The sequence below is a fragment of the Lolium perenne genome, chromosome 2, assembly GCF_019359855.2.
Source record: "Lolium perenne isolate Kyuss_39 chromosome 2, Kyuss_2.0, whole genome shotgun sequence".
In the NCBI taxonomy this organism is placed as follows: Eukaryota; Viridiplantae; Streptophyta; class Magnoliopsida; order Poales; family Poaceae; genus Lolium; species Lolium perenne.
The window spans coordinates 180,667,401-180,738,239 of record NC_067245.2 but is presented as its reverse complement, the minus strand read 5'-3'; the positions used below and the strand labels follow the sequence as shown (position 1 = coordinate 180,738,239).

General features: G+C 46.7%; 4 protein-coding genes and 1 long non-coding RNA gene across 13 annotated transcripts; 1 reads left to right on the top strand and 4 right to left on the bottom strand.

Annotated features, from left to right (window-relative positions):
• Positions 1 to 22,620: 22,620 nt before the first annotated feature.
• LOC127320809 (3-hydroxyacyl-[acyl-carrier-protein] dehydratase, mitochondrial) lies at positions 22,621 to 26,915 on the bottom strand. 9 transcript variants are annotated; one of them, XM_071826381.1, is made up of 6 exons: positions 26,538 to 26,915; positions 26,309 to 26,424; positions 26,116 to 26,192; positions 25,385 to 25,462; positions 23,132 to 25,238; positions 22,621 to 22,962 (listed from the first exon to the last, which is right to left on the bottom strand). In XM_071826381.1, the coding sequence occupies exons 1-4, from the start codon at positions 26,796 to 26,798 to the stop codon at positions 25,455 to 25,457; spliced, it is 462 nt and encodes a 153-aa protein (XP_071682482.1). In that variant the 5' UTR covers positions 26,799 to 26,915; the 3' UTR covers positions 22,621 to 22,962; positions 23,132 to 25,238; positions 25,385 to 25,454. The 9 variants fall into 9 exon arrangements, with proteins under 9 accessions (XP_071682482.1, XP_071682481.1, XP_051205844.1 ...); XM_071826380.1 differs by having other exon boundaries at positions 25,385 to 26,192; positions 26,538 to 26,913; XM_051349884.2 differs by lacking the exons at positions 26,116 to 26,192; positions 26,309 to 26,424; positions 26,538 to 26,915 and having other exon boundaries at positions 23,132 to 24,329; positions 24,405 to 25,238; positions 25,385 to 26,059.
• A 16,747-nt stretch (positions 26,916 to 43,662) lies between these two features.
• On the bottom strand, positions 43,663 to 47,522 carry LOC127320816 (uncharacterized). The gene is made up of 2 exons (XR_007863560.2): positions 46,720 to 47,522; positions 43,663 to 44,163 (listed from the first exon to the last, which is right to left on the bottom strand). It is a non-coding gene; the product is annotated as an uncharacterized lncRNA (long non-coding RNA).
• A 13,484-nt stretch (positions 47,523 to 61,006) lies between these two features.
• Positions 61,007 to 63,563, bottom strand: LOC127320814 (uncharacterized). The gene is made up of 5 exons (XM_051349894.2): positions 63,269 to 63,563; positions 62,851 to 63,070; positions 62,137 to 62,276; positions 61,788 to 61,907; positions 61,007 to 61,707 (listed from the first exon to the last, which is right to left on the bottom strand). Exons 1-5 carry the CDS (start codon positions 63,561 to 63,563, stop codon positions 61,559 to 61,561), a joined length of 924 nt encoding a protein of 307 aa, XP_051205854.1. The 3' UTR covers positions 61,007 to 61,558.
• A 14-nt stretch (positions 63,564 to 63,577) lies between these two features.
• Positions 63,578 to 64,419, bottom strand: LOC127320815 (uncharacterized). The gene has a single exon (XM_051349895.2). The coding sequence runs from the start codon at positions 64,331 to 64,333 to the stop codon at positions 63,578 to 63,580; it is 756 nt and encodes a 251-aa protein (XP_051205855.1). The 5' UTR covers positions 64,334 to 64,419.
• A 4,048-nt stretch (positions 64,420 to 68,467) lies between these two features.
• On the top strand, positions 68,468 to 69,439 carry LOC139835677 (uncharacterized). Its single transcript, XM_071825536.1, has 4 exons — positions 68,468 to 68,532; positions 68,631 to 68,703; positions 68,804 to 69,058; positions 69,141 to 69,439. The coding sequence occupies exons 2-4, from the start codon at positions 68,634 to 68,636 to the stop codon at positions 69,437 to 69,439; spliced, it is 624 nt and encodes a 207-aa protein (XP_071681637.1). The 5' UTR covers positions 68,468 to 68,532; positions 68,631 to 68,633.
• The last annotated feature ends 1,400 nt before the right edge of the window (positions 69,440 to 70,839 follow it).

The following is a 70,839-nucleotide window of genomic DNA, read 5'->3' as shown; positions in this document are numbered from 1 at the left end:
TCGATCCAGGGGCTTTATATAGGCGAAGAGGCGGCGCAGGAGGGCTGACAGGGGGGCCAAACTATAGGGCGGCGCGGCCCCCCCTCTGGCCGCGCCAGCCTGTAGTTTGGTGGGCATGTGGCCCCCCTCTGACCTCTCTGGTGTGTTCTGGATGCTTCCGGGGATTCTAAGATCTTTGGCGTTGATTTCGTCCGATTCCGAGAATATTTCGTTACTAGGATTTCTGAAACCAAAAACAGCAGAAAACAGGAACTGGCACTTCGGCATCTTGTTAATAGGTTAGTTCCAGAAAATGCACGAATATGACATAAAGTGTGCATAAAACATGTAGATAACATCAATAATGTGGCATGGAACATAAGAAATTATCGATACGTCGGAGACGTATCAGCATCCCCAAGCTTAGTTCTGCTCGTCCCGAGCAGGTAAAACGATAACAAAGATAATTTCTGGAGTGACATGCCATCATAACCTTGATCATACTATTTGTAAAGCATATGTAGTGAATGCAGCGATCAAAACAATGTATATGACATGAGTAAACAAGTGAATCATATAGCAAAGACTTTTCATGAATAGCACTTTCAAGACAAGCATCAATAAGTCTTGCATAAGAGTTAACTCATAAAGCAATAATTCAAAGTAAAGGTATTGAAGCAACACAAAAGAAGATTAAGTTTCAGCGGTTGCTTTCAACTTGTAACATGTATATCTCATGGATAATTGTCAACATAGAGTAATATAACAAATGCAATATGCAAGTATGTAGGAATCAATGCACAGTTCACACAAATGTTTGCTTCTTGAGGTGGAGAAAGATAGGTGAACTGACTCAACAATAAAAGTAAAAGAATGGTCCTTCAAAGAGGAAAGCATCGATTGCTATATTTGTGCTAGAGCTTTTATTTTGAAAACATGAAACAATTTTGTCAACGGTAGTAATAAAGCATATGTATCATGTAAATTATATCTTACAAGTTGCAAGCCTCATGCATAGTATACTAATAGTGCCCGCACCTTGTCCTAATTAGCTTGGACTACCGGATCATCGCAATGCATTGTTTTTACCAAGTGTCACAAAGGGGTACCTCTATGCCGCCTGTACAAAGGTCTAAGGAGAAAGCTCGCATTGGATTTCTCGCTATTGATTATTCTTCAACTTAGACATCCATACCGGGACAACATAGACAACAGATAATGGACTCCTCTTTTATGCATAAGCATATAACAACAATTAATAATTTTCTCATTTGAGATTTGAGGATTGTTGTCCAAAACTGAAACTTCCACCATGGAACATGGCTTTAGTTAGCGGCCCAATGTTCTTCTCTAACATATGCATGCTTAACCATAAGGTGGTAGATCTCTCTTACTTCAGACAAGACGAACATGCATAGCAACTCACATGAAATTCAACAAAGAATAGTTGATGGCGTCCCCAGTGAACATGGTTATCGCACAACAAGCAACTTAATAAGAGATAAAGTGCATAATGACATATTCAATACCACAATAGTTTTTAAGCTATTTGTCCCATGAGCTATATATTGCATAGGTGAATGATGGAATTTTAAAGGTAGCACTCAAGCAATTTACTTTGGAATGGCGGAAAATACCATGTAGTAGGTAGGTATGGTGGACACAAATGGCATAGTGGTTGGCTCAAGTATTTTGGATGCATGAGAAGTATTCCCTCTAGATACAAGGTTTAGGCTAGCAAGGCTTATTTGAAACAAACACAAGGATGAACCGGTGCAGCAAAACTCACATAAAAGACATATTGAAAACATTATAAGACTCTACACCGTCTTCCTTGTTGTTCAAACTCAATACTAGAAATTATCTAGACCTTAGAGAAACCAAATATGCAAACCAAATTTTAGCATGCTCTATGTATTTCTTCATTAATGGGTGCAAAGTATATGATGCAAGAGCTTAAACATGAGCACAACAATTGCCGAGTATCACATTACCCAAGACATTTATAGCAATTACTACATGTATCATTTTCCAATTCCAACCATATAACAATTTATCGAAGAAGAAACTTCGCCATGAATACTATGAGCTAAGAACACATGTGTTCATACGAACCAGCGGAGCGTGTCTCTCTCCCACACAAGCATTTATTCAAACACAAACAAAAACAAAAGCATACAGACGCTCCAAGTAAAGCACATAAGATGTGACCGAATAAAAATATAGTTTCAAGAGAAGGAACCTGATAATTTGTCGATGAAGAAGGGGATGCCTTGGGCATCCCCAAGCTTAGATGCTTGAGTCTTCTTGATATATGCAGGGGTGAACCACCGGGGCATCCCCAAGCTTAGAGCTTTCACTCTCCTTGATCATGTTGCATCATACTCCTCTCTTGACCCTTGAAAACTTCCTCCACACCAAACTCGAAACAACTCATTAGAGGGTTAGTGCACATTATAAATTGACATATTCAGAGGTGACACAATCATTCTTAACACTTCTGGACATTGCATAATGCTACTGGACATTAGTGGATCAAAGAAATTCATCCAACATAGCGAAAGAGGCAATGCGAAATAAAAGGCAGAATCTGTCAAAACAGAACAGTTCGTATTGACGAATTTTAAAATGGCACCAGACTTGCTCAAACGAAAATGCTCAAATTGAATGAAAGTTGCGTACATATCTGAGGATCACACACGTAAATTGGCTTAATTTTCTGAGTTACCTACAGGGAGGTGGACCCAGATTCCTGACAGCAAAGAAATCTGGAACTGTGCAGTAATCCAAATCTAGTATGAACTTTTCTATCAACGACTTTACTTGGCACAACAAAACACAAAACTAAGATAAGGAAAGGTTGCTACAGTAGTAAACAACTTCCAAGACACAAATATAAAACAAAGTACTGTAGCAAAATAACACATGGGTTATCTCCCAAGAAGTTCTTTTCTTTATAGCCATTAAGATGGGCTCAGCAGTTTTAATGATGCACTCGCAAGAAATAGTATTTGAAGCAAAAGAGAGCATCAAGAGGCAAATACAAAACACATTTAAGTCTAACATGCTTCCTATGCATAGGAATCTTGTAAATAAACAAGTTCATGAAGAGCAAAGTAACAAGCATAGGAAGATAAAACAAGTGTAGCTTCAAAAATTTCAGCACATAGAGAGGTATTTTAGTAACATGAAAATTTCTACAACCATATTTTCCTCTCTCATAATAACTTTCAGTAGTGTCATGAGAAAACTCAACAATATAACCATCACATAAAGCATTCTTATCATGAGTCTCATGCATAAAATTATTACTCTCCACATAAGCATAATCAATTTTATTAGTAATAGTGGGAGCAAATTCAACAAAGTAGCTATCATTATAATCATCATAAATAGGAGGCAAAGTATCATCAAAGTAAATTTCCTCCTCAATGCTTGGGGGACTAAAAAGATCATTTTCATCAAAACCGACCTCCCCAAGCTTAGAATTTTCCATAGCATTAGCAACAATAGTGTTCAAAGCATTCATATTAATAACATTCCCATTAGCATGCATATAAAGTTCCATGGGTTTTTTAATTCTCTCTTCAAACACATCATGTCCTAATTCAAGATATAGTTCATAAAGATCTCTCATATTTTTGTTGTTTTCCATTATGCCTAACTAGTGTAAACAAGAAACAAAAAGATGCAATTGCAGGATCTAAAGGAAATAGCTTCGAGCACAAACACAATGGCGCCAGAAAAGTACTTTACCTGGAATCGGAGTATGAGTGCCTTTTACCTTTCCTCCCCGGCAACGGCGCCAGAAAAGTGCTTGATGTCTACGTTCCCCCTCCTTTCCTGTAGACAGTGTTGGGCCTCCAAGAGCAGAGGTTTGTAGAACAGCAGCAAGTTTTCCCTTAAGTGGATACCCAAGGTTTATCGAACTCAGGGAGGAAGAGGTCAAAGATATCCCTCTCATGCAACCCTGCAACCACAAAGCAAGAAGTCTCTTGTGTCCCCAACACACCTAATAGGTGCACTAGTTCGGCGAAGAGATAGTGAAATACAGGTGGTATGAAATAGTATGAGCAGTAGCAACGGTGCCAGAAAATAGCTTGCGGGTGTGTAGTTGATGGTGGTAGTATTGCAGCAGTAGTAACGCAGTAAAACAGTAAACAAGCAGTAGTAACGCAGTATTTAGGAACAAGGCCTAGGGATTACACTTTCACTAGTGGACACTCTCAACATTGATCACATAACAGAACAGATAAATGCATACTCTACACTTTTGTTGGATGATGAACACATTGCGTAGGATTACACGAACCCTCAATGCCGGAGTTAACAAGCTCCACAATAATGCTCATGTTTAAGTAACCTTATAGTGTAAGATAGATCAATAGACTAAACCAAGTACTAACATAGCATGCACACTGTCACCTTCATGCATATGTAGGAGGAATAGATCACATCAATATTATCATAGCAATAGTTAACTTCGCAATCTACAAGAGATCATGATCATAGCATAAACCAAGTACTAACACGGTGCACACACTGTCACCTTTACACACGTGCAGGAGGAATAGAACTACTTTAATAACTTTGCTAGAGTAGCACATAGATAGTAGTGATACAAAACTCATATGAATCTCAATCATGTAAAGCAGCTCATGAGATCATTGTATTGAGGTACATAGGAGAGAGATTAACCACATAGCTACCGGTACAGCCCCGAGCCTCGATGGAGAACTACTCCCTCCTCATGGGAGCAGCAGCGGTGATGAAGATGGCGGTGGAGATGGTAGCGGTGTCGATGGAGAAGCCTTCCGGGGGCACTTCCCCGCTCCGGCAGCGTGCCGGAACAGAGACTCCTGTCCCTCAGATCTTGGCCTCGCGATGGCGGCGGCTCTGGAAGGTTTCTGTGGTTTTCGTCGAACGCCTCAGGGTTTTCGATCCAGGGGCTTTATATAGGCGAAGAGGCGGCGCAGGAGGGCTGACAGGGGGGCCAAACTATAGGGCGGCGCGGCCCCCCCTCTGGCCGCGCCAGCCTGTAGTTTGGTGGGCCTGTGGCCCCCCTCTGACCTCTCTGGTGTGTTCTGGATGCTTCCGGGGATTCTAAGATCTTTGGCGTTGATTTCGTCCGATTCCGAGAATATTTCGTTACTAGGATTTCTGAAACCAAAAACAGCAGAAAACAGGAACTGGCACTTCGGCATCTTGTTAATAGGTTAGTTCCAGAAAATGCACGAATATGACATAAAGTGTGCATAAAACATGTAGATAACATCAATAATGTGGCATGGAACATAAGAAATTATCGATACGTCGGAGACGTATCAGCTGCCAATAGCACTTGCCACCTTGGTCCACTCCGGTGCACGCATCCATCCCCACCTTGCTCCAAGCACAAACCAAGATGGCGTCTTTGATCTCGCTATAGTTCGCCGTGCGTGGCTTCGGCGTCGATGAAGAATCGGCGGCAGCCGGATCAACCTCAACCACCTCCTCCTCGTCACCCTCATCATCCTCCTCGTCATCAATCTCTTCGGTGTTGCACTCCCCATCGAGTGCATCGATGCCGACATCCAAATTCACCGCGGATTCGTTGAGCATGTCCATGTACGATGTTGTGGACTCAACATCGAACACCTTGTCTACGTCCATGGTGGGTGGCGGCGGCGTGGGCGGCGCATCGAACGGAACGAAGGGAGGAGGGGTCGTGGCCTTGGAGGGCGGTGGAGGCGCGAGGCCGATGCGGCGGATTGCCTTTGTCCTCACCTTGGCCGGCGCGGCGCCCCTCGGCCCGGCCGCCTTGGTCTTCATCCTGCCCCCCTTCTTGGCAGCCGGCGGGGCTTCGGCCGGCGAAGCTGCGGCCGCCACATATGCTTCGAAGAATTGCTTCGGAATCCTATTCCTCTTCGACGGGATGGTGGCAGAGATCATGGCCGACACGTCGCCGGCGTTCGGCGGACCTCCGACGGGGACATCAACCACCGCGACCGAAGGAGGTGCACCGCCAGCGGTAGGCAGCCCTTGCGGACGATCCATGGCAGCGGGATCCGGCCGGGAAGGGCGGGGCGGAGGAGATCGGGCGGCAGCGGCGGTGGCGGTTGGCTTCAACGAAACCCTTCGCGCGCAGTAGAGGGGAGGATACCGGTTTCTCCCTCTATCCCCGCTCCCACCCCCGCGCAAGTAGGGGGCGAAGACCCGCCCCGTAATCGAAACCAACAAAAATTGGAGCGGGGGCCATTTTTACGGGGCGTGCTAGATGGCCGGGTAGAGCCGAAACCCGTATTCCGGCGGTTATTATACGGGTTTGACCCTTTTAAGGGGTCTGTTAGACATGCTCTAAACACTTGATCTTAGTGAAGAATAAGTTGATCATATCTAATGCATGAATATGCTTTGAGATATATAGGAGAATAAGCTCATTAGGAAACTCTAGTGTGATAAGTAGATATCATCCATCACATGAAATAATAGGGAGGCTACTAGTAAGCAACCCTAGACCATTTTCAACGTTTTTAATATAAGAACAATTGCAAATTACACTAAAACTTTGCTTAACCAAGAGCATATATCCACACTAATAATATCTTGAAGCAATTATCATCTTGTTGTGAGGAAGAGCAACCCTAGTCCACCCAACATATTTTATACACACCTAAAACCCTAGACCTATATCTCAACCCTAACTTGTGTATCACTTAGTAACCATAAGTAAATCCAATACCATGCCTAAACTCAAGTACAAGGGAGCTGATTAGTTTAACAACCCTATTACAATGATCGACATTCCAATTCAAGGGATTTGATAAATTGTCTATCCTTAGAAATAATTGAAGGGGATAAACCAAATACTCACTTCACACATGAACATGGATGTGCACCATAACAATTGTTCCCAAACAAATAAAATAAATTATGAGAAGAATAATAATTACCCTAAGAATTTCAAGTCAAGGGTTTACTCAATCCATACCAATGACTTCTGAATAAACCTAAACTAATTCCCAAGTCCTTAGAATATTTAGGCGCATGAAATCATGCCCATGAAATAATCTTCTCAAATTGGAAATCAAGTAACAAGCTTTACCTTGTAAATTATTTATTTGCAAAGGAATACAAAATAAAATCCTACCTATCACTATGTAATTACACCAGCATTTTGAAAAATAACTTGAATGCTCCAAAGATGATATTTAAATCATACTTATAGGAATATTAATCTAAATTCCAATAGTAAGTAATAAACCAACATGTGAATCTACATATAAAGTTTTCTATTACACAATAATAGTTCTAGTAATATTTTGGGTAAATTATGTCGGCGTAATGAGACTAGGGGTCTCTCGGGGCTCGACATGGCGCGTGGGCCTGGACCCACCGGTCGGAGGTTAAGCCGGTGCCAAGGCTAAGACATTGAGCATGCCACCCAGGGAAGCTAAGAAGGTATGAGTTGTGGTAATCATGTATGATGCTATTGAATACTACCTTTGTCGTAGGCACCTCTGAGATGGACAAGCGCTACATGGCGAAACTAAGCTAAGCCAGCAAGGTGGAGACAAGAATGAAGACAAAGGCGCGATGAGCAGCCCTAGATGCCCTCCCGAGGTAACCCCAGAAGGAGCCCGGGGACAGCGAACTAGGGCAATCAGGCCAAGGCGTGGCCTCGACTGCCCTCGGGGGGAGTAGGAAGGCACCTCTCCTTGGCCAGGAGCGGCCCGGGAACGGAGGTCAACTGAGCCTAACAAGGCGTGTCAGGCTTGACCTTGGGAACAGATGACGCGCCTGCGTCCCTGTGCGCCATCATGGCGCAGGCAGACACCTGCCTGCGCAATCAAGTTGTTGCCTATGCGGTAGACAGGAGTAACAACTCGCTGCCCCGAGCTGTCACACCATCATCAAGTCCAGAATATGATATACCACTCCCTTACGACAACAATATGATATGACACTATGTTTTTTCCAGAAATATATGTTAAGCAACTATTTTATTTAGAGTGAATTCCGGGTTTTACCCCCTACTTTATCAACTTTGACACTAATTACCTCGTTTAACAAATTTTCATCCTAATTACTCTATATAGGAAAATGTTTGCCAAATAAAAGCGTTTTAACAGCTAGGTCCACGCCATCTACTCCATGTGGAGTGACACACACTAGTGGAGAAGAGGCCTTTGGACCCAAGCAAATGACCCACTGCTGAACCAAACCGGGTCCAATGCCCCCATTGGACCCGGTTCGTTTCTGCCCAGGACGACCCCACCCGCTGTTGCCTGTCCTGTAGCGGCCTTTGGACCCGGTTTGTATGACAAACCGGGACCAAAGGTCCACCCCCTGGGCGCGCCAGGCCTTTTCAGCCTGGGTAAGCCTTTAGTCCGGGTTTGTCATACAAACCGGGTCCAAAGGCCCCCCTCTGGCTATATAACCTTGCCCCTGCCCAAGTGTGAGCCACACTTAGCCATTTTTTCACTACCTTCACAAGAGGGTGTATTGCTCTCCTCTCTTCTTCACATGCACAAGAGGTGTTTGATGAAATGCTTAAGAGGATTTGCCACTTGAGTTTACACAAATCAAGCCACACTTAACTTGCTTTTTTCTTCTTCATCGAGGTTAACAACTTTATCCTTTCCATCTGCAATTGATAAAATGCATGTGTATATATACATCGTGATGTTCTGTAATGGTTTTGATCAGCTTAATTATATCATGCAGATGAATCGGCAATGGATGTACATTGACCGACGGTTTGACGAGTTCACTGCGGGCCTGGATAATTTTATGGCCGTGGCGGAGGCAAACAAACATGGTGGCTTCATGTATTGTCCATGTGTGGACTGCAAGAATACCGTAAATTACGCTCGCTCGAGTCTCATTCACAGCCACCTTCTGCGATCCGGTTTCATGCCCGATTACTATTGTTGGACCAAGCACGGAGAAATAGGGGTTATGATGGAAGACAATGACGAAGAGGAAGAGGATGATGACGGTTATCCCAATTTCCCTGAATACGATGATACTGCAGAAGGCAATGAAGACAATGAAGTAGAAGATCAAGAGGCACCAGATGAGCACCGATGATGATCTTGGCCGGGCCATTGCTGATGCAAGGAGAGAATGTGAAACTGAAAAGGAAAGGTTGGCCTTCGACAAGATGATAGAAGATCACAACAAATTGTTATACCCAACTTGCGAAGATGGCCATAAAAAGCTAGGCAGCACACTGGAATTGTTGCAATGGAAGGCAGAGAACGGTGTCACTGACTCAGGATTTGGAAAGTTGCTGACAATAATTAAGAGGAAGCTTCCAAGGGGTAACGAATTGCCCGCCCGTACGTACGAAGCGAAGAAGATTGTCTGCCCTCTAGGATTAGATGTGCAAAAGATACATGCATGCATTAATGATCGCATCCTCTACCGCGATGAGTACGAGAATTTGGATGCATGTCCGGTGTGCACCGCATTGCGGTATAAGATCAGACGAGATGACCCTGGTGATGTTGAGGGCGAGCGCCCAGAAGAGGGTTCTGCCAAGGTTATGTGGTATGCTCCTATAATACCACGGCTGAAACGCTTGTTCAGAAATAAAGAGCATGCTAGGTTGTTGCGATGGCACAAAGAAGACCGTAAGAAAGACGTGATGTTGAGGCACCCTGCTGATGGCTCCCAATGGAGAAAAATCGATAGAGAGTTCCCAAACTTTGCACAGGATGCAAGGAACTTACGGTTTGGTCTCAGTACAGATGGCATGAATCCTTTTGGAGAGCAGAGCTGCAGCCATAGCACCTGGCCTGTGACTCTTTGTATATATAACCTTCCTCCTTGGTTGTGCATGAAGCGGAAGTTCATTATGATGCCCGTGCTCATACAAGGCCCGAAGCAACCCGGGAACGACATTGATGTGTACCTGAAGCCATTAGTCGAAGACCTTCTACAGCGGGGGTCCCTAGCAGTGTGTACGTGTGTGGGACGTGCACCAGCCGGAGGAATTTGACCTAAGAGCGATGCTTTTCGTAACCATCAATGACTGGCCTGCTCTTGGTAACATTTCAGGACAGTCAAACAAGGGATACAATGCATGCACACACTGTTTACATGAGCTCGAAGGTGATTATTTGGAAAAAGGTCAGAAGGTCGTGTACCTGGGGCATCGTCGATTTCTTAGGCTTACCCATCCCGTAAGAAAGAAAGGCAAGCATTACAACGGTGAGGCTGATCACCGGAGGAAGCCTCCCCATCGTGATGGTGTTGATATATTTGGTATGGTCAAGGATCTAGATGTAATATTTGGAAAGGGTCCTGGCGGACGGTCTGTTCCGAATGACGATGCCGGACACGCGCCCATGTGGAAGAAGAAATCTATATTTTGGGATCTACCCTATTGGGAAGTCTTAGAGGTCCGCTCTTCAATCGATGTGATGCACGTGACGAAGAATCTTTGCGTGAACCTGCTAGGCTTTCTGGGTGTGTACGGGAAGACAAAAGATACACCAGAAGCACGGGAGGACCAGCAACGTTGGAAAGACCCCAAAAAGCTGCATGAGAGAGTTAAAGGACGTCATTTATCCAGCTACGCTCTTACAAAAGCAGAGAAGGAAATATTTTTTGAATGTCTTAGCAGTATCAAGGTCCCGTCTGGCTTCTCCTCCAATATAAAGGGAATAATAAATATGGAGAAGAAAACATTCCAGAACTTGAAGTCTCATGACTGTCACGTGATAATGACACAGTTGCTTCCGATTGCATTGAGGGGGCTTCTACCGGAAAATGTTCGACTGCCCATTGTGAAGCTATGTGCATTCCTCAATGCAATTTCTCAGAAGGTAATAAATCCAGAAATTCTACCGAGGTTGCGAGAATGATGTGGTCCAATGTCTCGTTAGTTTTGAGCTGGTGTTCCCACCATCCTTCTTCAATATTATGACACATCTCCTCGTTCACCTGGTCGATGAGATTTCCATTCTCGGTCCTGTGTTTCTACACAATATGTTCCCCTTCGAGAGGTTCATGGGAGTCTTGAAGAAATATGTTCATAACCGTGCTAGGCCAGAAGGAAGCATCTCCAAGGGCTATGGAACAGAGGAGGTCATTGAATTCTGTGTTGACTTTATTCCTGACCTTAAGCCGATTGGTGTTCCTGAATCGCGGCATGAAGGGAGACTAAGTGGAAAAGGCACGCTAGGAAGGAAATCAATGATATGTAGGGACGGGATTTCTTTGACTCAAGCACACTACACAGTCCTACAAAGTTCCACATTGGTGGCTCCGTATATCGGTGACCACAAGAACTTTCTACGCTCCTAACCCGGCGGTCGAACGATTGGATTAGACGTGAACACATGTCGACTTTCGGCGGTTGGTTGCAAAAACATCTCCTGAATAACGAACATATTGAAGATCAGTTGTACTTGCTGGCCCAGACACCATCTTCGATCGTAGTGACTTTCCAAGGGTACGAGATAAATGGGAATACATTTTACACGATCGCCCAAGATAAAAGAGCACCAACCAAAACAGTGGTGTCCGCTTTGATGCAATAATGAATGAAGGCCCAAATGACACATATTATGGTTACATAGAGGATATATGGGAACTTGAGTATGGACCTTCTTTTAAGGTCCCTTTGTTTAGGTGCAAATGGGTCAACAAAACAGGAGGCGGGGTTCGGGTAGACAAGTTGTATGGAATGACAACGGTGGATCTCAACAATCTTGGGTATAGAGACGAACCATTCGTCCTAGCCAAGGATGTGGCCCAGGTTTTCTATGTGAAGGATATGTCTACCAAACCAAGAAAAAGGAAACATAAGGAAACAAATACATCAAACGATGAGCCAAAGCGCCACATAGTTCTTTACGGAAAAAGAAACATCGTGGGAGTGGAGGACAAGACAGACATGTCGAAGATTATAATCAGTTTGATGAAATTCCACCCTTCGGAGTGAACATTGATCCAAGCATCAAGTTAAATGATGAAGATGCTCCATGGTTACGGCCGAAGAAGATTAATTAAATGATGAAGATGCTCCATCATCAAGTTAATTGAAGAATGTTCATGGCACAAATGAGTATGTCAACATGGCAATCAATTTCCCATTTATTTTTGTGTAATCATGTAACTGTATGTAAGATATTAAAAGTGGAGATGCGCCACGGGAGATTTCCCAACCCTTTCCCCAACACTGTTAGATGAGATGTAGTCGTTCAGGGGCTTGGCAAGGCGTATCGATGCTCCTTTTATAGGCACGGCACCTCTTCTACTTTGTCTTGTTCCTTCGACAGGGCGTCGTGCGCTACATGCTTTATCTCATCGAGCAGTGCGTCCACCCATGCGTTCTTATCCTGCCGACATCTTTAGTCCCGGTTGTACCCACCAGCCGGGACTAAAGGTTACCCACACGTCCTTATCCCACCGACAGTTTTGTTAGATGACACAAAAAAGGATCTTTAGTCCCGGTTGTACCCACCAGCCGGGACTAAAGGTTACCCACACGTCCTTATCCCACCGACAGTTTTTGGCGCCACTGCGTTCCCGCCTATTTTTCTTCCCGCGCTTTCCACTGCTTCCCGCCTCCGTCCTCCCGCCATTTTTTCACTATATATATGTTGGCTTGGCCTCCATTTACATATCACATCTAGACTCATATCTGCAAACCTCATCACCAGGTCACATGGCTTCCATCGTATCTCTAACCCTCCGGGAGGCGGAGGCGCTTTGCGCGTCGAACTACCCCTGCCCGCCGGGCTACCGCGTCCCTACCGGCTGGTTGCTGAGCGTCGGAGGGGTACCGGTCCCTCCTGTCCCTCTAGGTGTGGCGCGCGAGATGGCCATCACGAACCACTACTACTTCGAGCTCACGCCAGAGCAGCGGAGGAATCCCCAGTGGCATCCCGACTACAGCCCGACTTGGGAGAGCTTCTTCATCAATCGGCGTGAGAGGGCGCTCGCCAGGCACGAGGAGGGCGGCCCGCCTCCTTCGAACTTCAACGAGGCCGGCCGTCGGCTGTGGTGGCGCGACCGAACTCTCCAGGGCGTCATGGCCCACCGTGGCCCCCGCTGCGCTACCCTCGGTCCCAGCCCACGCGTGCTCTCCCGCCGAGGTTTGACTACCGTGACCCCGATGCCAGCGACGATGATGACGGCGACTACGACGACTACGATGGCGAGTACTATAGGGCTAGGCACGAGTATGACCGAATGACTCGAACGATCGAATCAGGCCAGGTATCTTAATTAATTTTCAGTTGAGCTAGGCACGAGTACTATAGGGCTAGGCACGAGTACTATCTGGCCATGTATCTTAATTAATTTTCAGTTGAGTTATGTACTTTAATTCCACATGTAATCTGGCGGGAAACTTTTCTCATCATCAGCGTCTGCCACAACGACTTTATTGAAAATACAATAAAATAGATAAACAACTAGTCTAGTCGATCTACTCGTCGTCGGAGGTTGTCTCGGTCCAAATGTCGTCCCACCGAGGGTCGTTGTCGGCGCGTCGTAAGCGCGCGCCGCCAGCTCCGGGGTGTTGTACGTGCCGAGGGTGAGCCGGAAGCCACCGGCACGCATCTCGGCGTAGAACCTACCGTTCGGCCGCGCTCGGACGCCACGGAAACCGGACGAGCCGCGACGGCGCGGCGGCATCCCGGCGACGAATGAACGGAGGCGACGGCGACGTGTGGTTCCGCGCGCACGCGGCGCTTTATAGCACAGCGACGCGGCAAGTTTGGCGACAGGTGGCGCGGGGAAGCGGCGTGGCGTGGCACGTGGAAGCGGCGGCGACAGTGGCGCGGGAAGCGGCGGGCGTGGCACGTGGAAGCGGCGGCGACAGGTGGCGCGGGGAAGCGGCGGGGCGTGGCACGTGGAAGCGGGATCTACACGTCGCACGGCGGTGGCGGCGGGGCGAGGCACGTGGAAGCGGCGGCGACACGTGGCACGGGGAAGGGACACGTGTGGCGGTGGCGGTGGTGGGCAGTACACGGCGGTGGCCCGTACATGGCGGTGACGGTGGTGGCCAGGCGGTGGCGGTGGCGGTGGTGGGCAGTACACGGCGGTGCCGACGGTGGCCAGTACACGGCGGTGGCGGTGGTGGGCAGGCGGTGGCGACAGTGGCCACTACACGGCGGTGACGGTGGTGGCCAGGCGGTGGCGGTGGCGGTGGTGGGCAGTACACGGCGGTGCCGACGGTGGCCAGTACACGGCGGTGGCGGTGGTGGGCAGTACACGGCGGTGGCCCGTACATGGCGGTGGCGGCGGGGCGAGGCACGTGGAAGCGGCGGCGACACGTGGCACGGGGAAGGGACACGTGTGGCGGTGGCGGTGGTGGGCAGTACACGGCGGTGGCCCGTACATGGCGGTGGCGGCGGGGCGAGGCACGTGGAAGCGGCGGCGACACGTGGCACGGGGAAGGGACACGTGTGGCGGTGGTGGGCAGTACACGGCGGTGGCCCGTACATGGCGGTGACGGTGGTGGCCAGGCGGTGGCGGTGGCGGTGGTGGGCAGTACACGGCGGTGCCGACGGTGGCCAGTACACGGCGGTGGCGGTGGTGGGCTGGCGGTGGCGGTGGCGACAGTGGCCACTACACGGCGGTGACGGTGGTGGCCAGGCGGTGGCGGTGCGCTGGCTTTTTTTCATTTGAAATAAGGCGGGAATGAAATTTTTTAAAAAAATTGGCCTTTGGACCCGGTTTGTATTACAAACCGGGACTAAAGGCCTTTTTTTGCGCGCAGCAAAAAAAACGCACCAAAATTGGCCTTTTGTCCCGGTTTGTATTACAAACCGGGTCCAAAGGGGGGCCTTTGGACCCGGTTTGTAATACGCACCGGGTCCAAAGGGAGAGGGTTATAACTGCTCATCTCCTTCCTCGCGCAAATCAATCGCGCGAGGAGGAGAAACTGCGCCGCCAGGCTGCCCGTTTGCCGCCGCCGCCGCCGCCCTCCCGCACCCGCGCCGTCGCCGCCCTCCCGCGCCCACGCCGCCGCCGCGCCCACGTCGCCGCCGCCCTCCCGCGCCCACGCCGCCGCCGCCCTCCCGCGCCCCGGCCGGCCTCGTCCGCGTCGCCCGCCTCCTCTCCACCGCCGCCCGTCGCGCCGCCGCCGTCCGCCTCCTCGATCTCCACCGCCGCCGCCGTCCGCCTCCTCCACGCCGCGCCGCCCGCCTCCCCTCCGCCGGCCGCCACCGCACCGCGCGCCTCCTCCTCGATCGGCAAAGGTGAGCCCGGCCCCCCGCCTCCCCTCCCCTTTTTTTTTTTTTTTTTTTTTTCATTTGTTAGATTATAGTGTAGTTAGTTTGTTAGAAAAATTAGTGTAGTTAGTTTGTTAGTAAAATTTAGTGAAAAAAAAATAGTGTAGTTAGTGTGTTAGAAAAATTAGTGTAGTTAGTTTGTTAGTAAAATTTAGTGAAAAAAAAAATAGTGTAGTTAGTGTGTTAGAAAAATTAGTGTAGTTAGTTTGTTAGTAAAATTTAGTGAAAAAAAAAATAGTGTAGTTAGTGTGTTAGAAAAATTAGTGTAGTTAATTAGTTTGTTAGTAAAATTTAGTGAAAAAAAAAATAGTGTAGTTAGTGTGTTAGAAAAATTAGTGTAGTTAATTAGTTTGTTAGTAAAATTTAGTGAAAAAAAAAATAGTGTAGTTAGTGTGTTAGAAAAATTAGTGTTAGTAAAATTAGTTAGAGAAAAGTTAGAAAATTAGTTAGTTAGTGTTAGTAAAATTAGTTAGAAAAAAGTTAGTAAAATTAGTTAGGAAAAAGTTAGAAAAGTTAGAAAATAGATTCATTTGTGTCGGCGCCGCCCCCCGCGCGCGCCGACGACTTAGACCGTGGCGGTGCCGAGTCCGTAGCGGTGCCGCCGCGACATAGACTTAGGGTCGCGAAATAGAGAAAGAGCGAGCGAGGAGGAGCGCCGAGTCCGTGGCGGTGCCGGTACTGCCGGCGCCCCTGCCGACGCCCCCAAAACAGGGTCGTGGAACGCGGCGTTAGTACAAAAGTAGTGAAGTTTTTTATTTAGCACAATATCATGTTCTTTATTTATATTAGTATACATATATGATTTGTTTTCGTAGCTACGATGCCGCGACAGCGACAGCCGGCGGGCCGTGGTCTGACTCTCACCGAGGAGATGGAGCAGATGGGGGAGGTCCGGGACTGGGCTCCGCCAGGGTGGCACTGGGAGGTCTTAGCTTCCGGGTCGCGCACCTTGGTGCGGAATCCGGGTCCCGTTGTCGACCCGGATATTCTTTGGTGGAGGTCTTATGGGCCACGGTCGTTTCAGAGGGAGCCGGCCCCGCCGGAGGAGGTAGCTCAGCGCATTGAAGCGGAGGACCAGCACGTTCGCCGTTACATGTACGCGTTAGACAACATGTATAGGACCGGATGGAGCGTTATGCGGGGATCTCATGTTAGCTATGCTCCCGTTGTTGTTCCGTGGCTTTGGGGGCACACGCTTAGAGTCTCAGGACCCGGTCGGCGCCCTCTAGGACCCGGTCTGCGCGGTTGAGTGGTTGTAGTAGTGATTGATATGTATTAGGGTTAAATAAACATGAACCCGATCTATGTATGCATGTAACTGCAGTATCTGCTTTCAGCACTATATTATCGATCCTTAGTTAAGAACTACACATATGTAACTCCATTTTCAGTTTTCTGCATTATCCTTAATTTGATCATATGATGGTTCCTATGTATAGCTTGCAGGTCGTTGTAGAAAGCATGGAGAGAGATGAAATTCAAGAAAATTTCATGGAGGAACTCATAGCAAACGGTACTCTGGATGATCGCGACGACGACGTTATTCCAGATGATGGCGGTGACGATGTCACCGCAACTTATTTGAATGCCTCCGGTGAGGGAGCGGAGGATATTGAGGAAGAAGATCCTAGTGGCGCCGGTGAGGAACAAGATCATCATAATGGCTCCCGAACTGTAGTTATCACCGAGGTATATAAATTAATTAAGCCGCTGTTGATCGACTAGATGCATTAACTAATGAAATTGTGCGACTATGAACTATTTCTTTTTTAGCCCTCCGGATCGAGCACTTCTTACGTAAAGTCGAGGAAGCGAGGCCCGGCCAAAAAGTTGGATGACGGTGTTAGGCACGACATCACCCACATCGAGAATGATGGTAAACCGATTGCTCCAGAGAAAGGTGCAAAGGCATTTATAGCTCAATGCGGAGTGCTTGTTAGGGACCACGTCCCGATCACCGTTCGAGAATGGCACAAGCCGAAGGGACTAGTGCTGTCTGCAGAGGAAGAAGCTCAAGGTCTTTATATCGATGATGTAGCCAAAAACAGCATTATGAACAAGCTCATGGCACATTTCAACATAGTACCCGAAGAGGGGGGTGACGCTGAGAAGGCCAAGATGGAGCAGGCCCTCCGCGAGTTTGGCAAGAAGAAGATGGCCGAACTATTCAAGAGCCACAAGAAAAGATTGCGCCGCCTTATCAAGTTAAAGAAGACTCCGGACAGTGAGAAGGTAAAAAGTCACTGGGACGAATTCGTGAAGTACAGCACGGAGTCAGAAGAATTTTTGAGAAGGTCGGAAATAAATAAGGCAAATGCCTTTGCGTTGAAGCTATATCACCAAATTACGGGTCCAGGTGGATACGGGGCTAACCGTCCTAAGTGGGAGGCAGCTGAGGCGGAACCGACCAAAGAAAGGGATCAGATTAGGGACACACGGTTGGATCGAACGGTGCAAGGAGTGGTTCTACGGGATTGGGGGAACGTTGGATCCAGAAACAGGGAAGTGCATCTATAAGAAAGCTCATCTGAAGGTTCCCATTGATGCCCTGGAAAAGGCACATAGGGACGTGGAGGCGGGGTTGTTCCAGCCCGAAAGAGAGAACGATGAGCTGACACGCGCCCTTGGGAACAAAGAACACGGCGGACGAACACGAGGCACAGCAGGCTCCGTTCCGTGGAAGTATGGCTTTCTGCGGAAAGGAAGAGATTTCTGATAAAAGCCATGAGAGGAGGAAGGCAAGGGAAACAGACCGCCTGGCTAACTTAGAGGAGGGTATGAGCACCATGCAAGCCCAATTAACCATGGTAACCCAAGTACTTACATCTCAGATGGCTCGGGGGCAGGCTGTAGATCCTGCACTGCTCAATGCCATCGCCCCGCTGCAATCTCAACCACACCGGAAAAGCAGCGTGGCTTCCTCTCAGCAGGTGGATAATGATGATGCTGATGACCAGGTGGTCGAGCCTCCTCGCTACCCCCCCGTGGATGATCTCACTGAGAGCCGTCCTTGTGAGCTGCATGTTAAAGTTTTCAACCTATCCTTCAAGGCGGCGGTCGGCATCCTCTTACCTACAAGGTCTTACCATTGCCGTCCGGTCCAAGACGACTTTGCTGTTGTGATGGTGGATGAAGTGTTGAGAGAGTATGAGGGGTTGGTGCTTGAGCACCCTGCAGGTGAAGATGGGGAAATCAAAGAACTGGGAGAAGCCCGTAGAACCACCGTGCAATGGCGGAAGGAGAACATTGTGTTTCCAGGTGAGAAGCCAACAAGCAGGCCACCTCCGCCTCCTCCGCCACCTCAGTCTCCTCCGCGTGATGATTCTCCTCTGCGCGATGATGATTCCCCTATCCATGACCAGTCTCCTCCGCGTGAAAATACTCCGCCGCCTCCTCCTCCTCGTCAGGAGACTCCGCCGCTTCCACCTAAGCAAAAGAGGAAGCGGTCCGCGGCACCTCCTACAGCTCCGAAGAGATCATCAACTCCAATGAGGGAACAGACTCCAGAGTTGTTGCCACATGAGCAGACTGAAGAGCAAAAGGCGTTTCTTGCAACTGCGCCGAAGAAGATGTTTATTCCACCGCAGACAGTGAAGCACTTTGCCGAGACGAGAATGAAGAGACCTGAGCCGAGAGCTGATTATGACCGCTCTCTTGGACAGTCCTCTAGAGCGATGAAAGAAGCAAAAAAAGTCGCCCAGCTTGGACAGCAGGACATTCAGGCCGCACCCCACTTCATCGTGGAGCCATATCATGATCCAGAGACGGCATCGATGATCGAACGGGCGGCTAGAGCTCAGGGAGCATCAGTTGAGTACGAAGATTACTATCCGACGGCTCAAATGGTAAACAAGTATAGATACGGATCTGATCTCGTCAAACCTGGCGAGCTCGCGCGTCTAGGGACTCAGATGCGAAGGTTGCATGACTGGTACCTGAAAGCTTTGTCGAAGAGGGGATCGCGACCTCACGTAGTAACTGAGAGACGAGCAGTACATCCGGGGGGAAGCCGAGAGAAACATTGACGTAGAAGAACTGCTTTCAGTTATTCAATCAAGATGCCCTCGACAAAGCTGTCATCAGTTGCTACTGCCTGTAAGTGATTTATTTGTGTAATTAAGTTTGTAGCTCATTCATTTGCACTAACAATTATCCTCATTATATTCTTTGTGTATGCTATACATTTAATTATGCAGAATGAAGAAGCTGGAATACAAAAGAGGCAAGCTCCTACCGCTGGGGTTCATAGACCCAAACACAGTTCATGAAGTTACGGTTCGAGACTTCGCCAAGGACACAGAGGACAACATCGTAATGTTTTTAGAGAAGCAAGCAGACAAAGAGGATATATTCTTTCCCTACAACTTCAAGTGAGTGTTATATATAACATACATTATGCTTGTGCACCTTCCACTTTATTCTCGTAATCATTGAGCTATGCTTGTGCAGTTTCCATTTTATTCTCCTAATCATTGATCTTCACCTTGGAGTCGTAAACGTCATGGACTCGAAACGTAAAGAATATGCGGAATGGGCGGACATGGCTGCCATCCTCCAGAGGTAGTTTCAATCAATTTCGTATTGGCATCTTCATCTGCTCTAATTCGAAGATATCATCAACTAATCAATTACTCATTTACTCATTATTTTTTGCCGGGCAGGGCTTGGAAACGGTTCATCAATACTGTTCCGGGTGAATGGAAACCGGAGCTTACATTTAGAGATTACCCTGTAAGTAGTACTATATATATAGCTATGTCCGTGAAACTTTATATATGATATTTACTTTCAATACGATGCTTGATTATTAGTTTGATCGAACTATTTTTTCGTAAAGTGTATGAGGCAGGAAAAAGGGAATAACTTATGTGGATACTACGTCTGCACCTTCATGCGTGACATGTCCTGTCCCAAGGGTGGGGATGCCCAAATACACCACACTCGTGTACGATAACAAATTTTCACAATTAATCTTAATTAGTACCATCTATTGTATTGAGTTCCATTCATATATTGATCTCCTTTTTTAAATATAGATGACACGCCTGCGGGACACTCTCATAACAGCGGATCAAATAAAAGCAATTCAAGAGGAAATCGCGGGATTCTTTATTACCGAGGTCCTTACCCCAGGTGGAGAGCACTATCGGAAGATCGTGACGTCGGACGATATTCGTTCAGGAAAAGTTGTATTGTAAATATGCATGCATTACGTGTACTGTGTTGACTATGTCGTGTACTGTTGACGATGTCTATATATATTCATGACGATTTTTTGTGGTTTCTTGAATGATATATATATGCATTGCTGAAACTCTGCCGCGGCAAGGGAAACAGACTGTTTCTCTGCCGCGCAGAAACGCTGGTACAGCCGAAATCTGTGCCGCGGCAGAGAAATAGCAATTCTCTGCCGCGGCAGAGAAACATAGGCCCGGTTCGTACCACGAACCGGGACCAAAGCCCTTCCACCGCGAGCTCCCTGGCCGCACCACGTGTCGAGGCCTTTAGGCCCGGTTTATGTTTGAACCGGGACTAAAGGGTACCCCCTTTAGTCCCGCCTTGTTGGTCCCGGTTCGGGAACCGGGTCTAAAGGCCCAAATGGACCGGGCCTATTGCCCCGTTTTCCACTAGTGACATATGCAGTTTTTGTCCAGATAAAATTCAAACTCCTCTAGCATCTTCGTCACACATGAATCATCTGTTAGCTCAATCGTGGAGTATTCATTGGTCCTTGTGATAATACATGGTGTTCTAAGGGTTGAAACCCAATTCTTTCATCTTCTCATTTATATCTGGTTTGAGCGAAATAGCTAGAATACCGAAAACCGCATACGTGTCATGCCACATGGATCTGATGGCGCGGACCCACATGTTAAAACGCTCTAATTTTTTAAAGAGGGTAAAAATTTGGCAATTTTTTCCTAAATGGGGTAATTAAAATGGAAAGTTGTTAAATGGGTAATTAGTGTCGAAATTGCCAAAGTAGTGGTAAAAACCGGAATTCACTCTTTTATTTAACACATAAATTGAGTATATTTTGAAAATAGAAATTTCATAATATTGTGATACTACGAATCTACGATACGATCCTACAATATGATACCGTTAACGGAAAAACAAAACTGCCTAGTATCTCGATACTGAAAACCTTGCTCTAGAACACTCTAGTTGTGAGTAGAGCTAAATAGTGAAGGCTCATGCAATCTGTAAAAATAGAGGTCCAACACCTACCTATGTAATCGCACTATATACCCACTACATACGAAATGAATTGAACCTTGTGTTTTGTCTTAGATCTTGGACTAGATCTTGTGTGTAAGAGTTTAGACTAACCTCTTAACAGCCCCCGCCCCTAGAGCGATATCTAGCTTACATCCCTAAAACGACATCTAGCACAACACGTTGAAGCAGTTCCTTACGTATGTTATCCACGGTGTAGCAACACGGTGGAGTTGTTCCTCCGCAACATTGTGTTGCTTCACTTTGCCACAACAAGAACTTTTTTGAAACAGTGTCTAGGAGGAACTAGAACACTATTGATATAGTAGACACGGGACTTGATATGACAATTCCAGTAATTCATCCCTGATAAGGATCGAACTCTGGTCATTAGGTTGCGCCAATGCGACCCCAACCACTAGGTTAAGCCCTTGATCATCGCCACAGCAAGAACTTAGGGAGGGCCTCATCGCCCATGTCCGGTCCACACTCTCTCAAACATTGTCCTGATAGGCTCTCCTTTACGGTGCAAGTAATGGACCTTCTCTTCGCGAGCATCTTAGCCACATTTGGCACAAACTCCGCCACCTTGGCCCCATACCACTAGTCAGAAACAAACCCGCTCACCATTGCCTACCCCGTAGCTGATGGCCGCATCGAAGATAGCGGTGCAAAGACTGGGCAGCTGGATGTTGAAAACCTTGAGCCCAGTTAAGTTGTACAGGATACGGCACAAGCCTGAATCCTTGCACACGGTCACATCTTTTGCAGGGCAAGCACTTGAAATTATTACCTTCACGCAGACAAGCAGCTCATATAGCTTGCCCAGGTCACCTCCAAACCCGTTCCACATTTCTTGAGGTTTTGCAGTACTCGACTAAACTTATCGTATATATTCATCCAACTTCATATTGTCCACGCCAAGCATGAAACGAACATCTTCTCAAACAAGACATTACGCTAAACACATATTAGATATGTTGCTGTTTACACAACTTATAAAAACACTTTAAGGCTCCAAACCATACCAACAGCAGAAGACTCAAGTGAATGGATAGATCACTGTGAAATTTGCCACTAGAACACGTTATGAATACCTGATAAGATAGAATATTAGAATATATCATACCTTTTAGTCTTTTACTTTCCAAAACGGAAAGAACCCAAACAGCACAATAGCTCAAAATGAACCCAAAAAGACAAAGCCACCAACTTCATCAACTAACTGAAAGCATATAGCAAGTTCACAGGCACGCACCCGCGCACCGACACAGTTGACAAAATTATGGAACTTAATTAAGTAAAGTTACTCACAAAAGCAAACAGCATGAGAAATAAACAAAGTGCCACCAAAACACCTAGTACTGAAATAATTCATTACAACGTCACAAACCCTTAATTGACTCTATGACATAATCGATCTTATTGGTGAGACACACCACAGGGGTCTGTCCAACACATCACCGGTGACGCGCAGCAACCGATGCCCGTGCCAGAAAACTTGTTCCAGTTTGCCATTCTGCAGAAACTGAACAAGTTTTGTTAGTGTGGCTCCCAATGTTTTGGTGCATTGGTCTAAGATTAGACCATAATAAAATGAATCAAAGGAGAAAACGGGATACTAGTTAGAATGCTAGATTGTGTAGCAAAAGCACGTCTAGCTAGACATTGCAGATGAAGGATTACAGCAACAATACCTGGATAGTAGAAGCTCATGAAGGGGAAGAACGGTCGAATGGCTTGTCCTTCACACAACTTTCTTGACCGCAGCAACTTGAGGTCAATAGCATAGACGCCAAGAGATGTGGTGGCGAAGATGATATTGGCACCCTCCACAGAGCCAATCAACTCCACTTTGATCGCAGGATCTCCAATGGGGAGAAACGGCATGAGGCCGATGACTCTATATTCCGCCCATGCTGCAACTCCGTCAGGACCCACCTCCCTTGACCACAGGTGAAGGATAAGCCTGTCCAGGTGGGCGACTCCCAGCCTTCCATCCTCTGTTGCCATGAGAATGGTGCTCCGGTAATGAACAGCCGCCGGCAGGACGATCACCGAGAGGAAATGCCTTCCTACGTCGTACTTGAGAATTCGAGAGCCTTGTGGCCCAGACATAAGGAGGAAGTGGAGGGAGTCTTCAACGAGGACACTGTGCAACGCAGCACCGTCGTCAACGGGGCCAAGCTCGTCGATGAGGTCAGGCTCCACGACAATGTCATGCTCCTCGAAGAGGGCAAGCTCAGACGTCGGCGTGCTCCACTCACCCGTCTCCGACGAGTACTTGTAGGCGGTTGCGCTCCCCGCCTCTGCATCAATACGGACAAAAACAACATGGAAAGGGCCGTCGTGGCAAGTGGCATGGTCGCAGCCGTACACAGCACATAGCACCGCGGTCCCGAGATAGAACAAGGACCTGCAGGGGTCGCTCAGGTCTTTTCGGCGGCCCGTCATGGGGTCCCAAACCACAAGCTCCATGGACACCTCACCGTTGTCGAGGAGGACACGGCCGTGGCGGCAATCGCACACGATGAAGTCAGCCGGCTGGGGCTCAAAAGTGCATGGGGGGCAGGGCCCTGTGGTGGGGACAAAGTGACTGACAGAGCTCACCTCACTGTTGTAGATGAAGCCGAGCATAGGAGGCGACCGATTGAACTTGCGGTAGTTGTGGTGGAATTCAGGATCGGAGAGGAGACTGCGCCAGGGATTGGAGAGTACGGAGAGACGGAAAAGGCATGCGGGCTCATCTGGCGGGAGGCGGAAGAGGATCTCATGGACAAGTTCGTCCGGCAGATCTGGAGAGAGCGACGCCATGACTTGCAGATCTGGAGAGAGTGTCACCATGATTTCCAGATCTGGAGGCGGAAGAGGGTATCTCCTTGGGGAAGCCGGAGGCTGAGAATTGCACTTTATTGGAAATAGGAACTAGTCCTTCTATATCTATAGATGGAAAAAGGTTGCTTGGCTTACCAAATAGTGACCCAGATCCCACGGCCCTCGCAGAAGCCGCTACTGTCTTCTTGGCCGGTTCCCATTGTTCCCGAGGAGAGGAGATGAACCACAACAAAAGAACAAGCCAAACAATTAATTACAACTAGCTAATAGCCTGTTAATCCTAGCTAGCACACGGCTGGCCAGTTAGCCATCCATCACTACGAGGTAATCAGAGAAGGGCAGGCACATGTTACTAGCACCTCTGGCACGTTTAAGCACTAACTTAATTTTCACCTCTGTCTACTCGTTATCCAATGCAGGATGTGCTAGAGCTACTTTTTTTAAAAGATGAAAAGGCTTCCTGTGTGACATTATTTGTCAAAGGTAAACTTGGAAAGTGTTGGGGCCTTGCTACTAAACAGAGTTTATTTGTTTGGTATTTAATTACGACATTCTTTATGTTATATTTATTTTAGTCAATTTCTCTGTGTTCTTCATCGAACCAACGTACAGAGAAAAGCACCGTATGAAGATAAAGTGAACGAACGGTAATTACCACCAAACCAGTACCAATTATGCCAAGTTAAGAAGGTAACTGGAAAATATCTACAGCACTCCACTTTCGGTGCAACTGACGCCTCAAGTTTCCTTATCTGTAAGATTCAATGTTTCAGATCATATCATAAACACAATGTAATCCGTGAGCCAATAATCCAATATATACACGATGTAACTAGCAAGGAAAGTTACAGTATATGATTACCAAATACTGAACCACAGAAAGTAGTACATCACGGGAACGGACCTTTTAAGGAGAGACTTTGGGTTGCAATGGAATAAATCCTTCTGATGAAGATCTTCCAATGTTCTCTTTAACAAAAGGAGACACACATTAGCACTTAGGAAAAGCTGTTTTTCGCTATGACTAACCTTGTCACATGCGAAACCTAACTTAGTGTCCTGAATTGAGCTACCGGTGAAACTATTTATATTTTTCAAGGTTATTTGCCCCTTACAAGTGAGTTCTGTATTTGCGCCTTGTAAACTGAATGATCAATAAAAGCATTCCAGCACTGGGACGCCAGTCTAAGCACCTGACAGAGAGATATACATCACACTAAGAATTACTCAAACATGGTGGAGCATATGATAACACTAATAAAACAAGGTATTAAGAAGATAAAGCCTTTAGCCTGGATTACAATTAACAGTGGATGAACGGGAGCAAAGAGTAGAGGAACTGTATGTGGAAAGAAAAACATTGGCGGCTCTCAGATATAATGAGTATGATATCTCACTGGTGCTCCAACATAGAAAGCAGCTCTCTAGCATATAGATCCAAATGCTCTACTGTTAAGAAACAAACTACCCACAGAAGTGACGACAATTGTATGTATGAAGAGACACAGACACAGAAATGCATGTGTGAAAATGAAACCAAAATTATCTAGTATCCACAGGACATAAAGAAAATTAAGCAACTCAAACGAAACCTTGTTTTGCCATTGAACTATGAACAAGGTTAATGAGCTGTCAGGCATTTTGAGCAGAAGCATACCTCCTCCATATTAAACTACAGAAAGGGCATAACACCACTAGTTAGGGCATTTTTTGCACACAACAATGGTTTGTTTTTTGCGCAAAACACCACATTTTGATGTAATCAGTTGCACAGGATACATAACTCGTCAGTCAGCAATGCCCTGCGAGCTGAGCTGCAGCGTGGGCAGGAACGCCATGGCCTCACCGTCGATCGCGAGAGTCTCCTCCTCATCGTCGTCTTCATCACCACCAATGGTGAAGCACTTGGTTGAGAACTTGACGCTGCCATTAGCACGCAGATAGATCAGTTATAGCAAGAACAACAATGGCCTAGAAAGAAAGAAAGAAAGAAAGAAAGAAAGAAAGAAAGAAAGGAGGTGGTGTCAGATATACAGTACATGTGCCTTCCGCCGCTGGTCTTGATGTTGAGCGCCTTCACCTCCGCGACCGCCTCGTCGCCGACGTGCACCGGCGCCGCGAACCTGAGCGACTGGCTGGCGTACACGGCTCCAGGCTGCATCATCGCAGAACCATCGATCAGATCAGACTGGATGTTGCCGACTCGTCATGCCTACTTGGTGCTCGGCGGAATGCCAGAGAGGGAGAAAAAGGGGATGCGATGCGTACGAAGCGGGAGGCGATGAGGGCGGGGAAGAGGGAGGCGGCGAGCATTCCGTGGACCACGCGGCCGCGCGAGAACCCGCCAGCCCCACGGGCGACAGCATCGTCCAGGTGCACCGGGTTCCGGTCGCCGCTCACCGCCGCGTACGCCGCCACGTCGCCCTCCGTGAACCGCCGCCGGTCCGAGCGCAGCGCGTCGCCCACCTTCAGGGACCCTGAGGCCGAGGTCGACACCGCGCGGACGAGCGGGACGGCGAGACGCATCATGGCGAGCGGGGTAAAGGTTAGCTACGAATTTGTTTTTCACTAGACTAATAAAAATTCCAAAGAATCAGTCCGCTCATCACGCTGTGGCCTTCTCATTCTCACGGGATAAACGACCAAACACTTCACCCACCTCAGAGCATCTCTAGCGGAGTCCGAAAAAACGCAAACTGAAAAGCACGAGTTTAGTTCACCGAAAACGCAAGTTCTGTCCAATTTCGCAGTGCCGCAGAATAGAACCCATAAAACGAAACTGAAAACTGGAATTCGAATTGGCGTGGGTAAGTTTAAGGCGATGATCATAGTTCATACATGAAATAGATGCGTCAATTGCGCATCGATACATACATACTGCGGGGAATTGACATTATACTAGTACACCAGCAACCTAACCTAGCTAAAATGAGCAAAATACGGCCTACTAGCTATGGCGCGCGCGGCGGTGCCGGTGCTGGCGGAGATCGTCGGCGCGGGGACGAGTTCGTACTCCTCGACGCTCGGCGCCACGGGCAGCCGCGGAGCGCGTGGTGACCCTGCATACCACTGCATGTTGTAGTATGCCAGTCGTTGACATAACATTCACGAAGTATCAATCCGCAAATATTACATCCCTCAGAGTAGTACAACAGAACATAGCAGGTCCATAACTCATTCATTTAATATTACAAGCATAATGCACATATCATCTCGGAGCTCCTCTTGGGTCCTAAGAGGGATACTCCTGGGTTCGAGGCGAACCCATCTTAGCTTACAATATAATTGTCTTACTAGGTGATACATTTATTCTCTCGAGTTCGTACTGCTCGGTTACTACTACTACTTGGCTGGTCTAGACTTGATCTCCTTCGGAACCCTCCCCGGTTCCATAGACTATAAGGTAGTCTACACCTTCGACACCTCCAGAGAGGTCTGGTTCTTCATAGCCGATGATGTCGGCTCTGTCAGAGTGGTCGTTGTCCTCCTCCAGATGGTTCAGACAATCTAAGCAGGGGATTTAAGAGTGGTATGAGTACGAGGGTACTCAACAAATTCATTATAGAAAAGAGGTGTTTAATGCACTAGCTACGATATTAGACTAGAAAGTCTAATACCAATGCAAGTTTTGATAAACATTTCTTCAAGAGGTTGCTTTTATTCCAAAGAACTATGTCTGTCAGCCTTCACCGGTTTACTAGAACTTCATGGAGCTCCTTTCCGGCAGCGTTCGCAGTTCCAAATCCCGGAACAGAGAGTGACAGGTCACGATTCATTACACTCTACAGAGGTGTGTTGCTTTACCCATAAGAGATCTTAACCTTGGTGCCAACCGGGCAGCTTTCCCGTCCACACTTCCTTCGGTGTGAGGCTCGGTATAAGGTCATAGCCAATCATATTCCTCTGCTACCTCGCACACCCACCCTTTTGTAAGATTGTCTTCCCCTATATCTATGGTGAGACCGACCCAGGCATTTGTTCTCCCCTATACCGATAAGGTAGACCGTTCCGAACAATTTGTATGCCCTGCCCTATCAACCATAGATAGACCGTTCCGGACACCTTACAATCCATCATAGACCGCATTACCGTGGGGACTTTAGGCTTCCCCAGCCCACCGCTTGTCCCTCAGGATACAAGTGTCTACGGCAAGCGCATCCGTTGATGTACAAGAGGTGGAAATACGATTGACTATTCCGTCCCACTCCAGATCTTATGGTTAACACGGGTTTTACGGCACAAGAATCACTGGACGACATTTGTTGTTTAATCCTAGATGGATATAAACCCTTGCAATGGAACCTCCACCATATCAACACAATCCATGGTTCCATTGCCCACCACTTAGTCATATTCATAGTTATGAAAATAGTGGTTTTGCTTTTTATGCAATAGTGATAAACATAGTACTTTGCAAGTAATTTGATAAAAATACTCGAATGACATGAGCAAGTGATGAACTTGCCTGAACACTGCAAAGTGTTGCAGTTGGATGGTGTGGACTGACCCTTGTCCTCTGTTGCTGAAAAATAGCATCATTGTCCGATAAGGGCAATGGTTAAAGAAGCATTTATGCATGATTCCAGTTTTAGGGTTTGTTCCCCCCTTCCGATGTCTTTATCATTTTATGGGAGAGGTTAATACTAAGAATGACTTAGGGATTTTCTATTTAGGGCAAAATACAACCTTGAAATGTTGTCAAGGTGTTTTTAAAGTCCAAAATAATGTGTGGACTTATTTTCATTATTGAAAATAAAAAAGGTGTGATTTAAATGATTATTTAAATCATCAAATTTGAACTTATTCTTGTTTAACTTCAAAAATTCTATTTCATATTTTATTATGATAGAGTTTTTTATACTGAGTGGTTTTCATATTTTTAATTATTTTTTTAGAGTTATAATGATTTTATAAAATTTGGTCAAAGTTTGTGTTTTTAAATGAATTTGGAAATGACAAAATTACCCCTGGGCCCACCTATCGGTGTAACCCAGTGGGGTTAGGTCGAACCGACCCACCTGGTCCGGCTCGACCAGCCTCACTCCTCTCTCTCCCTCGCGCGTGTGTGAAACCCTAACCCTAACCCTCTCTCTCGCGACGTCTGCGTCGCCCTCACCGTCGCCAGCCGATTCCGGCCGACTCCGGCGGTGTTGGCCCCCGCCATGATGCGCAATCGGCGCGGCTCTTGACGGCGTGTCGATCTATCCGCGTTGATCTGGAGCAGACGCTGCTCCCGCTCGTCCTCGACCCTCTTCGTGGCGGCTAGGGTTACGGGATCCGCGCGATCCCGCTGCTTCCAGGGCTCCTGGCGCGATGGCGCCGCCGTGGGCTTCGCCGCCGTGGTGCGGTTGCTGTGGCGCCGCCGTGGCTTGGCTTGGCCTGGCGCCGCCGTGCCCCGGCGTGTGCCGCCGTGGCCGCCATGGCTGTGTCTGCCATCTGCTCGCCCCGGGTACGTGCACCACCCTTCTCTCTTTCTCCTGTGCCTGTTCTTCTTCCTCCTCCTCTAGCCCTGGCCACGGTTGCTCCATCTCGTGGAGAGGCCTGTCGTGCCCATGCCCTTCTGTCGTGCCTAGCTAGTTGTGCAAGTGTATGCTACTGCGCTGCTGCTTTGTTGTTTGTGATGTTGTGCTTCACTGGCCTTGGCCATTGTTGCCATGGCCATGCCAGTGCTTGTGCTACTGCTGTGTGCAGCCCTGCCATGCTTCTGTGCAAGATTTCTTATGCTCAGTGCCTGCCTATGCTTGTCATTCTTGCTTAATTCTAGCTTTGTGCCTCTGTTCTTGTTATTATGCTAGCCATACACTCAAGTGTGTTCATGTATGCTGCCCTGGCTTGATGATTGTGGATATTGCTTGCAATCTGCAAGTGCCAGAGCCATTGTTTGCTATTTCTTGTGCTCAAATTCATGAGTATGCTCAATTGAGCATTACTGTTGGCTTAACAGTATGATTCAGTGATAAGTGATATGTGCTTTATTTGTTTAGCATGATCCAGTGGTTCATCAAGCCCTTGATGTGCTTCTGGATACAATCATAAGGTTATTAATTCAGTTATCTGTTTATTCAGTAATGACATGGTTGGATTTCTTCAGTATCTGGTTGATTCCTGTTGCTGTACTTGGCTGTGGCAATCTGTAGCAGGAGCTAGTGGTGCTCTGATGATCAATTGATCAATAATTGCTTGTGAGAAATTGGTGTGCTCCTCTCTGTGACTCTCTGTGCTCACTCTTTGCTGTGTGTGCATCACACAGGCTTGGCCTGTGTGTTATGGTGCTTTCCCAAGCATCAGTGGATGCTTGCAATGATCCATTGGATCATCTGCAAGGCTATGTGCATCAATTGCTTGTCTGTTTCATTTATGTGTTTATCTTGCCTTAATAAATGGATGAATGATGTGAACTGTGATTCAGTGATGATCATTTCAATTAATTTGCTAGGGCTAGCTGGATGACAACCTTTGGTTGGTACCCTAGCCCTCTACTGAATCCAAATGGATGATGATGTGGTGGTTTCATGTGTTGGCTTTGGGTTGAGGTGGCCCTGGCAGCACTTGTGATGCTGTCATGGTAGCTCCCCTCTCTGTGACTTGCTATGGTTGGTGATTGTTGGCTGGGATTGAACAACTTCTCACTGGCTTGATCCATTACTGGATTTCCAGTGGCTTTTTGGTGTTGAGAAAATATTTAGACAAGAATTTGTCTATAGTCTGATGGCCTAACTAGCTGTAGGTGTTAAGTGTGTAGGGCTAGGCTAGCTGTGATTTCATTCTATGCTGGATTTCTTTAGTTGTGCACTGATTTGCATAACTGATGTTCCCTTTGAATGATTTCCTATTGGCCCTACCCATATTTGCTTGCACCAAATGGCTGTGTAGCCAGATGATGACACAAACAGGGTATTCTACCCTTCTGTGCTCCTGTGATGCATTGTATGCTTATTTATGAGCAAAACTTGGTTTTGCTCAGGTTGATTTGGTTTATACCTCACTCCAGCTCCTAGATGGTTTGTTGGTGTAGAAGATTTCTTCAGTGTTGAGCTTATGCTTGCCCTGCTCCTCCTTGCAAGCTTGTGGTGCTTGATTTGGTGCTGTGATGATTTGAGCAGGTTGAACAACAGTGTTGTTCTTCCTGTTCTTTGTGTTCTTGATTTCTGGTGACTTACCAGTGAAGCCTGTCGATGGATTGCTGGTTCTGGCGGTGGAAAAGGTTTTATATGAACCTTCCTTTGCTCTCCTGGTCGACAGTTTGGCCTGGCAACCCTTGGTGACTCACTGACCTGTGCGTGTGTGTTGTGCTGCATGCACACTGCTTGGTGAGCAGTTTGGCTGTGTGTGTGTACCAGATGCTTGGTATCTGGCTTGGTGCTTGGCTGTGAGATGATCAGCTCGGCAGAGCTTGATCATATCCTCTCAATTCACCATTTCATTTCTAACCTGCCAAGTGGCTTTGCCACTTGGCATAACACTGGTTTTGTTGTGTTTGTGTGCAGGGAATCAGGATGATGATCAAGTGAAGATCAAGCTCAAGCATCTAATGGAGATTAGCTTGTAGTTTAGAATAGATCATTGAATTGTAATTTTCTTTCTTTTCCTTTTCTGTTTTTGCCAATTCTTGTAATGTATTGTAATATTCTATAATTCATAATCTGAATATTGTAAAGACAATGTATCTTGTGTGTTTATCAATAAAGCTCAAAGTTTTCTCTTGTGATCTTTACTTTATATTATTTGTTCTATTTATATCTTGATTATTTATAATTGTTTAATGAATTATCTCAAGTTTGAATTATGAGATATCTATTTGATGTTTGAATTTGAAATTCAAATTCAATTTTAGGTTTGAATTCAATCATGCAACTTAAGTTTGAATTCAATCATGCAACTTAAGTTGTGATGTAATATCTCTTGTCTCTTCTCAAAACCCTAACTTAGTTGAATAAGAAACAAGTTTGTCGCACTCTCGAAACCCTAACCCTGTAAGGTATCGAGAGAGAAACTTGCCCCCCTTCGGTGCAGTTTTGTTTTAAAAGCGCGAAATTTCCCCAGAATTTACGATGCAGTGCACATCCCTTTCTAAAATCCACCCCTCGATCATCTCTAAACCTGGGACATTACAGCCTTTCCCCCTTAAAGAAAACTTCGTCCCGAAGTTGTGGTTGTAATACCTGAAGAGTTCGGGGTATGTTTTCCTCAGGTCCTCTTTCTTTTCCCAGGTGGCTTCCCTCTCGGGGTGATGTTTCCATTGTATCTTGCAGTACTTAATAGCTCGATTCCTGAGTTGTTTCCAGTTCTCCTCGAGAATCTTTGCTGGCTTCTCGATGTATGTCAAATCTAGTTGTAACTCGAGCTCATCATGTGATACTGGCTCATCTGGGGTCTTTAAGCATTTTCTGAGTTGCGACACATGGAATACATTGTGAACTTGAGCTAACCTTCCCGGTAGTTCCAATTCAAAAGCTAATCCTCGGTTTTGGCTCAATATCTTGAAAGGTCCGATGTATCTAGGGCTTAGCTTCCCCTTTACTCCAAATCTCTGAAGACCTTTCATCGGGCTCACCTTTAGGTATACCATGTCTCAAACTTGCGGTTCCCATGTCCTTCTCTTTTGATCGGCATAGCTCTTGTGTCGACTTTGAGCTATCTTTAGCCTATCTCTTATAATGTCAATGATTTGTTGCTTTTCCTTGACATAATCAGGATTGAACTCCTTGCTTGATCCTGCCTCATACCAACATATCGGTGATCTACACTTCCTTCCATACAAAGCTTTGAATGGTGCCATCTTAATGCTGCTTTGATACTATTATTGTATGAAAACTCTGCTAGTGGCAAGTGCTCCTCCCATGATCCTCCGAAGTCTAGGGCACAAGCCCTTAGCATATCCTCTAGGATCTGGTTTGTTCTCTCTGTTTGTCCACCTGTCTGAGGATGATAGGCGGTGCTGTAGTCTAGTTTGGATCCTAAAGCTTCATGTAGTTGCTTCCAAAATGCTGATGTGAACACGGATCCTCGATCTAACACAATCTTCTTGGGCACTCCATGTTTACTCACGATCTCTTTGATGTAAAGATCGATGAGTTTTTCTCCTTTATCCTGTTGATTTACTGCTAAGAAGTGTGCACTTTTCGTCAACCGGTCCACGATTACCCATATCATGTCCTTCTTTTTATTGGTCATGGGTAATCCGGTGATGAAATCCATTCCTATCTCCTCCCATTTCCATTCTGGGATTGGTAAAGGTTGTAACTTTCCTGCCGGACTCTGATGTTCAGCATTCACTCTTTGGCAGGTATGGCATTCCGCCACGTATTGTGCTATTTCTCTCTTCATGTTATTCCACCAGAATAACTCCTTGAGATCCATATACATCTTTGTACTTCCCGGGTGTATAGAGTATGGTGTTTGATGTGCTTCCCGGAGTATCACTTCCTTGATCTCAGCAATATCCGGAACGCAAATCCTTTTCTGGAACCATAATGATCCAGACTCTCCTCGGTGAAATTCTGATGGTCTTCCCTCATCAATCCTTCTCATCTCCTCCACGGTGAATGGATCGTCCAATTGACCCATGATTATCTCATTCTTTAAGTTGACACTCAGCTCATCGGCTACTTGTAAAGTCGATAGTCCTTCATGAGCTTCTTTCTCCCAAAGTTGTATTTGGGTTTGGCTTATTTCCTTCCTCAACTCCGGTGATAACTCTTGTTCCACTCCTCCAGTGCTCTTCCTACTTAAGGCATCTGCTACAACATTAGCCTTTCCTGGAGTATAATTGATGGTCAAATCATAATCCTTGATTAGTTCAAGCCATCTTTTCTGCCTCATATTGAGTTCCTCCTGAGTGAAGAAGTACTTGAGACTCTTATGATCCGTATAGAGCTCGCACTTGGCTCCATAGAGAAAATGTCTCCAAGTTTTCAGTGCAAATACTACTGCTGCCAATTCTAAATCATGTGTTGGATAATTCACTTCATGAGGTCTGAGTTGCCTCGATCCATAAGATATCACTTTCCGATCCTGCATGAGTACGCAGCCTAATCCATGCTTGGATGCGTCATAGTACACGGTGTAATCCTTGCCAACCTCCGGGACTGCTAACACCGGTGATGTGGTGAGTTTCTCTTTCAGAGTTTGAAAACTCTTCTCACACTCCTCCGACCACACGAATGGTGTGTTCTTTCTTAACAGCTTAGTCATTGGTCCTGCTATTTTGGAGAATCCTTCGATGAATCTCCGATAGTATCATGCCATTCCGAGGAATCCTCGGATTTCCTTGACAGTCTTGGGTGCTTCCCAATCTAAAACTGCTGCTACCTTGCTCGGATTAACAGCTATTCCATCCTTGCTAATGACATGACCAAGAAATTCTACTTGATCTAGCCAAAACTCACACTTGCTGAACTTGGCATAGAGTTGATGTTCTCTTAGGGTTTGCAGCACTAACCTCAGATGTTCAGCATGTTCAGTTTTATCTTTGGAGTATATCAAGATATCATCGATGAATACGATGACAAACTTGTCTAGGTATGGCATGAAGATCGTGTTCATAAGATTCATGAAGATTGCTGGGGCATTGGTCAATCCAAAAGGTACTACGAGGTATTCATGATGTCCATACCTTGAGACAAAGGCTGTTTTCAGAACGTCCTCCTTCTTGATCTTTATCTGATGATAACCGGACCTTAGATCAATCTTGGAAAAGACTCCCGCGCCTCTAACTTGATCGAATAGATCTTGTATTCTAGGAAGTGGGTACTTGTTCTTGATAGTAACATTATTCAAATTCCTGTAGTCTCCGCACATCCTTCTACCTCCATCTCTTTTATCCACGAAGATCACAGGTGATCCCCATGGTGAGATACTCTCTTGTATGAATCCTTTCTGTTCCAAGTCATCCAATTGCTCCTTAAGTTCTTTCAACTCTTTAGGCCCCATTTTGTATGGTGCTTTAGCAATCGGAGCTGCTCCTGGAATTAGGTTGATAGTAAATTCTATCTCCCTATCTGGTGGCATTCCAGGTAATTCCTTGGGAAACACATCCTGGAATTCATTTACTACAGGTATATCCTCCAACTTCACTTCCTTCATGCTATTCAGCTGTAGCTCGACTTCAATCTGTGTATGCTTATCACCTTGGTAGATCATTCTACTTCCATCGGGGCTTTTCAAAGACACAGTCTTGTTCACACAGTCGATCAATGCTCCGTTAGCTTCTAACCAGTTCATACCAAGAATGACATCAATGTCCTTCATGGGTAAAAGGAACAGGTCCGCGTCAAATGCGCATTTATTGATCATAATGACTTGTCTTTGTTTGGTGTGGGTTACTACTATCGTTCCCCCCGCGGAAAGTATGGTTATGGGTGTATCTAACTTAGTGCAACTAATCCCATGTTTGATGATGCATTTTTGAGAAATGAATGATGTAGTTGCACCAGTATCAAAAAGTACTTTTCCAGGATGAGTAAGTATCTGGAGCGTACCTATCACTGCCTGATCGGAGTTCACCACCTCCTCCAAGCTGGTGCAGTTTAACTTGCCGAAGGGTTTCTTGTTCTTCCAATTCCCTCCGTTGTTTCCTCCTCGGCTTCCTCCTCCTCCAGATTGACCTCCTCCATTCTTTTTATTGGGACAATCCTTCATCATGTGCCCCTCCTGACGACACCCAAAGCATATTATCTTGGGCCTCTTACAATCTTTCGAGAGATGCCCTCTAATTCCACAGCTATGGCAAACAATCTGGTTTGCCGGCTGGAATCCTTGGTTCCTCCTGTTGTTGTTGTTGTTGTTGTACCTCGGTTTAAAGCTCAAGCCAGTATTAGGCTTGTTGCTGATATATCTCTTAGGCTCAAATTTAGCCTTCTTCCTTTTCTCATCTTGCAGTTGCTTGAAGTCGTCTTCCAGAGTGATGGCTGCATCCACCAATTCCTGGAACTCTGTTGCTCTCATCATTCTGAGTTGTACTTTGAACTGGGGATTCAATCCCCGCATGAACCTCTTTTTCTTCTTGTCCTCGGTGTTGACCTCCTCAACAGCATACCGAGACAGCTTTGAAAACTCCCTGACATAAGTCAGGATGGCCTTATCTTTCTGCTCGAGACTTTCAAATTCTCGACGCTTCAACTCCACAATGCTTTCAGGGACATTGGATTCCCTGAACTTCCTCTTAAACTCCTCCCAGGTGAATACTTTCTCAGCCGGATAAACGGCTACTATATTATCCCACCATGATGCGGCGAGTCCACACAACAAGTGTGTTGCATATCTGACCTTCTACAGGTCATTGCATCCAACGGTATTGAGCTTTCGCTCCGTGTCCATCAGCCAATCCTCCGCGTCCATAGGTTCAGGCACGTATGCGAAGGATATTGGTTTGGTGTTCTGGAAGTCAGACAGAGTGACTCCCTGGTTATCGGGCCTCTCCACCCTGTTCTGTTGAAGCAGCTCTTGGAAGAACTTATTTTGCTGCTCCAACGTTATACGTTGTCTTTCCTCCAACATTTGCATGTATTGGAGGAAGTTCTGCTGCGTCATGGGTGGTGGTGGTGGTGGAAACTGATTTCTGGCTGCTTCATCAGCCTCTTCCTTCTGCTTGGCTTCGCGCTCGATGCGCTGCGCTTCACTCTCCTCACCCGACGGTCCCGACATATCCCCCTAGTTCTGCAACACAAAGTGGTACTCATAATTACTCCATGCGCAAGTTTTCTGAGCTCAACTTTGTGCACAGAACTAGTCACGCAATGGAAATCAAGAAGCAAATCTAAATCATACAAAACATATACCGTGTATATACATACTTAAGTGGTCTTATTACAATACTCAGTGACGATGTGAGTATGCAAACTCACTTATTGAAGTATATGTACAAATTTCTACAAATATTACACACTACAATACATGTGGTACTATTGTATTGTAGTCTCGCCTCCCTTGGTGGTCTCTAGTCGTGCTTCACTCCCGGTACATCCAAGGCTTCCATCCGGTCGAACGTGTCATTCTCCTGACAGAATCTGGAATGTAGGGTCTTCCCGTTGGCTGGTAGTCAGAATCAGAGGATGATCCGAGGGAGAAATCTGTGTTCATGAATTGATTATTCAAAACATCATAATCCACCCATCGGGTATACTCCCCTGTGACTCCGCCATAGGTATTACCTCCATCAGTATCTGACTCAATCAGTATAGGGTACTCCTCATAGTCTCCCCTATTATACTGATTGTTCTGGAACTGGGTTGTGGCGTCCTCATTCATCTCCGCATTATTTCTGACTGAATCGCCAGAGTTTCCTGTGTCAGACCCCCAACGCCAACCTGTTGAGTTCTCTATAGGAGTCTCAGAACGCTGATGGTTTCCGGATTCCTCTCCACCCTCATATCCTCCATGGGAACTACTAGGGTAGTACCTAGGTGTAATGGGTGTGGTTTGTTGTTCGGGATGGTCAATACTAATGTAATCACCAGCTGAGTAAACTGGTGTGTGAACCTCATTCTCCATTGGTTCCTTCCCCTTAGTCTCCTCCTTGGGCTCAGTGAACTCCTCTAGCATTGTATCAATTGCCCCCGACAGATGTCGGTTCAACTGAAAGAACAATGACAGTAAGTTGCGGCTATTGTCCATGTACTTAGCAGCTTCTATTGGTTTGCGTTTGGCAAATTTGAAGTGGTTAAGCATAGGATCATCTTCCTCCTCCATATGAGGAATGTGTGAGAATTCGGAACCCATAAGCTCTTTCGTCTTATGTTCCCGAATATCAGTGATGGCCCTCATAATGGCTATGTGGTAGGCTATTTGGATAGTTCTAGCCTCACATACTGGCATCACTATACTCATTCCTAGGTTTTCTGGAAGTCTTAATCTTACCCTACACCTTGCCAATACAGTACCGTCATAGTACATGTATTTCTTTACTTGGATCTGGGGATCGCACCCAAATTCAAGTAACATGGCACGAAGAATATCTGCGAGTCCTCCTTCATATTCACTCAGTGTTGACTCCATCACTTTCACGTTTCGTCCCGGACGTGAACTTGCCATAGTTGGCTGTAGAATAGAAAGAATATAAGATTAGTAATAATGCATCATAATAGAGATAATAAAGAATTATCGCACTAAAAGATATGATTGTTTTATTCTCAAGTGAATATACACCATATTTTTAGATAATTCTTTACTAATCCTATTTGACTCCTAACGTTTATGTCCCATTTACTAGGTTCCAACCTAAGGTCAAAGCTTTTGCTCTGATACCAACTGTGGTGACCCTGCATACCACTGCATGTTGTAGTATGCCAGTCGTTGACATAACATTCACGGCGCGTCGATCTATCCGCGTCGATCTGGAGCAGGCGCTGCTCCCACTCGTCCTCGACCCTCTTCGTGGCGGCTAGGGTTACAGGATCCGCGCGATCCCGCTGCTTCCAGGGCTCCTGGCGCGATGGCGCCGCCGTGGGCTTCGCCGCCGTGGTGCGGTTGCTGTGGCGCCGCCGTGGCTTGGCTTGGCCTGGCGCCGCCGTGCCCCGGCGTGTGCCGCGGTGGCCTCCATGGATGTGTCTGCCATCTGCTCGCCCGGGTACGTGCGCCACCCTTCTCTCTTTCTCCTGTGCATGTTCTTCTTCCTCCTCCTCTAGCCCTGGCCACGGTTGCTCCATCTCGTGGAGAGGCCTGCCGTGCCCATGCCCTACTGCCGTGCCTAGCTAGCTATGCAAGTGTATGCTACTGCGCTGCTGCTTTGCTATTTGTGATGATGTGCTGCACTGGCCTTGGCCATTGTTGCCATGGCCATGCCAGTGCTTGTGCTACTGCTGTGTGCAGCCCTGCCATGCTTCTGTGCAAGATTTCTTATGCTCAGTGCCTGCCTATGCTTGCCATTCTTGCTTAATTCTAGCTCTGTGCCTCTGTTCTTGTTATTATGCTAGCCAGACACTCAAGTGTGTTCATGTATGCTGCCCTGGCTTGATGATTGTGGATATTGCTTGCAATCTGCAAGTGCCGGAGCCATTGTGTGCTATTTCTTGTGCTCAAATTCATGAGTATGCTCAATTGAGCATTGCTGTTGGCTTAACAGTATGATTCAGTGATAAGTGATATGTGCTTTATTTGTTTAGCATGATCCAGTGGTTCATCAAGCCCTTGATGTGCTTCTGGATACAATCATAAGGTTATTAATTCAGTTATCTGTTTATTCAGTAATGACATGGTTGGATTTCTTCAGTATCTGGTTGATTCCTGTTGCTGTACTTGGTTGTGGCAATCTGTAGCAGGAGCTAGTGGTGCTCTGATGATCAATTGATCAATAATTGCTTGTGAGAAATTGGTGTGCTCCTCTCTGTGACTCTCTGTGCTCACTCTTTGTTGTGTGTGCATCACACAGGCTTGGCCTGTGTGTTATGGTGCTTGCCCAAGCATCAGTGGATGCTTGCAATGATCCATCGGATCATCTGCAAGGCTCTATGCATCAATTGCTTGTCTGTTTCATTTATCTGTTTATCTTGCCTTAATAAATGGATGAATGATGTGAACTGTGATTCAGTGATGATCATTTCAATTAATTTGCTAGGGCTAGCTGGATGACAACCTCTGGTTGGTACCCTAGCCCTCTACTGAATCCAAATGGATGATGATGTGGTGGTTTCATGTGTTGGCTTTGGGTTGAGGTGGCCCTGGCAGCACTTGTGATGATGTCATGGTAGCTCCCCTCTCTGGCCCTGGCAGCACTTGTGATGATGTCATGGTAGCTCCCCTCTCTGTGACTTGCTATGGTTGGTGATTGTTGGCTGGGATTGAACAACTGCTCACTGGCTTGATCCATTACTGGATTTCCAGTGGCTTTTTGGTGTTGAGAAAATATTTAGACAAGAATTTGTCTATAGTCTGATGGCCTAACTAGCTGTAGGTGTTAAGTGTGTAGGGCTAGGCTAGTTGTGATTTCATTCTATGCTGGATTTCTTTAGTTGTGCACTGATTTGCATAACTGATGTTCCCTTTGAATGATTTCCTATTGGCCCTACCCATATTTGCTTGCACCAAATGGCTGTGTAGCCAGATGATGACACAAACAGGGTATTCTACCCTTCTGTGCTCCTGTGATGCATTGTATGCTTATTTATGAGCAAAACTTGGTTTTGCTCAGGTTGATTTGGTTTATACCTCACTCCAGCTCCTAGATGGTTTGTTGGTGTAGAGGATTTCTTCAGTGTTGAGCTTATGCTTGCCCTGCTCCTCCTTGCAAGCTTGTGGTGCTTGATTTGGTGCTGTGATGATTTGAGCAGGTTGAACAACAGTGTTGTTCTTCCTGTTCTTTGTGTTCTTGATTTCTGGTGACTTACCAGTGAAGCCTGTCGATGGATTGCTGGTTCTGGCGGTGGAAAAGGTTTTATATGAACCTTCCTTTGCTCTCCTGGTCGACAGCTTGGCCTGGCAACCCTTGGTGACTCACTGACATGTGTGTGTGTGTGTGTGTTGTGCTGCATGCACATTGCCTGGTGAGCAGTTTGGCTGTGTGTGTGTACCAGATGCTTGGTATCTGGCTTGGTGCTTGGCTGTGAGATGATCAGCTCGGCAGAGCTTGATCGTATCCTCTCAATTTACCATTTCATTTCTAACCTGCCAAGTGTCTTTGCCACTTGGCATAACACTGGTTTTTTTGTGTTTGTGTGCAGGGAATCAGGATGATGATCAAGTGAAGATCAAGCTCAAGCATCTAATGGAGATTAGCTTGTAGTTTAGAATAGATCATTGAATTGTAATTTTCTTTCTTTTTCTTTTCTGTTTTTGCCAATTCTTGTAATGTATTGTAATATTCTATAATTCATAATCTGAATATTGTAAAGACAATGTATCTTGTGTGTTTATCAATAAAGCTCAAAGTTTTCTCTTATGAGCTTTACTTTATATTATTTGTTCTATTTATATCTTGATTATTTATAATTGTTTAATGAATTATCTCAAGTTTGAAGTATGAGATATCTATTTGATGTTTGAATTTGAAATTCAAATTCAATTTTAGGTTTGAATTCAATCATGCAACTTAAGTTTGAATTCAATCATGCAACTTAAGTTGTGATGCAATATCTCTTCTGTCTTCTCAAAACCCTAACTTAGTTGAATAAGAAACAAGTTTGTCGCACTCTCGAAACCCTAACCCTGTAAGGTGTCGAGAGAGAAACTTGTCCCCCTTCGGTGCAGTTTTGTTTTAAAAGCGCGAAATTTCCCCAGAATTTACGATGCAGTGCACATCCCTTTCTAAAATCCACCCCTCGATCATCTCTAAACCTGGGACATTATAGCTGGACTGCCGGAAGAGGAGCTCTACGCCTGGTTGCCGTAGCGGGCGAGCTTCCCTGGGGGCGTGAGCCCCCAGTTGGTCCACCGGCGAGCGCTACGCTTGCGCGCGCCCTCGCTGCGGTTCCACTTCCGCCGCTCCGCCTCGCTGCGGAAGAAGGGCGGACGCGGCGGCGAATCGCCGCCGCCCAAACCTGCGGCTCCTCCACGGGAGGCCATCGCGCGGCGGTGGGTGGGTGATTGGTGGCTGTTCCGGCGTCGATTGCTCGTCGGAGCGGGGGTCTGGCGGCGGCGGAGGGAGAGGAGAGGGCGGAGGGGAGTAGGGTTTGCGAACCGAACTCCCCTCCGCGATCCCTTTTAATAGGGGCCGTCCAGGGAGTTATTCGGGCCCCCGAACTTCCAATTCGGGCCGGCCCACTTTTTCGGGCGCTGATCTGCGCCAGTTTCGGCCCGAACCCGTAAATCCACCGGAAAAGTTCGGTTCCGGCGGGTTTTACGGGCTCTGTTAGAGTTGCTCTCATGCATATTATTTTGCACAGTAGAGACTATACATATATTGCCTTTAGATCTGAGTTTTTACTTAATTGAATCACCCAAAACATAGTTCGATACAAACTATCATACAAAGCACACACTGATCATTCAGTGAAAAAGTTTATGGTGATCTTTGTGCAGGTTTACAAATGGTTCAAAGGGAACTCAAGTATGTCTGAAGAAATATAATAGGTTTACATAAGATCTAGCACTTTATGGTACAAGATAAAATAGTCAATATGTTAGACAAAAAATTATAAGATAATATGATACTAATTAATTGGTCCAATTTTATGAGAATATCTAATTAAGGAAATGTCCGACGAAAAATCTTCAGGACCATAGCAATGCACATGCATTCAACTAGTATTTTTAATGTTCCAAAGGGTTCAACAAAAAGCCGCAAAGGTGAACCAAACTAGACTAAAGGGGCCGACATGCCCTGGGAGAGTGCAATGAACTCGCCAGCCCCAGTCGGGTTCCACTCACACTGTAGGAGTTCCCTAACCCCAGCCCACATAAAACTCGACATGTGACAAGTGGAGAAGATGTGGTTGCAGTCCTCCACCTCCCCACACAGAGAGCATCTACCATTCGATGGTCCCTGCCTTTTGGCCACCTGTTCCGCCAACAGAAGCTTGCCTCTGATAAAATGCCAGAGGAAACTCTAATCTTGGGGAGAACCATGGTGCGCCACACTTCTCTGAAGCGCGCAACTGTCGCCCCTTGCAACAGTCCATGGTAAATTGATTTTGCCGAGAAAAACCCAGACGGCTCCAAAGACCAGGACACCTGTCACAATGGTCATATGTAGGGAGGCCCTGGATCTCCCGACATAGATTGTCCCACTCTAACGTCTCCGCCAAGCCAAACTGCCTGCGGAAGTGAATGCGCCATTCCCCCAGGACACGCCCCTCACTCTAGTCTCATCCACCGTTAAGAAGGGGAGGGCGCAACAGCTGAACATCCTAGGATACCTAGCCCGAAGGGGGCCGTTCCCGATCATTGAGCATCTGTAAGATCGGAGTATGAAGAATTCCCCAAAATCGCTTGAAGAAAAGATCTGGCAGGCCTTCCGTGCCCTCCCTGAGACAGGATTTGATCGTTTTTCTCACTCACAACTGAAACCTGGGTGCTGCCCCAAACAACTGGGCTGCGGAATGGATGCATTTCTTGGCTACAGATTTTGCTAATTTACAGACACTAACTACAAGCCACATAGTTCTTCGCTACAGATTTTGCTTCCATGTTTGCTTGGAGTATTCCCCAAGTTTATTATTCACAACACAAGTGTACCGTCTGAAACTGAGCTATAACACAAATACTTTCAGTTGACAAGTATAATTCTATCTGATACACTATAAGGCATGAAATTCTCACTGAAGAAATGACAAAGAATTAGACCACACAGGTTCATTTGCTTTTCTTCGACGAGATGGATATATCCATATAACAATTTGCTAGACAGGCATGGAATACTAACTGATCATGATTATAAAGACGATTCTCATTTCAATCTACCTAACTGAAAACTGAAACCATCAGCTTCCCCACAAGGGAACAGTATCAGGTTCACGGTTGATGATCGCCCCAGTTCTGTCTGCCTTAGCTAGACGAGATTTTTTATTTTTTTAGTAACTAGGTAGACAAGATTTGACTACAGCTAAACAAGAGGATGAAGCCAGTCCATACATGCCAAAATGAAGAGTGTGCTCTCTTTTAAGCAATACAGCTCTGACAAAATGAGCACGTGGCAGTAAGTAAAACATGACCTAATAGCCGGTTAAGAGGTTCCAGGAGCAAGTTACTAACAAGAAGTACGGTTAATGAAGTTATACTCTAGTTCTACACTGATACAGAGCAATCCTGTTCAGTGCTTCGAGATTAACCATCTGTGCTGGTACTGCTATCACTTTCTGCAGACGGAGAGTCCTCTGCGATTCTTGCTGCTGTTGACGTTGTGGCTTGATCCAGAAAATTGTGAAGAAGTCAAAGATACAGCCCTTGCCACATCATTGCCAACATTTTGCTCGCAACTTGCCTCTGAGACTGGGGTTCATCTTGCTTGCTCCAGGTCTTCAAGCTGAATCCAAAAAAAATCGAAATTGGCATTTCTCCAGATGAGTTCTTCATACAGTATTGTTGTACTAGGTTTATGAGGAAAAACATAGTAGGTAACACGTATGGAATATAACTTATTTACCTTCTCCTCTAGGACAGTCAATATTATGTTAGTAAAAAACTGTATATCCTTGGCTAGAGAGGATCCTTCTAAGCCAACTTCAGCAACAGATGCATCATCACCATTGTCAGCCAAGAAAGCTACATTGGTCCTCTCCAGGTTCTGTATACGCGACCTGAATAATGAAATGGCTTTTGCATCTCCACTCTTGGGGAACTCGAAGGGAAAACATGTCTGTATGTTTCTAGGACTAAATTAAGGAAATCGACAAAGAAGGAACAACCACAATTTGGGAGGTGCCAGCCTTATCAAACTAAATTATTCATCGGTGATCAAAGCTGATCCTAGTCACCACACATACACTACTATGCGTAATCGCATAAGTGAAGATACCCATGCAACATGTCAGTCAGTTCAAATTAACTGAAAGCATAGACGATCTTACAATCATAAGGGGACCTTAGACTTTAGACACATAAATTATCAAGTCATCTGATTAAGATGTACCCCCAAAATCCTGGAGATACATGGCTAGGAGGACGCAAGTACTGCAGCACTTGGGTTGCAATTTGCAAATATGATGCTTTATACTATACTAGGACAATGCCCGCGCGATGCGGCGGAAGAGATAAAACATGCATGCGATGTTAGATGAGAAGAATGATAGCCGATCTTGCCAAGGTCTACCAAGAAAATTTTACTCATTGTAGTCCACTCTCCTTCCCTCTACTCCTCAGCCGTCCATATCACCATCTTTCGAGAATAGACTATGTAGCGCTTGTAGCAAGTTATTGTTGTCATTGGTTGCGGCCCTTTCATGGTGTTCGGGTGTAGAACGATGAAGGAGTTGTGGTCATTGGTTGCCTCATCGACCACCTCCCGATTCGGCTAAAGCTAAGTGGTGCACGACTGATGTTGTCCTTCTTTTCGCTCGGATGCCCTACACGTCGATAACTCACGACTTTGCATCTAATGGACACACTCACCTAACGGGGACACATATCAAAGACCGTCAACAACTTAGTTGCACTAAGTAGCTTCTGAGACCACTGACTATGGGTATGACATCCCTCCTTTAATTATGCACCATGCAAGCTATAAATGTATCTTGTTATACACAGTTGATGTCTTCCTTCTTTCCACTCTGCGTGTTCATAACTCCCGATTTTGCATGGATTGCAAGGGCTCACACCCTGATTTATATTTTGGATTTTAAAAGAATGGTGCATAATCATATTTGTTCGGGCCAGGCCGGGCCTAACAAAGCCCGATGCAAAAAAAAACCCAGGCACCGGGCCTCTTCCTTATTTGGCACATTTCTTAGGCCCAGGTTTGGCCCGGCCATCGGGCCTAAATCTTCGGCCCAGGTCCGACCCACACGCATGGTCGGGCTGACCCAAGCTCGGAAATTTTGGGCCGGGCCGACCAGGCCAGGCTTCCCATGGCTAGGTATATCCACACCTTGCCGCACTATCATCGGGCAACAAATGTATGGCAAATAGTTTGTCACCAGTGACCAGTCATTCAATAAAGAGACTTGTTGACCACTCCGACCCTCCACAACCACAATACGGTTAATTTTAGCGCCTTAGTAAGGTTAACTTTAGAATGTTTCTACAATTAATTTTATTAGCATGCTTGTGTGTTTGTGCTGTTAATTTTTATTCATATTTTTTCTACAATTTTCAAATAAAGATTGCTCTCGGCTCTTCTAGTTTAGACAAATTTGTGTGTATCCAATACTGAGGATGGAACGTCGGTTAGTAGTTATCAGTCACCGTATTAGACAACCACACACTAACATATTCCTGCTAAAACTATAACCTAGCCATTTCACTGAACTTACTAAGAAACTTCCACTGTTGAAATCTACACGTTTTAGTCATTTGACACTTTCCATGTTCCACCTTTTAGCATTTATCAATTTCCATGTTCCACCAAGCGTGCAGCCCTACGATCTGCAGGCTCCGGTCAGCTTGTAGCTAGGAACACAATCCTTCTTGAGGCTATTAGGACCGATAATTTTCTCAGTTTGTGAGCAAAATAATATCCTCTTGAGTTTAGAAGATTAGTCATTACGTCTAACTGTGAGACAATTTTATTAGGAAACAAAGCTCTCCGACTACTATCTTTGCCAAAGTATCGAATCAGTTGAACTAAAGGTATAAGCTAGGTGCTTATCCAAAAAAGCAGATTCAGAACCTATCCCCTTATTAACTCCAAGAGCTGAAGCCAGATTACACGCGCTAAAGGTGTTTTGGACTGATAAGCAAGCATGAGCTATGATGTAGTCAGCAGCAGGTCAAGAGAGAGGGCTCCTTGAAGGCCGGCTCAATGAAGTGGCACGCTCCGCTGCATGTACGTCGCGAAGTACCGCCCGTCCGTATTCAGAGCACAGAACACTTGAGGGGATTACTGAAAAACAAACTCGAACCAGAAGATGAGGGCATCACTCACCAGCTTGGACACGCTCTGGTGGGACTCCGAGTGCTGGACCCGGGCGGTCTTGGAGTGGACGCCTATGGCGGCGGTTGGCTTCGTTCTATTTGCCGGCCAGTTTTGTCCACCCAAAGTCGTGAGCCTCGGTGACTGGAATCGGCCTCCATCTCACCAGCGCCTCCACGCTCCATCCAGAGCCCCCTCCATCGAATCAGTGCCTGCACGCCCGCTGCCTCCTTTGTCCTCTCTTTCAGCATTAATACAAACAGTTGTTGGGCACACACAACGTACATCCAGAGATTTCAATCAGTCGAGGATTGAAAGCTGGGGAGAAATTTTGAAATTAGGAACTTGGTGTGTTCCAGGAGACTGCCAAAGGTAGCAGCGAAGTTTCCTCACATTTAGTCTTGTATGCTAATACGAAATAAAAAAGAAAGATGGTGGCTTATCTTGCACAGAGCGGTGACGAACGGAATAGGCCGGCCGTCTAGTCCGGCGGCGGGACGTGGAGGGAAGCAGCACAAGGGCCTCGACCCTCTTGCCCTCCGCGCAAGCGACGGTAGGACCTCGACCCTCTGGCTGGCCGGTGAAGGGCCGCACCGTCGCCTCCAATTCCCTACCCGGAGAGCACCGGCGGTGGCTGGAGTTAAATCGGCGGCGGGATCAACAGGTGGAGACGCGGGGAAGACCTTGACGTCCTGCGCGCACGCCTTCCTCACCAGGAGATCCTCCCCGCCTCCTGCGGCGCCTGCTTCCCTCGCCTCGCCTCGCCTCGCCTCGCCACTTCCTGTACCAGGAGGTCTGTGCGGAGGGGATGGAATCAAGCGATCGGATAGGGGGAAAACAGAACAAGCGAACCGTTTTTCAACTGAACGGTGGCAGTGCTTGTAATTTTGTCACAAAAATATGGGCAATAAAAAAACGGACGAAAAAATTGGGGAGAAACCTTCCTTCCTTTATTAGTAGGTAGTATATATAGATATAGATGGCAAGACATTTGATACTGTTACTACCACAAGGAGGATACAACTTGATAATAAACTGATGGTGAGGCTGATCACACTAGTAGAAAACCTCTCATCCATCTAAACCTTTAGTACCGGTTCCCTTACGAACCGGTACGAAAGGCTTTATTAATACCGGTTCCAGGGGTGGGACATCTATACCGGTTCGTAACGAACCTTTAATACCGGTTCGTGTTACGAACCGGTATGAAAGGTTTTCTGCCCAAATTCCAGGCTGAGGTGGGGCCAGGGCTACACCTTTAGTACCGGTTCTTCTAAGGAACCGGTACTAAAGGGTACCCAGCTATATCAAATCGCCCAAGTCCTTCCCGAGCCCCTGGCTCTCATTTTTCTCTTCTTCCTCACACTCTAAATTTTTCTCCACCTCTCACACTCCAACAAATCTCTATTTTTTCTCCACCATTCTAACAATATTAACGGCATACATCTATCGAAGGGTTAGCAATATCATCCTTCCTTCCGGCGTTCCTAATTTAGCTCATTTCTTTGGTAGTTTTAACTCGTACTATTTTTCTAGTGCAAGCAAGGTGTTCGATGAAATGCCTAAGTTAGTGATTTATTTTTTTATATGCAATTTGAGCTGAAATTATGGTATGTTTTGTAGGTTTTAATTAGTATCATCCCCGTCCTTACCGCCGTCGATCGCCAGTGTCGGCCCCTAGCCGGCACGGTACCACCTCGGTGAGCCCCTCTTCTTTTTTATAAAAACAATTAGTTTTATGTGATGAACTTGAATATTAATTAAGTTGGTCACTCATATATCCACGATGTTGTGTATTTAATGATTTTTTATATACATATAAAATGCAGATGAGTCGACAATGGATGTACGGTGATCGGTGCTATCCCGAGTTCATTAATGGCATGCATTATTTTCTCAACGTGGCTGAGGCAAACAGGCGGTCGAATGGTTTCATGTATTGTCCATGTAGTTCCTGTAAGAATATGAAGGATTACTCTACCTCGAAGACCCTTCACGTCCACCTGCTGGAGAACGGTTTCATGCCCAGCTATAATTGTTGGACTAAGCACGGAGAAAGAGGGGTTATATTGGAAGACAACGAAGAAGAAGAGGATAGTGACAACTATCCCTTATTCACTGAAGACGGTGATAGTAGAATGGGGGAAGACGAAGCTGAAGAAGAGCCCATTTTCGATGAGCCGATTTTTGATGACCCGGATGACGATTTGGGTCGGGCCATTTTTGATGCGAAGATGAACTGCGGAAATGAAAAGGAGAGGTTGAAGTTGGAGAAAATGTTAGAGGATCACAACAAACTGTTGTACCCAAATTGCGAAAATGGTCAGAAAAAGCTGGGTACCATGCTGGAATTGCTGCAGTGGAAGGCAGAGAATGGTACTTCTGACAAGGGATTTGAAAAGTTGCTGAAAATAATAAAGAAGGTGCTTCCAGGGGAGAACGTGTTGCCCTCTAGCACGTACGAAGCAAATAAGGTTGTTTGCCCTCTAGGATTAGAGGTGCAGAAGATACATGCATGCATCAATGACTGCATCCTCTACCGCGGGGAGTACGAGAATTTGAATGCATGCCCGGTATTAGGAATGGCAACGGGTCTGCCCCCGCGCGGGGACTGCCTTTTCTTCCCCGTCCCCGCGTTTGTGAAATTCCCCCGTCCCCGTCCCCATTCCCCATCTTGGGGACTATTTTTCCCCATCCCCATCACCCACCGGGTATAGCAGACCCACGGGTTCCCCACCCCCATCACAAACAGTAGACAAATCATGAAAATATCGCAGAAATTCAAGCTCATAAATAACTTAATACGTGCAGAGTCACAACACCACACACTGACACACATAAGGTAAGCAAACATTAGTGACGGACGTAAATGCGTGTTTAGCTGAAATTAAGAAGGACAAGCTAAATTTGTGGGATATTACCGATACATGCGGGGCTCCACGGGGTTCGGGTATGGGGATTGCTGGAACGCCCCCCGCCCCGCTCTCCCCATCGGGGAGCATGTTTTGCCGGTAATACCCCCATGGGGATAAATTAGATACCACACCCGGCCCCTAATAGAGGAAAACCCCGTCGGGTTTCGGGTAAACCGTCCCCGTTGCCATCCCTACCCGGTATGTAGTGCATTGAGGTATAAGATCAGGCGAGATGACCCTGGCGATGTTGAGGGTGAGTCCACCCCCAGGAAGAGGGTTCCTGCGAAGGTGATGTGGTATGCTCCTATAATACCACGGTTGAAACGTTTGTTCCAGAACAAAGAGCATGCCAAGTTGTTGCGATGGCACAAAGAGGACCGTAAGAAAGATGTGATGCTGAGACACCCCGCTGACGGGTCGCAGTGGAGAAAAATCGACAGAGAGTTCAAGTCATTTTAAGATGACGCAAGGAACTTAAGATTTGGTCTAAGTACAGATGGCTTTAATCCTTTCGGGGAGCAGAGCTCCAGTCATAGCACCTGGCCAGTGACTCTATGTATCTATAACCTTCCTCCTTGGTTGTGCATGAAGCGGAAGTTCATTATGATGCCAGTGCTCATCCAGGGCCCGAAGCAACCCGACAATGACATTGATGTGTACCTGAGGCCATTGGTTGAAGAACTTTTAGAGTTGTGGCGTGACGAAGGTGTACCTGTGTGGGATGAGCACGAGCAAAAGGAATTTAACCTACGAGCGTTGTTATTTGTAACCATCAATGATTGGCCTGCTCTTGGTAACATTTCAGGGCAGTCAAACAAGGGATACAATGCATGCACACACTGTTTAGGTGAGACTGACAGTAATTATTTGGGAAACAAGAATGTGTACCTGGGGCATCGTCGATTTCTTCCAAAACAACATCACGTAAGAAAGAGAGGAAAGCATTTCGGAGGTGAGGCAGATAACAGAACGAAGCCTACCCGCCCTACTGGGGAAGTTATATATGATATGGTCAAGGATTTAAAAGTGATCTTTGGAAAGGGTCCCGGCGGACAATCTGTTCCGCATGATGTTGACGGACACGTACCCATGTGGAAGAAGAAGTCGATATTTTGGGAGCTACCCTACTGGAAATTCTTAGAGGTTCACTCTGCAATCGATGTGATGCACGTGACGAAAAATCTTTACGTGAACCTGCTAAACTTCTTGGGCGTGTATGGGAAGACAAAAGATACACCGGATGCACGGCAGGACCAGCAAAGTATCCACGAAGGAAACAACCTGAATCCAGAGAAGTATCAAGGTCCTGCCAGCTACGCTCTTACCAAAGAGGAGAAGGAGATCTTTTTTGAAGTCCTGAGTAGCATCAAGGTCCCGTCTGGCTTCTCGTCGAATATAAAGGGAATAATAAACATGTCGGAGAAAAAGTTTCAAAACCTAAAGTCTCATGACTGCCACGTGATTATGACACAATTACTTCCGATTGCATTGAGGGGGCTTCTGCCGGAAAATGTTCGAGTACCCATTGTGAATCTATGTGCGTTCCTCAATGCAATTTCTCAGAAGGTGATCAATCCACTTACTCTACAAAATTTACAGAAGGATGTGGTCCAATGTCTAGTCAGCTTCGAGTTGGTGTTCCCACCATCCTTCTTCAATATTATGACACATCTCCTAGTTCACATGGTCGAAGAGATTGGCGTTCTCGGTCCTGTATTTCTACACAACATGTTCCCCTTTGAGAGATTCATGGGAGTCTTAAAGAAGTACGTTCATAACCGTGTGATACGTCCAATTTGCATCACTATTTTATATCATAATTTGCTGTTATTCATTGATATATTTCATATTGGGACACAATACTTATGTTATTTCATCTATTTTGCATGTTTCATCATTATTGGAGGATCGAACACCGGAGCCGTGGATTCTGTTTGGAAAAAGCACCGTCGAAACGCAATATTTCGGAAGATCAACTCGGAGGGAAATTACACCAAAAATCCTATTTTACACGATGACGAAGGACCCCAGACGGAGGAGCCAGGAGCAGCCAGGGTGGGCCCACACCCTAGGGCGGCGCGGCCCAGGCCCTGGCCGCGCCGGCCTATGGTCTGGGGGGCCCACGACCCTTTTCGCCTCCTTTTCTTCGCCAAACCCTTCGTCCCGAAAACCTAAGCCACAGAGGGTACCTCGCGAAGAGTTACAGCCGCCTCTGCGGGGCGGAGAACACCAGAGAGAAAAGAGCTCTCCGGCGGGCAGGAATCCGCCGGGGAAATTCCCTCCGGGAGGGGGAAATCGACGCCATCGTCACCGTCATCGAGCTGGACATCATCGCCATCACCATCATCATCATCTCCACCATCATCACCGCCGTCATCACCGCTGGACACCGTCACCGCCGTAGCAATTTGGGTTTGATCTTGATTGTTTGATAGGGGAAACTCTCCCGGTATCGATTCCTACTTGTTGTTGATGCTATTGAGTGAAACCATTGAACCAAGTTTATGTTCAGATTGTTATCCATCATCATATCACCTCTGATCATGTTCCGTATGATGTCTCGTGAGTAGTTCGTTTAGTTCTTGAGGACATGGGTGAAGTCTAAATGTTAGTAGTGAACTATGGTTGAGTAATATTCAATGTTGTGATATTTAAGTTGTGGTGTTATTCTTCTAGTGGTGTCATGTGAACGTCGACTACATGACACTTCACCATTTATGGGCCTAGGGGAATGCATCTTGTATTCGTTTGCTAATTGCGGGGTTGCCGGAGTGACAGAAACCTAAACCCCCGTTGGTATATCGATGCAGGAGGGATCGCAGGATCTCAGAGTTTAAGGCTGTGGTTAGATTTATTCTTAATTACTTTCTTGTAGTTGCGGATGCTTGCAAGGGGTATAATCACAAGTATGTATTAGTCCTAGGAAGGGCGGTACATTAGCATAGGTTCACCCACACAACACTTATCACAACAATGAAGATTATTTAGCCGTATGTAGCGAAAGCACTAGACTAAAATCCCGTGTGTCCTCGAGAACGTTTGGTCATTATAAGTAAACAAACCGGCTTGTCCTTTGTGCTAAAAAGGATTGGGCCACTCGCTGCAATTATTACTCTCGCACTTTACATACTCGTACTTTATTCAACTGTTACATCAAACCCCCCTAAATACTTGTCTGTGAGCATTTACAGTGAATCCTTCATCGAAACTGCTTGTCAACACCTTCTGCTCCTCGCTGGGATCGACATTCTTACTTATCGAAGATACTACGATACACCCCCTATACTTGTGGGTCATCACCGTGCTAGGCCAAAAGGAAGCATCTCCAAGGGCTATGGAACAGAGGAGGTCATTGAGTTTTGTGTTGACTTTATTCCTAACCTTAAGCCGATCGGTGTTCCTGAATCGCGCTATGAGGGGAGACTGCGTGGAAAAGGCACGCTAGGAAAGAAATCAGCAACGTGTATGGACGGACATTCTTTCACTCAAGCACACTACACAGTTCTACATAATTCCATCTTGGTGGCTCAGTACAAAGAGGAACACAAGGATATCTTACGCTCTAAATACCCGGAGCAACGTGAAGATTGGATTGATGGAGAACACATGAAGACTTTCGGCGGTTGGTTGCAAACACGTCTCATGAATGTCACCGATGACGAGCAGCTGTACTTGTTGGCCAAGCAACCATCTTCTACTATATCAACTTTTCAAGGGTACGAGATTAATGGGAACACATTTTACACTTTCGCCCAAGACAAAAAGAGCACCAACCAAAACAGTGGTGTCCGCTTTGATGCAGAAGATGGCAATGGGAACAAGGTCACATATTATGGGTACATAGAGGAGATATGGGAACTTGACTATGGACCTAATTTCAAGGTCCCTTTGTTCCGGTGCAAATGGTTCAACCTGAAAGACGGGGTACAGGTAGACCCGCAGTACGGAATGACTACAGTGGATTTCAAGAATCTAGGGTACGACACCGAACCATTCGTCCTAGCCAGTGAAGTGGCTCAGGTTTTTTATGTGAAGGATATGTCTAGCAAACCGAAAAAAGAAAAGAAAGGCAAGAGGACACATCATACGATGAGCCAAAGCGGCACATAGTTCTTTCAGAAAAAAGAAACATCGTGGGAGTAGAGGACAAGACAGACATGTCAAAAGATTATAATAAGTTTGACGATATTCCACCCTTCAAGGTAAAAATTGACCCAAGCATCATCTTAAACAATGAAGATTGTCCATAGTTGCGTCGCAGTAAGAAGAAAGGGAAACAGACGAAGAAAACTCAGAAGACTAGCTAGCTACATATAGGGATCATAACTTGTGTATCTCAATATGGAAATCACTTTTGTGTAATGATGTTACTGTATGTAAGATATTAACAATGGAGATGGTTGGCTTGTTTTACTGCTTCCCATGGCGTATCGATGCTCCTTTTATAGGCACGGCGCCGCTTCTACTTTGTCTTCTTCTTCCTCCGACAGGGCGTCGTGCGCTACATACTTTATCTCATCGAGCAGGGCGTCCTTATCCTGCCGACAGCTTTAGTACCGGTTGCACCCACCAACCGGTACTAAAGGTTACCCACGCGTCCTTATCCCACCGACAGGGCGTCGTGCGCTACACACTTTAGCTCATCGAGCAGGGCGTCATTATCCTGCCGACAGCTTTAGTACCGGTTGCACCCACCAGCCGGTACTAGAGGTTACCCACGCGTCCTTATCCCACCGACAGGGCATCGTGCGCTACATACTTTATCTCATCGAGCAGGGCGTCCTTATCCTGCCGACAGCTTTAGTACCGGTTGCACCCACCAACCGGTACTAAAGGTTTGCCTCTGTCTTCCCGCCTATTTTCTTCCCGCGCTTTCCACCGGTTCCCGCCTCTGTCTTCCCGCCATTTTTTCACTATATATATGTAGGCTTGGCCACTATTTACATATCACATCTAGACTCATATCTGCAAACCTCATCATTCTCTCCCATGGCTTCCATCGTATCTCTAACCCCCCGGGAGGCGGAGGCGCTTTGCGCCTCGAACTACCCCTGCCCGCCGGGCTACCGCGTCCCGACCGGCTGGTTGCTAAGCGTCGGAGGCGTACCGGTCCCTCCAGTCCCTCTAGGTGTGGCGCGCGAGATGGCCATCACGAACCACTACTACTTCGAGCTCACGCCAGAGCAGCGGAGGAATCCCCAGTGGCATCCCGACTATAGCCCGACTTGGGAAAGCTTCTTCATCAATCGGCGTGAGAGGGCGCTTTCCAGGCACGAGGAGGGCGGCCCGCCTCCTCCGAACTTCAACGAGGCCGGCCGTCGGCTGTGGTGGCGCGGCCGGACTCTCCAGGGCGTCATGGCCTACCGTGGCCCCCGCCTGCGCTACCCTCAGTCCCAGCCCACGCGTGCTCACCCGCCGACGTTCGACTACCGCGACCCCGATGCCAGCGATGATGATGACAGCGAGTACGACGACTACAGTGGCGACTACTATAGGGCTAGGCACGAGTATGACTGAATGGCTCCAACAGTCAAATCTGGCCATGTATCTTAATTTTCAGTTGAGCTATGTACTTTTAATTCGAGTTCAATCGTAATAAAATTTCATTCCCGCCCTTTCTTTCTCGCCTTTTTTCTCCCACGCGCGGCGTCGTGGCAGGAAAGTTTCCCGCGCGGCGTCGTGGCGGGAAAGTTTCCCGCGCGACGTCGGGGCGGGAAAGTTTCCCGCGCGGCGTCGTGGCGGGAAAGCTTCCCGCGCGGCGTCGTGGCGGGAAAGCTTCCCGCGCGGCGTCGTGGCAGGAAAGTTTCCCGCGCGACGTCGGGGCGGGAAAGTTTCCTGCGCGGACGGCGTCGTGGCGAGAGTAAAGAAAAGAAATAGAATAGAAAAGAAAAGAAATAGAAAAGAAAAACAAAAGCAATAGAAAAAATAAATAGAAAAGAAATAGAAAGGAAAGGAAAAAAGAAAAGTAATAGAAAAAATAAATAGAAACAATAAATAGAAAAAAGAAATAGAAAATAAAGAAAAAGAAACAGGAAGAGAAAAGAAACAGAAAAGAAAAGAAACAGAAAATAAAAAGGAAAAAGAAATAGAAAAGCAATAGAAAAAAAACAGAAAAGAAAAGAAACAGAAAATAAAAAGAAAAGAAACAGAAAATAAAAAGAAAAGAAACAGAAAAGCAATAGAAAAAAAACAGAAAAGAAAAGAAACAGAAAATAAAAAGAAAAGAAAAAGAAACAGCAAAAGAAACAGGAAAGAAAAAGAAAAGAAAAAGAAACAGCAAAAGAAAAACAAAAGAAACAGCAAAAGAAAAACAAAAAAAAAACCTTTGGTACCGGTTGGTGGGGTCTTTCGTACCGGTTGGTGGTACCAACCGGTACCAAAGGGGGTTCCCCTACGTTTTGACTTAGCCGCGAGGGGATATTCGCCCAAACCCCACACTTCACACGCAGAAACCGCCGCGCGCCCACGCCGTCGCCGTCGCCCACGCCGTGTCGCCATCTTCGGCGCCGCCCGCCGACACGCCGTCGCCGTCGCCCACGCCGTCGCCTGCCGCTCTCCCCTCCTCCGCGCGCCGGAAACCCAAGGTGAGTGCGCCCGGCCGCCCCTCTCCCCCTCCTCCTTCGGCAAGAAGTTGTGCCGCTGCTGCGCTCCATGCTGCGCGCGCGCCACCGCGAGACCACCTCGCCGACGCCGCCGTCGGCCTCGCCGACGCCGCAGACGCCCGCTCCCGGCCACCCCGCCGGCCGCATCGCGTTCGCGCTCAGCGCGTTTGACGAAATGCGTCGCCGGCCGCGCTCACTGCTGGCGGGTGATAGCTCCGACGGAACACCATGGTTGCTGCCGCCGCCCGCCATGGTTGCTGCCACCCGCCATGGTTGCTGCCCGCCATGGTTGCTGCCGCCGCCCGCCACTGTCGCCGCCCGCTATGGTTGCTGCCGCCGGCGCCCGCCTTTGCGTAATAGCTCCACGCAGTCACATGGCCGCCGCCGCCCTGCTCATCCTCGGTCCACTAGTAGGACCCGCCCAAGCGGCACGCGTGCGGTGGTAGGAGGAGCTCGGGCGGGACGCCGACGAGGAAGGCCTCGGAGGCGGCGCCTGCGAGGAGACCACCGGCCACAGTCGAAGGCCGCCTCGGACGGTGGCGTGGCCGGGACGTCGACGGGCTTGAGGCGCGCGTAGTCCGCGAGGAGCGGCAGCCGCGCGTCGGGCTCCGCTAGGTCGAAGGCGGCGTGGGCCAGGGGCAGTGGCGGCGCGTGCGCGTGTAGGCGGCGGCGGTGCGGCATGGCCGGAGGATCTAGCTATACTAGGCTACGCGTGCATGGACGTCCGCGTTGTACACGTAGGTGCGGTGCATGGGCATGGCGCATCGCCATTGGACGACAGTGCCAAAGCACTTCTTGGCCATGGCGCTCTCACATTGGACTCTGGTGGAGATTTAGATTGATGGGGGGTGGCGGCGGTGGTGCTACGGATCAAAGGGATACGGTGGTGATGGAGATTGAAAGGGTGGCGGCGGTGGTGTTGGGAAGGAGCAAACTTAGTGGCAAAAAATGGACCCCTCTCGTTTTTTTTAGGTAGTAGATATAGAGGTAGGAGATAGATAAGATACATGCATGTTGTTGCTTCATGCTCATTTCGACTAGCTATTGTCTGTTGATACCGTGTTGAAATGTGACGATGCCACCGCCGCCGATGCCACCTCCCTAGAAATGCTATTGAAATGTACCGATGCCACCGCCGCCGATGCCACCTCCCTAGAAATGCTATGTGTTTGTATTTCACAGGATTATGCTATTAACTTGTGACAACTTATGTATTTCAAATAATGAATTGCTAGCTAAATGACTCATTGGATGAATGAAATACAATTGCTTTCTTAATTTTGTAGTGACATTGAGGTATGGAGGATGGCACCTTCGTCCGAGATGAGGAGGGGGAAGAAGCGGTGCAGAAATTGATCTATGAGAGTGCCCGTGGTCCGGAACCCGACGATGGAGATGACAACGAGTTCCAAGACTTTCTGAATGATTTTGGCGAGGGACTTGAGTCTGAACAAGTTAGAAAAGACAATGAAGTGTCCATCACAAACTCCGGCGAGGTGTATATCTATGTATCAATTAGTCTGTGTTCATCCCTAGATGCATTCATTTATTTGTATTGCACTTATTAACGAATATTTTTTTCTTTTAGCCTTCTAGATCATCGAGCAAGTCTGTTAGAACAAAACGAGGCCCGACGCGGGTGCTAAAGGGCGAGGGCAGGTTAGCCCTCACGGCATTCAAGGATAATGGTGAACCAGAGCATCCCAAGGAGTTTTGCCGCAAATTTACAAGTCAAGCCGGAGTTATTGTTAGGGACCATGTACCGATCAGCATTCAAGAGTGGCATAAGCCGAAGAACGCGGAGAGTGGTGCTAGTTATGTCAACGACACGATGAAAAAATTTCTTTGGGACACGCTACTGACAAAGTTCAGCCTACCGGAAGACATGACGGAAGGCCAGAAGAATAAAGTCAAGGAATGGACATTGAAGAAGATGGCCATACAATTCCAGACCTGGAAGAAAAATTTATGGGACAAATATAAGAATGAAGATCCAGTATTCGATGATAATCTAGTGAAGATAAAAGATCACTGGCTCGCATTTAAGGAGTATAAGCAATCGTCTACTTTTGTGTCCCGATCGAAGAAAAATACCGAAAATGCTTCAAAGAAGAAACTTCCGCATCATTTGGGGTCAGGTGGCTACAAGAGTGCCATTCCGAAGTGGACAGCGTTTGAGAATAAACTGGTGGATGCAGGAATCACTCCACAGACATGGGACTGGCCCGAACGGTCCAAGTTCTGGTTGTTCGCTCATGGGGCAGGGTTGGACCCAAAGACAGGGCTGATCGTTGCGAAGGGAAAATGGAAGGAAAAAATTGAGGCAATTGTACCGAAGCTTGTAGATGCAATTGAAAAGGTCAGAAAGGGAGAGTACATTCCCGATCGAGAGAATGACGAGCTGACACTCGCTCTGGGGAACCCTGAACACATTGGACGGGTACGAGCTCGCCCAGGTCTCACCATGAAGGAAGAGTGGCCGGACAGCGCTGACACTTATAGAAGCCGTTCGTGAAAGAAGAAGAAGGACGCCGACATTGTAACGGAATTGTTAACTAGGGTGGAGGCTCTTGAGAGAAATCAGAGGGCACCTGATCAGCCGTTGTTTCTACAGGATCCACAAGCCGATGCTGCCCCATCTCAGCGAAGAAGCAGTGTCGGTTCCTCGCATCTTGACGGATGTGGAGGAAGCTACCCCGTGGATTATGTCACGGAGAAGACAGATTGCGAGCTACATATGTTATTCAGGACCGCGTCAGTTAAGGTGGCGGTCGGCTATGTGTACCCAAGTGAAGATGGAGCAATGCACCATCATATGCCCATTCCACCTGGCTGTGTTCGTGTCGGGGTGGATGAAGTTGTTCCGGGTTTTGAAACAGTGGAGCTTGATATTCCTAGAGGTGAAGATGAGAGGACACTGGCCGATGTCAAGCACGGTTTCGCCCTATGGCCGAAGAAGTACGTCGTCCTTTTGCAAAGGCCACCGACTCCTACACATGAGCAGCAAATGCCATCGACTCCTCCTGGTGGCAGTCCTGGTGAGCAGCCAAGTCCACACCTACCTGAGAGGGACCCCAGCGTGAGTCCACCATCTCGAGATCCTCCGCGTAAGACAGCGTCCGTTAAGCGGAACGGTACGCCGCCTAGGAAGAAAGCTAGAAAGGAGAAACAACTGCCGCCTACTGAGAAGTTACCTTGGGAAAAAACTCCAGAGGAAAACGCGGAGGCCGTTCAGGCCGAGTTGAAGAATTTTTTTGCACCGAAAGTGCCAGAGATACCTTTCGAGAAGACACTAGATTCGGTGAAAGTTGTGCGTACCGTTGAGAATCTATATGACCCTGTACCATCGCCGCCATCTGACTATGCACGTTCTATTGAAAGGTCGTATGACAAGATGATCGAGACGATAAAACCCGTTAAATCGGGTATCAGGGAGATAAAAGGGATACACCAAGTCTACCAGCTCGGACAACAACCCGTTCAATCGGTCGCCCCTCTCAAGGTGTTTGACGGGAAGACCGTTCAAAGTTCTCGACAAGACACAACTGATTACGCCTTCGCTGAACGAGCATATCAATTTGTTCAAGGGAAAGATTTGGTCGAGAATCTCAGGAAGGTACCAACATGTATGCGTAACTTGCATTCATGGTACCTTAATGCCTCAAAGGAAGGGATCGAGACTATCATGGTGCGAGTTAGGGAAGAGCACTACTTCCAGGAGTACTGTGTGAACGTTGACTTCGCTGAACTCTTTCAGTTATACAATCTCCGGGCCCTCGACAAATCAATCATCAGTTGCTATTGTCTGTAAGTGATTTATTTATTTAATTTGAGAAGTCTTTAGCTCAGCTCGTTCATTGTCTGCAGATTATAATCTTTTGTGCGCTATATTATGCAGATCGAAGATGCTCGAATGCAAAAGGGACGATATCACAGACATTGGGTTCATTGACCCGCACACAATGCATGTTAAAACCATAGAAAATCCCCTCTATAACAAGGATACACCGCAGAATTTGCTAAGGTTTTTGAAGCGACAACGTGACAAAAAGCTAATAATTTGGCCTTACAACTTCGAGTGAGTCTTACTGTCTTATAACACATTATATTTTGCTCACCGTATGTCAAAATTTTAACTAATGACTTATATATATGACACTACATATTGAAACGTGCGTAGGTTTCACTTTATTCTTCTCGTCATCAATATGGAAATTGGAGAAGTTGAAGTCTTTGACTCACTAAGCAAAAAATCGGAACTATATGTGTCTTGTTATTTAATGCTCAGAAGGTAATTTTAATTCTTATCGGTTTGTTTCGTTAATTTCCTGCTTTGAACTAATTGATGACTCTTTTATGCATTTTCTTTTGTCGAGCAGCGTATGGCAAACTTTCATCAAGGAAGATAAGTCCCGTGAATGGACACCGAAGCTGCGATGGCGTGCAAAAGTAAGTAGTACTACCTAGGTCCACACACCTTTAATTATCATACTTGATTATTGTTTGATTGAATTATATTCTTGTAAAGAAATGCCCGCAACAACCACAAGGGACCGATCTCTGTGGATTCTTTGTTTGCGAGTACATCCGCAGAATTGTCAACGAGAGAACGAATAATGAAAGAAATAAAGAGGTACAAAAACAATCTTCACAAATTTGTTTTCTTATCATAAGTTGTGCTGAGTTTCAGTAATAGTTGTTTCATGTATTCATTTGTATCTTATTCTTTTATAGTTGGCAAGAAAGCGGAACAAGCTCTCAATCGATGACCGCTTCATAGCAATAGGCGAGGAATTGGCGGGATTTTTCCTTCGGGACGTCATACCACCATTCGCAGAGTACCACTATGAATGCAGATGTACATGTTACATATATAGTTGACTCGAAGAGTACCACTATGCTACATGTAATAGACATATATAGAGTACGCCTCGGAGAGTACCACTATGCATGAAGATCGATCTTCATGCATAGTGCTACTTAATTTGCGATCTTATGCAATTACATGTGTGTTATATTATATGCACCAACTTGCTATGCATCATCTTGATCTTCATGTACTACCTAAACCCAAACGCGTTTCTGGTGCATCGACGCGATATGAAACAAACCGATATCCCTAAACCCCTCCAAAAACCCTAAAAATCCAATACTCTACCGCGGCAGAGATTTGGGCAAATTACCTGCCGCGGGTGGGAACCTTTGGTACCGGTTCGTATTACCAACCGGTACCAAAGCTCCTTGGCCTGAGCTCTCCTGGTGGCCCACGTGGAGGCCCCTTTTATACCGGTTCGTAAGCAACCGGTAAGAAAGGGGGGGGGGGGGGGGGGGGGTTTAGTGCCGGATAATTAATACCGGTTTCTCAACCGGTACGAATGCCCCTCTGGAACCGGTATAGATGAGCGTTTTTCTACCAGTGTCAACCAAATACGCCAAGATGCCCAAAGCTTTGGAGCAGGCAATGATTGAGTAGTCTCTGTCTTCTGAAAATAAAATGTGGGACCATAAGCGTCAGGATCATTCATCAATTAAATGCAGGCATAACTAAGACAACTGAGACTACCTCTTCGCATAGAGACTTCAGCAAGAGCAGCAAAGATTTTAACTTTCTCTCTACTGCTGCCAGGACTCTTCTCAAGTATTACCCTTGCAAAATGCAACATTTTCCATGCCAGATCTAAATCTGACAAAAGATATATCAAAAAGAATCAGAATCATCTTTCCATTTGAGTTTTTCTATAACCAATGGTTATATCAGCATGTAGCATGACTGAGACAAATGAAAATTGGTAACAGGTATGAACAGATGAAGAGACAAGGCTGTGAAGCATAATCAGTAACATTATCAACTACATATAGAGAATAATAATGTTTTTCAGTGCAATTCAACTGAATGGGGTAAAGGGACATACCTGAATAATACTCCACGACTGAATCATTCAGAGAGCTGTCATCTGATGAACTGCAGGCTTGAGCTCTGCACAGCAAAGCACATCCATATCTGTAGTATGTGTCGCAACACTTTGGAGAAAGTTTACCATGATTTACCACCCTAGGTGATAACAAAGGCTTAGTAAGGCCACGAAAGTTAATATAATACCAGATAGAACAAGAAAAACAGAAGTAACTTCCACAATATTAAAGGAAGGTGCCAACTATTTAAGCTGTAACAGCCGCCTAGTGCTTGTACAGATCATGAAGTGCCAGTGTCAAGTACTAGCATATAGATAAGTTGCACCGAGAGGAAATATTTACAGCCTGGTGAAAGAAACATAAGGACATGTCTGAGAACAGAGTAACACCTATCCCTGAAGAAAATATACTTTGATTCGATGTTCATTGGTATTGCAGTTTGCACATCATAACATAAGAGGCGATACTAGCACCCAAGTATTACCACATTGCTCTGATCAATATAACATCCTAAACCCAATTAAACTCATCTCCCAAAATACACAAGTCAAAAATCACAAAGCAAGTAATCACATACAAAAATACCAATATAAACCCATAAGACAAACGAACTAATTCGCATGAGAGAAATGAACTAATTGGAAGTCCATACGTGTGCAAGCTACAGCTAGGCTTTTGGATAAGAGCGGCGGGTGAAAAGGAAGAACCCTAACCTGCTTTCGAGGGATTGGCGTAGGAACTCTACAGCGCTGTCATAGTGCCCATCGTTAAATGCTTTGGACCCATTGTCGAAATGCTCCTGGGCAGCTTCCTCCTCCTGTTGTTCCCCCTCCTTCTCCCCATCTCCCACTTCCTCCCATCCGCCCCACTCCTCACCATTCCCCTCCGTGGAGGAGGCGATAATAGATGGCAGCGTTATAGCCATAGCTTGATCTGAAAAGAAAATGATATATGTGGGATTACAAACTCCAATTCAAGAAGCTCATTCTTGAGAAAATGCACGCTCCCACAGCGCTAACAATATTACTTACGGCCTTACTAATTAAATGAATCACAAACTGCAGCAGAGCAAATATACACAATTAGCAGCTTATAGTAGAGGTTTGTAGATGGAAACAAGTAGAGTAGCACCTGGAGTGTAGAAGCTCATGTAGGGAATGACACTGAAACCTCTGATGCGAGTTATATTCTTGAGAACTCTGCCTGACTTAAGGTCAATTGTGAGGATGCCAGGGAGTGCTTTGAGGTAGAAGACACCAATTCCATCCGCAAAGCCAATCACATTGTAGATGTCATAGACACGGGACATATCCTCGTCCAGCTTGACGACTCTGCGCTGCATCCATGCCACAGATCCGTCGGGGGCAGTGTCCCTCGACCACAGGCAAAGCCCTGATTCCTGCATAGTTGCGCATCCCAGCAGCATGTCTTGCTCTGCTTTCATGAGGGCCCGCGAATGATTGATAGTTCAGCTCTGATATAATCGAACCGTAGAATCACGGAGTCGCATTTGAAGTAGAGTACATCTCCCACAAGGCCTTTGGGCTCATATGCGAGGTCGACTGCGAAGTCAGGGTCGGCAGGAGGAGGAGGGTAACAAGTGGCAACGGGGCTCCACTCACGGGTCTCTGAAGAGAAGACGGAGGCATGGGCGACCGAGGGGTTGGTGCCCACGAAGGCCACGAGGAAGGGGACGCCATGGCAGCCGAGGTGGTCGCAGCGGTCGGCGGCGCAGAGCACCACCGCATTGTCGTAGGTGATATTGGCGGCGAACTCCGGAGGTGGAAACTCCCACTGGCGGCGGCCGACGGGGTCCCAGACGATGAGTTCCTCGGCGCGAGCATCCGAGTCCAAGACGGGATACCTCAAGAGGACGAGGCCGTGGCGGCAGTCGAGCACGACGAGGTCACGGTGGTCGGGATGCATCGGGGGGAAGGGGGAGGTGGGGGACGAGGGTTCGAACCATACGCGGAGGTTTTCCTCGTTCTCGAAGAAGCCGAGCAAGAGCGGTGCCCGGTGGAGGTTGCGGTAGCGGGTGCCGAACTTGGGGCTGGTGAGGAGGCTTCGCCAGGCCTTGCATACGAGCATGGCGCGGAAGAGGAGCGCGGGGTCGTCCAGCGGGAAGCGGAGGAGGACCTCCTCTTCTTCAGCTCTGGCACCGTCAATCGCCGGCGCAAGCGGCGGGCGTGGCGGCATGGTGGTCGTCCGGTGGGGTTTTGTCGGTGGGGAAATGTTGACGACGATGCGGGGAGGGACAGACCGGGGGATGTACTTGTTGGGTTCTAGTTCGACCAGGTTCCTCGTGTGGGGCTCGGGCGCCACACATTCACATCGCGCCATCTCCAACGGGGCTCGCGGGCGTCCGTTTATGTCGGGTGGCTCCAGCGGGCCAACGTATTTTCGGCGCGGGCTAGTAGTTTCAGAAAATTCAGAAAACAGGTTGTAGCCTTAAATTAGGTCAAATTTGCACGAAATTATAGCCTCAAATTACGTCAAATTGAGGTATGAAATAAGTTCATCACAGTTTGCAAATGGTACGGCGCAAAGTGGAGTCCAAAAGGGGCACAACCAGGTCTGAACATCATAAAAAGTCCAAAAGGAGGCCATGGTGTTGGGTGCATGGCGTCGGTGATCAGACATCTCGCGCGCGGATCTCCGCGCGCCTCTTCATGAACCAGACCCTAGTGTCATCGTCGACGCTGCTCAAGTCGGCTAGCATGATCCTTGTGTCCTCTGCACGGGTCTTGGCCTCGGCGTCCATCCTCCTAGGCTCGGCGTCACACAATTTGGCCTCGGTGACAAGGGATTAAGTTGTCAATGCCTACCGATTGTAGACTTGGGGTTTCGTAGAAAGTACAGGGCAAGTAGATCTCGAAGGATCAACCGAAAAGGTGCTCGACTAAGAAACTAGGGTTTATGTTGACAATGGATTCGATCCTTTCTCCTTCCCTCGGTGACAAGGGATTAACTTGTCAATGCCTATGGATTGTAGGCTAGGGTTTAGTTAGAAGTAGAGGGTAAGTAGATCTCGAAGGTTTCAGCCGAAAAGTACTCGACGATTGTGAAAACTAGGGTTTGCAGACAATGATTCGGTTCTTTCTTTTGTCCCTCGACTCCCCCTTATATATGAGGTGAAGCCGAGGGATTCGTGCTATACAAGTTTACAGAGTCCGGGACGGTTTCTAACTCGTCCCGCCAGATTACAAACAACACTTCCTATTACAACTCTATTTCTTCCTTAAACGCATCTTGGGCTCCCGAATCTTCTTATTCTTCGGGTAGTGGGCCTTCAATAAACCCCGGGTACTATATTCGGCAGGCCCATTTGGGATGCCTATGTCAGTAGCCCCCGAGATTTTGCTTGAATTGTAAAGTCAGGGAAAATCTCCACTGTTTATTTTTACCCGAAAGCCTTAACTTTCTATATTTCTTCTCATAAAATTCTATATTGTACAGGGATATTGGTAATTGGGGCTAGTTCATCTGACGGATCAGGTACTAGTTAACTGCTCTAGTGGCAATCCGCAAAAACCTACTTCAAAATCACGTCCCTGGACATGATCTCGGGATACTGGTGTAAACTTCGACAGGTGCCGCTTAAGGTCTTACCATTCTGTCGAGTCCCAGTCAAATTTATCGGGTACCTAACGCGTCCGTTAGGATTTTTCTTCGTATCTGTTGATACGGATAAAAGTAGCAGAGCGCAGTCTTTGGCGATGCCACGCCCAGCAGAATGGATTCTGGGGTCTTACCTTCGCAAATTTGCGGCATTCAGAAATTGATCGCAACTTTGGCGTCCTGAGAATATATTGTCGAGTGCTTTTCCGGCTGTTGGAATGGCACATTTTATTGAGTCAAATATGACTTATATTGTTCTCCCGATGGGAGTATATGTAGAGTTAATTATAACTCGAAATATACTCTCTTGCTCTTCTATTTTTCCTTTGTTAATTTCATCGGGCACGCGAACAGCGTTCCCGATGGGAGTAGCCCCCGAGGCTACAGCCAAGAACTTGTGCTTGGTTGTAGGCTCAACATTTTATTCCACCTTGTCGCTATTTTGTCATTATTTCGCAATATGAACTCTTTCCTCTTCTTCTTCTTCTCTCTCTTTATTTTTATATTTCTCGGGTGCGCGAACAGCGCTCCCGATGGGAGTAGCCCCCGAGGCTACAGCCAAGGACTTGTGCTTGGTTGTAGGCTCCCGCAATTTCTATATTTGTCATACTCGAAAATTTACTTTTTTCTGAAGTAGCCCCCGAGCATTTGGGCAAAAACTTGTATTTGATCAAAGGCTCCCGAAGTATTGAATAATTCTTTCTGTCGCCACTTTTTTTTATTTTTCTTGTCGACATACTTCCCTTAATCAAATTTACTTCATCCTTCTCGAATAGTCGTGAGTTCTCTGCCCTGTGGGTCCATTGCTTCGACCATGTTGACACGTCGTGCAAGTAGTGGACACACGTCCTCCGCTTTTCCTGGCGCACGTATGGTAACGCCTATTTCAGTAAAAATACTCTTTTGCCCTTGTGTCTAGAAGATCCATCCTCACCACACGATTTCTTCATCCAACGGCACACTGCTTCACCCGAATCTTATATAAACCCTTCTTCAACCTTCGTTCATCCCCTCGCTTGCGCCGCTCACCTGTTCCTTTTCGCAAAATTTCCCCTGCGCCCAACTCTCTCCAATCTTCCGTACGCACATACATTGCTCTGCCCACTGCCGTTGATGCCACCGCGCACGCGTCTGACTCGCCACAGCACGCCGGAATCCAAGATGGCCGCCGAGGATTTTGAGTGGGAGAGATCCAAAATCTCCAATCAAGACATCAACACGCTGAAGAGGCTCGGCCTCATGACGAAGGAGGACGCCATCCGCTTTCCTAGCGAAGAAAGCTACCCCAAGCCTCCAATGGAGTATCGGGTTAGTTTTGTTGATCACCTGATCCGCGGCCTTTCAACCCCAATCCACGATTTCCTCCGCGGCCTTCTTTTTGTTTATGGGATTCAACTGCACCAGTTGACTCCCAATTCCATCCTTCACATTTCTATTTTTATCACACTTTGCGAATGCTTCCTCGGAATCACTCCCAATTGGGCTCTGTGGAAGCGCATTTTCTGCCTCCGCCGTAATGGCTCCCACAACGTCACTTATAACATAGGTGGCGTTGTTATCTGTGTTCGGACTGATGTCGATTATTTCGACGTCAAGTTTCCTGATTCTGTCCAAGGATGGCGCAAAAAGTGGCTCTACATCCACGAAGAAAGCGCCAATTCTGTGGAGCACAACATAGTTCCTTTTGACGGAAGTGCCAGGATTCAGCGTCGCCGTTCTGGGATGCCGAAGCTTCGAAGAAGAGAAAAGGCGACAGAGGCGCTCATGGCTCGTATCCGTCATCTTCAAAACACTCGAGGCAAAGAGCTATCTGGTGTTCAAATTATCGCCTACTTCCTTAGGATTAGAGTGCAGCCTCTTCAGGCTCGCAAAAATCCCCTTTGGACGTATTCTGGTGAAAATGACGCCAACAGAATCTCCAGTGATCTTTCTGTAAAGGATTTGGAAAAATTGGTTCGAAGAATTTCTCGATTAGGCAAGAAGGATCCTATTCCCTCCTCCTGTCGAGTGGAACCATACAGTGCTTCCAATCCTCTTCCCGAGGTATTTTGTCTTCTCGAAGTTTTATCTTGTTTTGAACTGTTCCTCGTATCTTATTTGCAGTGGTATCTCACTTATTCTCTTTTGTCACTATTTCTTTGTAGAATCATCCTACTATGGCTTCCCTTCCTCCTCTTCCTGAGGATGGAGAGGTCGAAGAAAGAGCCGTTGTCGATGATGTCAACCAGGAGACCCCCTCTTTTGTGAATGAACCCGCAGATTCTCGAAAATCTGCGGGATCTACTGAGAAGGATGCTGCCTCTGAAGATACAACATCAGCACAATCTCCTCCTCCTGCTGTTTCTCCGAAGAGCAAAAGGAAAAGGAGCAATGCCGAAGATTCCGGGACCTCGAAACCCGAAGAAACTGCTCCTGCACCTCGAAAAGCAGCTTATGATCCATACATCGAGAGTATCATCAGCTCGTAGGTTCCTTGCTCTTTTCCTTTTTTATTTGAAGAATTTTATTTTGCCTTGCTTTTTATGCTGCCACTATTTTGTCACAGTGATGATGAAGAAACTCCAACTTTAGATGTGGCTGCTCGAACGAGTACGTCACATACTTTAGTAATTTCAGAAAAACCAGTTGAAGGGGAGGAATCGTCGCCTCCTCAACAAAATGTTGATACATCTACTCCTTCGAGCCCCCGTGCCCCTTCACCAAAAAGGGCACGGGTTGAAAAGATTGTTGATTCTGCCCCTCAGTTGGGCAGTTCGTCGACTCTGCTCTTAGATGATGTAAGTTTGTCGGCATCTATATTTTCCTTATTTTGTTTTTTCACACCTTTTCTCTTTTTCATGCCGACGTTTCTTTTGATGTACTTACCTTTGAACAGCCAATGATCAAAGAGCTTCTTCGGATCGGGTCCCAATTTGTTGGGTACCGTGAATATGCCGCCAGAGCCGAAGGTAACGACTTTTATACTTGCTATTTTTCTTTGACTTTCTATTCCTGTTGCTTGTCGCTATTTTTTGATCTTTCTTTTCTTTCTTTTTCATATCTCGACAGAAAAACTTTCAGAGGCCAACGAACGTGTCGACGCACTTGCTCAAAAACTCGAGCAAAGTGAGGCGGCTCGCAAGAAAGCTGAACTTGCTGCTAGCAAAGCCAAGGCCGAGGTTGATGAAGCCAAGGTGAAAGCTGCTAGTGTCGAGGAGCTGCAGAGAAGGCTCAAAGATGCCGAATCTGCCTTAGATGAGCAGAAAACTGCACAAACTGTGCGTGAACAAGAGATCATCAAGCGTCTGAAGTCGCAAAGTCGACGTACGCTGAGTAATATCATCAACCCCTTCTATTGTACTTCCTGTTTCTTGGTTTTTGACTAATGGTTTGTCTCGTGTGGCAGCCCAAACAAACCAAGATTTTGATCTGGAGAATCCCGTCAATGACCCTCTCCTTGATGCACTTTCTCTTCTGGAGTTCCATGGGCGCGAAATTCGTGAAGGCGTGGCCAATGCCAGTGCAAGTTTGTCGGCGTTGTTCCCCTACTTCTTCCCGAAGAAAGAGGAACCTTCGACTTTCCTTGCCCTTGCCAAGCTTTTCAATTCGTCGGAAGACCTGGGATTGAAGATGCGTCAGGAGAATATGAAGGTTGCTGTCGAGAGTACTGTTGCCCTGGTTGCCGACAGCCAACCGTACGCTTGATTGGATGAAGGTTGGCGACACCAGCCAGATAGAGCATTCGAGATGGAGGTCGCTGATCAAGGCAGCCAAGACCAACACTAAGAATATCTTTGCGAATATGGGTATCAAGCATGCTTCGACTCCTAGCTCCTCGAGGCCGGAGGTCTAGTTGCATGCCTCCTTGTTTCTTTTTCTGTTTCTTTTGCTTTTGTTGCCAAAGTAGTTGTTTTGGCGACACTCATTTCTTTAGCTCTACTGTAGTGCCCTTGTAATGATTCCAAGAAATTAATGAAAAACTCTATCTGTCATTTGATGTTGTCTTGTCTAAATTTCAGTTGATATTTGATAACTATACTCCAACTTCCGCTCCTTCCAATGTATCGCCTTCTTCTCGTGCGAGGAGAGCTTTTGCTGATACTGCACCTGTCGACGATACCTTGTCGCAAGAACTGGATGAACTTCGGCAGCAACTTCAGTATGCGAAGAAGCAAACACTTGTGATGATGGAGCAATCTCGTAAGTCATCTGAAGCCGAAAAAATTGCTCTTCAACAAGCTCACGAAGCCGTGGCTGCTAAGGAAATTGCTGCTTCCGAGGCTGAAAAGGCAACTACTCGAGAAAATTTCATGCTCGAATTAATGAATGAAGCCAGTGCAGATATGTCGGGTATGCCTGTTTCGTCCGCTGATATTTTTTATCTTCATGCTACTGTTTCTTAGAGGTTTCCACTTCTTTGTTTTGATAGGTGCCTTTGTTGATGCTGCTGCCGAGGAAGAGAGGGTAAATGCTAGGACAACCCTCCTTGTTAATCTTTCCCTGGACCATGGTTCGTTGTTTTGGGCTACCCCAGAGAGGACCCGCCAAATTGTCAGATTTCAAGATCGTGCCTCTCAAACTCGCGATTTCCTCGACTTCTGTACCAAGACCTTGTCCATGGTTTACAACTCCATGTTTCCTCGGAACGTCCAACCAAAAACTCTTCCTGAATTGATGGAAAGGTTCAAGGATGCTCGCAGTATCCATGATTTTGTCAAAGCTCAACTAGTAGCTGGCGCCAGATTTGCTCTTATCATGCTCCAAATCTGCCACTCGAAGCTTGACCTTACCCAGGTTGTCGAGAAAGTTCACCAAAAAGTAAAACGTCGGAGAGTTGGTGTTGACAGGATTAACACGAAGGTTACGCCTATAGCCGAAGAAATGATTGAAGACCTACTTCGGATGGATGCCGACTTTTTTGCCGATGGCCATTATGCCGACTTTCTTGGTGCTGCTCCTGAGGAAAACAGGGTTACTCTTGATGACATATTGAATCAAGACTAGTTAGTTTCTTCTTGTAGATATTTTTCTTTGTAATCCATGACTATATTGTAAAGCAATCATTATATTTCTCTGTTTGTTTAGCCCCCGAGTGTTTCGGTGAC

Excerpts from the sequence above, each read along its gene's own strand:
- LOC127320809 (XM_051349885.2), bottom strand. The coding sequence starts at position 24,278 with ATGGTGACACTCTCTCCAGATCTGCAAGTCATGGCGTCGCTCTCTCCA. Across the intron at positions 22,963-23,131 it reads CATGAGCTTCTACTATCCAG|TTTCTGCAGAATGGCAAACT; the intron begins GTATTGTTGCTG and ends AAACTTGTTCAG.
- LOC127320814 (XM_051349894.2), bottom strand. The coding sequence starts at position 63,563 with ATGCTGCTGGGATGCGCAACTATGCAGGAATCAGGGCTTTGCCTGTGG. Across the intron at positions 63,071-63,268 it reads CATGAGCTTCTACACTCCAG|ATCAAGCTATGGCTATAACG; the intron begins GTGCTACTCTAC and ends TTTTCTTTTCAG. Across the intron at positions 61,708-61,787 it reads TGAAGTCTCTATGCGAAGAG|AAGACAGAGACTACTCAATC; the intron begins GTAGTCTCAGTT and ends TTTTATTTTCAG.
- LOC127320815 (XM_051349895.2), bottom strand. The coding sequence starts at position 64,333 with ATGCCGCCACGCCCGCCGCTTGCGCCGGCGATTGACGGTGCCAGAGCT.
- LOC139835677 (XM_071825536.1), top strand. The coding sequence starts at position 68,634 with ATGATCAAAGAGCTTCTTCGGATCGGGTCCCAATTTGTTGGGTACCGT. Across the intron at positions 68,704-68,803 it reads ATATGCCGCCAGAGCCGAAG|AAAAACTTTCAGAGGCCAAC; the intron begins GTAACGACTTTT and ends ATATCTCGACAG. Across the intron at positions 69,059-69,140 it reads TCTGAAGTCGCAAAGTCGAC|CCCAAACAAACCAAGATTTT; the intron begins GTACGCTGAGTA and ends CTCGTGTGGCAG.